General features: G+C 41.2%; 1 protein-coding gene across 1 annotated transcript; it reads right to left on the bottom strand.

Annotated features, from left to right (window-relative positions):
* Positions 1 to 17,617: 17,617 nt before the first annotated feature.
* On the bottom strand, positions 17,618 to 42,928 carry LOC138883665 (uncharacterized). The gene is made up of 8 exons (XM_070164365.1): positions 42,530 to 42,928; positions 42,137 to 42,334; positions 41,122 to 41,923; positions 39,275 to 39,414; positions 19,148 to 19,538; positions 18,865 to 19,046; positions 18,263 to 18,609; positions 17,618 to 18,104 (listed from the first exon to the last, which is right to left on the bottom strand). Exons 1-8 carry the CDS (start codon positions 42,926 to 42,928, stop codon positions 17,618 to 17,620), a joined length of 2,946 nt encoding a protein of 981 aa, XP_070020466.1.
* Between the last annotated feature and the right edge of the window lie 29,161 nt (positions 42,929 to 72,089).

Here is a 72,089-nt window from a genome sequence, read left to right as displayed (position 1 = left end):
ATGCTTATATTTTTCTGCCGAAACTGTAATACTGATAATCCTCATTTACTGGATGTCTCGTACCCTTCTTCACCTTGCTTCTTTTACTTGCTGAAACTCGTGTCTCCCTCCTTATTCTTTTTTACCGTAAGAGTGGATAAGCATTCTTGCCTTAGGGATCCTTATCAAGAAGCTTGCACGTCTTAGTGTCCTCATATTTTGTTGTAGACCTTACATTCATCATAAGCATGGTGCAAAATCGAGTTCCTCTAACTCAATTATTCCACAGCCACATTCAATCCCTTACAAAGGCATCGTCGTATTATGAATAAGATAGAGTTTAGGAAATTGTGGTCTTACTCTACCACACGATCTAGAGTAGGAAGGAAGAGTGACAGTCCTAAATACCCCATAGCCTCTTGCTTATAGGTGTGGTGCACGACACACCCATAAACTAGACTCTACTAGACACAGCTTGTAGACTCCCTAGGACAAAATTGCTTTGATGCCACTTTTGTCACGACCCAAACCGATGGGCCGCGACGGGAACTCGGTACTTTACTCAACTGAGTACCAACATAATGTATTTTTCATATCATTCTATCATAGGTACACATAACGGAGTAAATCATGAGAGAATTCAAACTTATACATATGAAGAACGAGCCTATATGGACGGTGTGATTCTTTATATACTCGAAACATAGGCCGATAAGGCCATACAAGTATTTGTATACATGACATCTGTCTACAAGCCTCTAAGAATACAGAATATCATAAAGGTCAAGACAGGGTCCCGCCATACTAATCAATACAGGTACTTATCATACTGACCAAGAGAAGCAACTCCGGAGCAAATGAAGCGCACCAACACCTTTCGCTGAGCTGATAGCCTACTTGGAGGGCTCTCGACCTATCTATCAGGATATGCAGGTATGAAATACAGCGTCCCCAGGCAAAAGGGACGTCAGTACGAATAATGTACCGAGTATGTAAGGCACATAAATAGTATATAACAGACATGGAAGGAAATATAGAGTAAATGACTCAACCTGTAAGTCTGGATAACCCTGTAAATCATGAAATAATTGTAGTGTCATGCATATGCGTATGAATGCCATGTCCTACATAGGTACATGTGTTTACATCATAAAGCCTCTAAGGGCATCCCCTCATATCATCTCGGCCACTGTGGGCAAAATCATCAACGTATACCGGCTAATCAGGTGGTGGTGCATATATAACGCCATAATCGTTTTTCATATCCCATATACATTTATATACATATATATATATATATATATACATACATATATATATTTATATACATACATATATATATATTTATATACATACATATATATATATAGATACATACATATATATATATATATATATATATATACATACATATATATACATACATACATACATACATATATATATATATATATATACATACATATATATATATATATATATATATATATATATATATATACGCATATATAACGCCATCTGGTCATGGGTCAGTATGCATGTATAAATGCATGAAATGCATATGATATACGTTAATAAAATCTTCTCGGAATGCCATAAAAATCAATATACCTTCAGGATAAACTTTATCAAATATGTATTTTTCTGAGACCATGAACAGAAGATATAATACTAAATCATATAGGAATCAGGAATATAGACACCCCTAGTATTTCTATGAATGAAGTCATTTATGGAAGTTGTGCATTTTCTTATTTCATTCATATCGTGTAGAACATGCCAAAAAGAAAGAAGGGATAGCCTTAACATACCTGGAGTAGGGAACAATTCGTATGATATTCTTGAGACGGATTGCACCGTACTCCCTTAGAATTGTAAAATCCTATTGTTAAGCTTCCAATGATCCTCATTGGATTTTGGTCAAAAAATGCTTTAATTTTTTGTTTTTGGTTCTTTTTATCTGATCCAACATCGAGAGAACGAGGCCCTACTCGTAAGACTGTAAGCGATGGAATTGTCAAATGAGTTTTAAAAACTAAATGATATTGGGCTACTACATACAAAAACTAAATGGGATTGGCTACCATAAAATCAAGTGTAGGCCGAAATCAATTTCATGGCTTGATTCGAATGGACTTTTCTTTAAGATTGGATCTCAAGACCTGTGGTGATTATTCCCAGAACGTTGATGAAAGTAAATGTTAAATTGAAAGCTTGCTAACGTAGTTGAATTAAGTCTTGTAGTAAGAATGATTAACATTTTGATCTTTAGTATGGAAATATGTTTAGTATGGAAAATAAGTCTTGTTATAAGAATGGTATGATTGTGTAATATGATGCCATCTTTTAATTTGTGGTATGAGTCATTCCAATTGCATGGGGGGCTGCCACCTAATGCTTTCTTTAATAATTATCCAATATATCCCCAATTAATTAGGTAATATCCCGTTATCCGGTAATTAACCAATTACCCGCATATTTAAGAATTATCTCAACTTACTTAAGATACTACTCTCTTTTAACATACCTTATACACCTTACTAGCATGATAATGTAGTACCTTATATGAGACTAGTCCATAAATATTGACTATTAACGCTCGTCCCGTATTTTATCCCAATATGTCAAACTTGGACGAAAAATTCATTTTCTTTGACTTTCTTCCCCTCTCACCTTCACGATTTTACTCATCATTTGTTTAAAATAGCATGATCCTTATTATCTCCAAATAATCTCTTTCCTTGGACTAATGTCAATTACCTTACGACAAATTCAACGTACAATACTACAAGGTGCAACATCGTCGTAATTTAATACTGTAGGACGTAATATTACGGGGCGTAACATCATTCCCCCTTTGGAATATTCGTCCTCGAATGTTGACTGATGCTCTTATCATTCTTATAGCCCGTAGTTCTTGAGAATACTTTAGTACTCATCTTGCCATCTAGGCGACTGTTCTGTGAATGAATCCCAAAGGCCAGGGTATTCTTCCCTTTAAGCCTCTTTCTCGCACCATGACTTGTAGTTTGAATCCTTCTAATCTCGTAACTGATGCTACCTCTATCATGCAGTCTTTACGACTCTAACTTTGTATGTGCGCCTGACTATTCTATTCTCTTCCAGCTTTTAGCCAATCTCTAGGCTTCACTTTGTGAACATATACAAAATTATGTCAATCTGTCCCTCTAACGTCATTAGCTTTACTATATCTAAGTAGGCCATACTATACCAAAATTCTTACTTCGATTTATCATTACTGAGGTGTGCTACCGAACTCCAGGTTACTCTCGTTTTTTATCCTATATGCATAAAGCTAAATCCTTTAATGCTTCTTCATTACTATTCATCTTAAGACTGATGGCCCAATCTCATCTCGTACTTTGCAACTTTTACCCATCCATTGTTGATTCACCTCAATGTTGATTTACAATCATCCCTTGATAACTTGAATTTTTTTTACGTAATATATTGCCACTAGGGCATATGTTACCCTCATGGAATATTTGAACCGATTTTTCTAATCCACTTGGGTGATACAATATTATTCTTTCATAACCGTATTTCATAGCATCCCAATGTGACTCGCCTTGCAAGGCTATTTTAATCTAGTCCAATTCATGGAGTCTCTTTCTCTTCTTTTTCCCCCCAGACTATTACTCAATTAAAGGCCCAAATGTTGTCCTTTATCTATCATAATCACACCCTCATTCTATAACATTCCATCTCTTCTAAATGCTATTAATCTTAGACTCCTTTGAGTTCATTCAGGCTATAGTGAGCTTTGTATAACTTAGAGAAACCATCTACTCTTCTTGTTTTCATGGGCTTAATCCTAAGGACTTATCTATTTTTGTTACCTTCTCACTCGCCCTTTCTTATCCATACTCATGTCTTCTAGAACCTTGTCGCTTCACCATACAATAGTTTGCGACCTATACATGTTTATTTATATTAGTTGCAACCTTTCAACTTGGTTGTATCATAGATTTCCTTATGTCTTTTTGGAATGTCAAGCGAGACATCAAATCATCTTTAGCTCTTCTTTATTCTCTTAATCAGGCTTCTCGATACCTAGACGATAGGCTGAAAGATATGCTGCTGACGATGCCGCTATTATTCCTAGATAATGATTCCCCGCGCTTCTAGCCTTTTATCCAAAGTATGGACTATTTACGATCTTCTGCCTTTGAGTATCTTGTACGTTGTTCACCTTTACCTTACTTACCTTAAAATCTCGCATTGTACCTTCTATCTCTTTCATGACCTCCCTCCCATCTAGGTGTAATTCATGTCCATAACTTGAAGCTCTATTATAATACCTGCACCGCTAGTGCATACACAATCCAGGTAGGAGCTTCATGCTGACTTCTTATAAAGCTGGTACCCTGGTTTTATTGTAGAGCTGTCATAAAATATGGCGACTGTGCTATCTCTCTTGCAGCTATGATATTAAGAGTGATTCTGCAGTGTTCTCAATCCCGATGTCCATAATTACGTGGGTCCAATAATCAAACTCCTGATTTACTTAGTTGATATAACTCTTTTGTTTCTTCTTTCCTCTGATCAGCCTTTATGTCAGCTTAATTTATCTCCCGATCTAAGGTTCATCACATTAGTTATTCTGTTTAGCCTTTCATGGGTGCTGAGGAATATGCATGATACAATCCTTTAACAATTTAATCATTCGTTTATGACTTGGGCTCAATTCCTTCTTTTAACGTATACCAGAATATTCTACGGATGTGTGATTTTGAACATATATGATGTATGGATAATGCTCCAAAATCTTGAGTGTATCCATAATGTACTAACTCTGGATCATTGATCAAATAATTCCTTTCGTTCCATCTCAACTTTCTTTAAACGTATACAATTACTTTCCTGGTCTTTCTGCCCCTTGTTGTGTGCATACTTAACTTATCCTAGTTCCCATGTATGTCGGAATTTTTGTGCAACTCATATGGTCTCGAATGTTACCTTCGATCTTTCTCCCCATTCATTAGCCATGGCAGGTGCCACTTTCTTTTGGAATGCATACAATTTTTGTTGTGAGACTACTTTTACATGACCATTTCTCTTTCGAGTTACTATACTTAGGTTGAAGCCTTCTTCCTTATTTTCTCAGCTAGTCTTCCATTGTAGTAATTAGGGAGGACCCTCTGACTCTTCCAGCTAGCCTTTTTCCTTCTTTATAAGGCTGTAAGCTTATTACATCGTATGCTTGGCGGAATTCTTGATGTTCTTCCTTGCCTATAATTACCCGTAGGTACTTATCTCCAAGCCCTTGTGCTTGTAGGGCTACTCCTGAACTAATATTTTGATTGTCTTCACGGTGACACTCTCTTTTATTTCTGTAACACTCATACGATACCTTTTTAACTTCCCCAACTCCTATATGGATATTTTTCAAGGATCACAATGTCATAACTATGAGGCTAAATTCCCCATATTGGGGTTCCCTTATGTTTATCTTTTACGATCTGTTGATTTGTTTGTATTCTCTTGTCTAGCCATAGCTAGGCTCTTCTTGAATCAACTACTAATTGCTTGTTGGCCCATTCCCGTATCAATATTCTGCGTAATCTTTCTTGGTTTATTTCCTTTGTCTTAACTTACGTCACATACTGGCTCTTTATCTATCGATAACATCCCGGACAGGAACCCTTACTTCCTCTCCCTGACGTCGTGTTTGCATAATGCTTTGGTATCGTAGCATATCTATAGGCTTTGAATAAGTGCAATCTCATCCCTTTTTCATTTTATCGCATTATCCCTTTTCCATTCCATAATTACTAGAACAACTTCATTCTATATTCCCCCCTTTAGGGGACTACTAAGAGTTGGAGATACGACAATCTGCCTATAGATGTTATACCTCTTCATTTTGGCATCCTTTCACATCATCGATGACCTTTACTCTTCTTGCGGTAATCCTTCTGTACTAAGGATAACGAAATTCCTTAATCGCGAGTTGACAATTATTATAACTGGCACATACAGTCTCTTAAGCTTAATTTTGCTCACATTGCTTACTTTAGGGAAGCGTCTTCCTGAATGACCATTCTCTGAATTTCTCATGAATCTTCTTCTGTTGTCTATTCTATTACTGCCGACACGAAATCTGAAATTCTCATGATGTCGACCATTATCAAATCAGTAAATCCCTAATTCATGTTTACTTTATCGTGTTTAGCAGCCCATACTTATTTCTATTATTTTGAGGTCAAACCTTTACTTCTGGTACCTGCGTTGGAGTCACGAACTTTATTTTCGAAGTGAGGATATGACTTTATGGCCTATACTCTTTTGTTGTCCTAAGGCCTGTCACCTCCCGTCTCTTTCTTCACTTGACTATAGATTCTGCAATACTATCATCTTTTGATCTACCGTTGTCATCCATGTATCATATCTTACTCATAATGCTTCATTAACTCTTTTCTTATTTCCTGCTAACATTTATGCCTATTACTTCATTCTGAAAACTCAAACAAGACATTCTTTTGCTCTTAGCTTCCCTTTGCTCCATCCTGTGGCTCTTCGGGTTGCTTAACGTTCTCGCTCTACTAGGTATGCGAGCCATATTAAGGTAATATTTGTCCTTTCAAGGCTTCTAGCGTCTATCTTTATAGTACTCATATCTAGCTGTACTATTTTAGAGTGCGCCATCTAGGTGTCTCACAAGGAGATCTATTAGCACATTTGCAATATTCTTCGGAAATGTCAACTAACACAGATAATCAATTCATCATTTGGGTTACTCTAACCCCAACCGGATCTTGATATCCCGTCCTTCTTTTAATCTACACTTGTTAGCCCCCAATAAAGTATAACTGAGATGGGTGTGGCCAATTATACATACCTCTGTTACTGCTGAGGTTAACGTACAATGCTTATATTTTTCTGCCGGAACTGTAATACTGATAATCCTCATTAACTGGGTGCCTCATACCCTTCATTATCTTGCTTCTTTTACTTGCTAAAACTCATGTCTCCCTCCTTATTCTTTTTTACCGTAAGAGTGGATAGTTATTCTTGCCTTAGGGATCCTTCTCAAGAAGCTTGCACGTCTTAGTGTTCTCATATTTTGCTGGAGACCTTACATTCATCATAAGCATGATGCAAAATCGAGTTTCTATGACTCAATTTTTCCACAGCCACATTCAATCCCTTACAAAACGTCTTTCTGGATGTAGGCATCACCGTATTATGAACAAGATAGAGTTTAGGAAATTATGTTCTTACTCTACCACACGATCTACAGTAGGAAGGAAGAGTGATAGTCCTAAATGCCCCGTAGCTTCTTGCTTATAAGTGTGGTGCACGATACACCCATAAACAAGACTCTACTAGACACGACTTATAGACTCCCTAGGACAAAACTACTCTGATACCACTTTTGTCACGACCCAAACCGACAGGCCACGACGGGCACCCGGTACCTTACTCAACCGAGTACCATCATAACGTATCTTTCATATCATTCTATCATGGGTAAACATACCAGAGTGAATCATAGAGAATACAAAATTATACATATGAAGAACGGGCTTATATGGCCGGCGTGATTCTTTATATACTCAAAACATAGGATGATACGACCATACAAATATCCATATACATGACATCTGTCTACATGCATCTAAGAATACATAATATTATAAAGGTCAGGATAGAGTCCCGCCATACTAATCAATACAGGTACTAATCATACTGACCAAGAGAAGCAACTCCGGAGCAAATAGAGCGCACCAGCACCTTCCGCTGAGCTGATAGCCTACTTGGAGGGCTCTCGACCTGTCTATCAGGACCTGCGGGCATGAAATGCAGCGTCCCCAGGCAAAAGGGACGTCAGTACGAATAATGTACCGAGTATGTAAGGCACGTAAATAGTATATAATAGACATGGAAGAAAATATAGAATAAATGACTCAACCTGTAAGTTTGGATAACCCTATAAATCATGGAATAATTTTAGTGTCATGCATATGTGTATGAATGCCATGTCGTGCATAGGTATATGTGTTTACATCATCAAGCCTCTAAGGGCATCCCCTCATATCATCTCGTCCACTATAGGCAAAATCATCAATGTATACCAGCTGATCAGGTGGTGGTGCGTATATAACGCTATAACCTTTTTTCAAATCCCATATATATATATATGTATATATACATATATATACATATATATATACATATATATATATACATATATATATATATACATATATATACACATATAACTCCATCTGGTCATGAGTCAATGTGCATGTATAAATGCATGAAATGCATATGAAATACGTTAATAAAATTTCCTCGGAATGCCATAAAAACAATATACCTTTAGGATAAACTTTATCAAATACGTATTTTTCTGAGACCATGAACAGAAGATATAATAATAATAATTCACATGGGAATCAGGAATATAGACACCCCTAGTATTTCTATGAATGGAGTCATTTATGGAAGTTGTGCATTTTCTTATTTCGTTCATATTGTGTAGAACATACCAAAAAGAAAGAAGGGATAACCTTAACTTACCTGGAATAAGAAAAAATTCGTATGATATTCTTGAGACGGAGTGCATCGTACTCCCTTAGATTTGCAAAATCCCGTTGTTAAGCTTCCAATAATCGTCGTTGGATTTTGGTCAAAAAATGCTTTAATTTTCGTTTTTGGTTCTTTTTATCTGATCCAACATCGAGAGAACGAGGCCTTACTCGTAGGACTATAAGCGATGGAATCATTCAATGAGTTTTAAAAACTAAATGAGATCGGGCTACTACATACATAAACTAAATGGGATTGGCTACCATAAAATCAAGTGTAGGCCGAAATCAATTTCACGGCTTGATTCGAATGGACTTTGCTTTAAGATTGGATCTCAAGAATTGTGGTGATTATTCCCAAAACGTTGATGAAAGTAATTGTTATATTGAAAGCTTGCTAACGTTGTTGAATGAAGTCTTGTCGTAAGAATGATTAACATTTTGATCTTTAGTATGGATATATGTTTAGTATGGAAAAGAAGTCTTATTATAAGAATGGTATGATTGTGTAATATGGTGCCACCTTTTAATTTTTTGTATGAGTCATTCCAATTGCATCGGGGGCTGCCACCTCATGCTTTCTTTTAATAATTATCCAATATATCCCCAATTAATTAAGTAATGTCCCGTTACCCGGTAATTAACCAATTATCCGCATATTTAAGAATTATCTCAACTTACTTAAAATACTACTCTCTTTTAACATACCTTGTACACCTTACTAGCATGGTCATGTAGTACCTTGTATGGAACTAGTCCATAAATATCGATTATTAATGCTCGGCCCGTATTTATCCCAATATGCCAAACTTGGACGAAAAATTTATTTTCTTTGACTTGCTTCCCCTCTCACCTTCACGACTTTATTCATCATTCGTTTAAAATAGCATGATCCTTATAATCTCCAAATAATCTCTTTCCTTGGACTAATGTCAATTACCTTATGGCAAATTCAACGTACAATACTACAAGTTCCAACATCGTCGTAATTTAATACGGCGGGACGTAATATCGACGTAATATTCCGGGGCGTAACACATACAGTGATGACACCTCCCCGCATGCCATACTAAAGACTTTTAAGATGTCGAACTACCTGAAAAATATATGATGGTTCGACCGATCAAGAAGACCATGTAACTCACTATGTCACTACTGTAAAAGGCAATGATCTCGCCAAGGAACAAGTATCCTCCGTTTTGTTGAAGAAATTTAGTGAAACCCTCACGGGAGGTGCGTTAACATGGTATTCATTACTGCCTGCATGTTCCATTGAGACCTTTGTAAAGATGGATGACAAGTTCGTAACGGCCCATGCTGAGGCCAAAAAGTCCGAAGCAAGAGTAAACGACATATTTGCCATCAAAAAATCTACGGGAGAGGGATTGAGGGACTTCCTCACCCGTTTCAACAGAGTAAGAATGACCTTGCCGAATGTATCAGAGGGGATGGCAGTTGCAGCTTTCCAGAATAGGCTGAGCAGAAATGGTTCAAGGGCAAGTAAAAAATTATTCAGTCGGCATATGAAGTACCCCCCCAACTACTTGGGATGAAATACATAATGCATATTGTGCTGAGGTCCGAACAGACGAGGACGACCTCAACGGCCCGACTCACCGATTGACCTTAGTACAAGCTGAATCTAGAAAAGATCGAAGAAATAATATCAGGAGGGACCTAGTAGCTCCATGACCTAATAGGGAATGACATCTACCATATGTCAGAAGAGTCATTGTGCCTCCTTCCCACCACAATGAGAGCCCACCCAGATCAAGTATAGGGACTCATCGGGACGAAAGAGGTATGCCTCTTTTGTTATCTACTCACAATTTTTGTGTGTTGCCTACAGAAATAGTTTACGCCTTGGAGAAGCTCAAAATAAAGGTAAAGTGGACATAAAAGATGAGGTAGGATCCGAGCACTAGAAAGTCTGATGCCCTTTGCGAGATCCACCAAGAACGAGGGCACAAAATCGAGGATTGTATCGCCCTAAGACAGGAGGTCATAAATATGCTTCGATAGGGACACCTCAAAGAATTTCTGAGCGACCGAGGAAGGACCAACTTTTCCAGAGGACGCGAACAGCATCAAGGACCACCGAAACCACCCTCACCAACCCGTACTATCCACATGATCATCGACGGCGAGGATGATATTTCCGTCAACAACGTGAAGTTCACCACAACCCACAAGATCAAATGGTTGATCACCTACGAACGGTATGATGAGCTCGAAGAGAGTCTTTGATAATTTAGATACTGATGGTTTGGTTTTCCCTTACTATGATGCCCTTGCTATCACTTTACGAATTCTAGATACCGACATGAGATGCATTATGATAGACGATGGGAGCGGTGCGTGCATTATCGACCCTCGAGTACTCGCACAAATGAAACTTGAGGATAAGATAGTACCGCATTGCATGATGTCGCCCAAATTCATACCACTAATTTGGATTGTGAAGCGGTCGATGCAATTATAATTACCCAACGTGAGTTGGGGTCGATTCCACAGAGAGCTTATATTGGATTAGGTATATATCTAGACTAAGTGTATGGCATGCCCAAAATGCACTTCCACATGTTTGGTTGTTTCTTTCTACTTCTAATTTTTATGCTAAGGTTTGTAAATAAAAAGCTAGAGAATGATATTTTTGGTGTTGTTATTTTTCAAGTATATAAAAGATCTAGGGTCGTGACTTCCACCTAGGTGGCTACGTAGCGGATTGTGGGATTTAGGGAAAATTTGATTGATCGAAATGTAATATAGCAATCTCATGCAATTACCCATTCGATACCTCTCGGTAGTTAGAGTGGTTTTGCCCAATTTATCTTTCTCAAGTCCAAATGGGTAATTCAAAAAATAAGTGATAGATGCTCAAGTTGGGTCTTACTATCTCTAGATTCAACCCTTTAATTGGGGCTATCAATTGCTTGAGTTCAACCCAATTTCTTGTTAGCCAAGTTTTCCTAGACTTGTTCTCTCTTTCTCAAGTAGAGACTAAGTCAATTAGGCATGAATCAATATTTGCAACCATTACTTAAATTCAAGCAAGAACTAGGCTAAATATGACTCACCCAATCACAAACAAGCCCTAAATTAAACACTCATTAGGTACCCGCACTAGGATTGAGTCACAACCCTAGTTAAGAAATTAGATACTCATAGAGATAATAGAAGAAACTAAAGAAGAAAATAAGATTAAACTCATAATAGATGATAAAGGGAAGAAAATCCAATGTTAAAATGATAAACTATTACAAAGTCACCCAAAGCAGTAAAGGAAAAATGGCTATCCATTTTCTGGTGTTCAAACTTGACCTAATTTTGACAAAAATGACTATTTATATACAACTAAAATTATCGGACAAAATTGCCCTTGCAGAGGTTCTGTGGTCGCACAATTCTGTGTGCGGTCTGCACTTTGAAGCTGGCTTGACAAGATGGACTTCTGTGGCCGCACAATTCTGAGTTGCGGCCGCACTTCTTCAGATTCCGTGGACCGCACATTTATGAGTGTGACCGCACTCTTGAACTTGAGCTTGACATGAGAGACTTCTATGGACCACACGTTTTTTAGCGTGGCCGCACTTTTGAATTCTGCGGTTGCACAATAATAATGCGTCCACACTTCTTCATGGATCCAGACTCACATCTCTCTGAACCTCATCTTCTGCGGCTGCACAATAATTGTGCGGTCCGCACTTTGCAAAGGAAATCTGTCAGAGGTTCTTCATGGTCTGCGGCTATTGTGCGGTCTGCACTTTGCTCTTTTTTGCTTTGTTTTAGTCCTTGTCCAAAATTACTCCTTCTTGAGTTTATTTTCATCTCTTTGACTCATATTCCAACACTCCTGTAAGGAAGCATATTTCATCAGTTTTCGGGAATACCTTTAAGCAATTTTGAGCTAAAATGAAAGTAAAAGAATGCAAATAAGTAGTCAAAATCCCTACTTATCAACTCCCCCAAACTTAAGCTTTTGCTTGTCCTCAAGCAATAAGGTAATTCCCACCTCCACAAGAAAAGAGCTGTTTCATCTAGCCTAAGGTGAATCAAATATACATCAGTTGGGACCAATAATTACCCACAACACTTATGAATTATCAACAAAGCAATGATTTGACTTTTTAAGTACAATAATTCTAATGTGACACTAGAGCATCAAGAGTTGACTTTATTCATCAATGAAGGTCGCTATTTTATGTAGGTCATTGTGGATCCCAAACTCCTCCTCCTCTACTCTCCGTTAGCATATCTCACTTAAAAATGTAGCTCTCAATTCAAGAATTTGTGAAAAGTTCGCTTATCTCTCTAAAAAGAATGTCACAAATACGACTCTAAGTATCATATGCTTGCCCCTCATATAAATCACCACTAATGTAAGATTACTCGGCTTGAAATCATGTAGGGCTTTTTTGGAATGTAATTAATGCTTATTGGACAAGGGTAGGGAATGTTGGAATAGACACGAGTTTATCTTTCCTTAAGTACTCCATTTTTCTCTTTTTGGATCATGTTTTGGCGACTCTTTGAGTCATTATCTTTTTCTTAGAGGAACTAGAGAGACTTAACATCACTCTTTCTCGGTCATGAGGTTCATTTTCTCCTTCTTTGTTTTCTCCATGCTTTGCATAATTGATTTTCTTTGAATCCCTTCAACTCTTCATTTTATTCACTTTCTTTTTGCATTTTTCTTTTGTACATTCTTTCTTTTTCTTGCCTTTCCTTTTCTTCATTTCTTCTCTTTTTGTGCCTTTATACCACTTTCAAACTCCTTGTCTCTCCCCCAAACTTATGTTTTAGCCAATTGTTTCTCAGGAATGTTAAGGAAAGCTCAGGTGCCAAGAGAGGATCACTGCAAAACGGATAAAGGCTTGTAACGTGATTATCAAATGAAAAAGGTCTTAGGCTCAAATGGGTTGACTAGGTATATCACATTGGTGGGCTATGGAAAATTTCAAATTGGATCAAGGAGAGCCTACGATCATTTCTCAAGCCAAGCCAAACTTAGAATTTTGCCTAGAAAAATATTTGGGGCAAGTTCTAGACTATTAGCACGGGTACTTGGACTTGCAACAAAAATATCACTTCTCACACGATTGGATTGTTAAATAAGATAGAGTCGAGGGCCCACAACAACCATATTCATGATTGAAAATCACGAATGGTTCAACTAAACCACTTGATGATTGCTCAAGTCAACACAAGAGTGTAAAGGTCACTAATTAGAGCTATTTCTTCCCAAGAACTTTCTTTTAACCATAAGTTCGTAGTTAAATGTGTTGGTACTAAGTGAAGCATGCTTAACCCTTTTTATTCATTAATACTACTGTTTTTACCTAAATATAAAAAATGGACTCAATCCCTTAAGATGGTTGTCACGCCATCCATCGTTGGGAAGAGCCACCTGGTCTACACAAAACCCACCTTTGGAAATAACCATGACATTAAGAAAACCAAAGGCTTATTGCTTACTTAAACATAAAAAGAAGATACCACATCAAAAAGAAGCTATTAAAGTAAATAAGAAGCTATACTACTAAGAAATACAAACTAAAGAAGCTATAAAGTAAACTACTAAAAGTAAGACAAATGAATATACAAACCGAGGGGAATAGAATATATACATCAAAAGAGAGGGAGGAATATATACATAATGAAAGAGGGAATCAAGATAAAAGAAAAAGAGTATTAAAGTTATTACAGGCTAATGCCATATCAAACTAATCAAAATAGACCACCCCCCTGAATAAGAATACGTATTGTCCTCAATGCTTAACAAAAATTAGAATAAGGAAGGGTAGAGAGTGAAGAGAACTCCCTATATGGTCTCAATGTGCATGGAATCATCAGTACCGTCGAGATCATCCAACTGGATCTCATCATCCTCCGATCGGGGAATAACGGGGTTGGTGAACATCTGAAACATCTCCTCAACCGTGTGGGCAGCAAGTTCTGGCTCCTCAGACTGGCCAACTACTAACTCTGATGCCTCAAAGACTGATGGTGCTGCTGGTGCTGACTCCATCAGCAGTGGTAATTCACCAGCGGATGCTATCTTGGCCACTTATTTACTCAATCTATCCACTGATTTCTTTGAAGCCTGAGATTTTTGCATCTTCTTTACCTATTTTACTAACTCCTCAATGACTCTCCCATGTGCCACCAGAGTGTCCATAATGATCTGTTGGTTTTCCAGAATCTTCTTCAATGTTTCCTCCATAGACGGAGGTACCTGTGGTGCTGCTGCGACAGAAGACTGTGCTGCAACAACACTGGATATGTCATACACCTTTGAAGTAGATATCTGCATCTAGTTTTTGAGACTCACCAATGTCTGGGAGACTCACAGCGTAGTGAGTGGATATGTGGATGAGGCAAGCACTGAAGCTGATGTAGATGATCTAGAAGATGGAGGTGGTAGCATGTCAGCTGTCTCGGTGGAAGGACCGGCTGCTGTGGAAGGAATATGAGTTATAGAAGGCTCAGCAGCTGAATCTGTAACCACCCCAATGGCTCATCAGACTGGCCACCGATGGCAGTTGCCTTACCCTTGAATTTTGGGTTTCCCGGCCCTTGTAAAGAGTACCATGAGAAGGGCTTTTTGGCTTGCACCTTTGTATCAAAGCTCCTCGGCTCAACCTTTGCATCTGTAAGGTATTTTGTAAAGGTATTAGGATATGGATAGGAGCTTTCACCTTTTTGGACAACCACTGACATGTTGGCCGACATGATGACACCCACATTGATTGGGTACCCGGCCATGATAGATGCCACCAAAACTGCTGGGGGGAGTGGGAGATTGTTCTCATTGTGGCTCGGGTCTAACTGGCTACACACAAAAGTTTGCCACCCTTTTGCTTCAAAATTGAGGGTGACCCGTGCAATGGTAACCCCCATTGTGATCCACGATGGTGGTGGTCCTAGAGCTGCCAAGATCTGTGCTAGCCAAGGGCGAGATGCATCACCCATAGAAAGCTTCTCCAAGTACTGTACTAGCTCTACCTCCTCGAACCCCAAGTAAGTGTTGAGAGAGTTTTGATCGAATATGACCTTCAAATTCTTCACTTTGGTCACTTTGGTACCCTTGTTGATGTGTGCCACATTGGTATAGAATTTACGTACCAAGCGCTCCTTGGCATCCACAACACTCTTGATGAACCATATCTACCCTTTGCGCTCCCTGAACTGCTTAATGACATTTGTATTGTATATATCTAAATCCTTCAATAAGAATTGCCGCTCAAGTGTGAGCAATCTCTGGGACCATAACTCTCTTAACCTTGTGAAGGTTGTCAAGCTCACAAATCTATCTTCCCATATCTCCTTCTTCTTCGACCTCTCTAGGCTGCCTACTCTAGTGTCACCTCCTTTACCATCATTAGGAACATCATCATCATCATCTATTGCAACTGGTGCAGAGGGAGTATGTGTAGAGGAGGGCTCTGAATCCTGGCTGCCATCATCTGAACCCTCAGAAGAACTTGCTATGGTGGAGGGTTCGTCGCGGAGTTGGTATCTCCCAGGCAATTGTGATGGTTAGGACTGGGCCTTAGGTTGTTCCTCTACTGATTGACCTTCGGAGGCTTCCCTAGACGGGATGTATGAGCTTGATTATGCAGGCTCTGTGGCCTTACCTCTCCCCGTGATTTGCTTTTTGGTTAATTTTTTCTTCTGCACTCCCAAAGGTTGAGTACCTTTGCCTCAGCCTCGGAAGAGTTCACCTCTCCCTTTAGATGTATCTCCTCTACCTCGTGATCGAACCATTATCTGTAATACAAGGCACATAAGTCAGTTAAAGTTCAAAACAGTGTAAACAGTTGCATTACAGTTGCAGGAAAATAGTCTACAGAAGAGACAATGCGGACCACACAATTTTGAGTGCGGCTGCAGACTGCCATGTGAAAACAACACAATTTCAAAATACGGTCGAACATCCTGAAGTGAGGACCGCATAATTTTGAGTGCGGCCACACAATCCCAAGTTTAGAACACTGGTTCTCTGAAGTTTCAAAGTGCGGTCGCACACATTTTTCTGCAGTCGCACAATTTTTCTGCGGACTGCACAATTTTAAGTGCGGTCCGCACTTTTCATTCAACACACAATTTTGAGTGTGGTCCGCACTTTTCATGAAACATATTTGCCCTAATTTTAAGATCTACGGACCACACAATTTTGTGTGCAGCTGCACAATTTGAAATCACACGGCACTGAGTTTAGGTTTTTGCAATTTTTGCACAATTTAGACCTGGTATTTTCAAATTATGCATGATGAATGGTCTACCCAGTCCCCATTAAGCATACATGACATGACCCATACACTTTTTAAGCACACATGAAGAACATTTGACATTTTAGGCCTACAAATAACCATACTAATCAAGAACAAAAAAATTAAGAAAAAAATGAAAAATCTAACATGGGTTGAATATACCAATGATGAAGGATGCAGGTGAGAATCTAAACTTGATTAAATGGGTATGGAGTGTGAACTAATTTTTCGTGCATTGTGCTTGCTTAGGTCTCGAGAACTCAAAGTGTGTAAAGTTGTGAATAGTGCACTGAGGTTCTATTTATAGGTTGACCAAGTCGATCAAAAAGTTAAGCTGAGTACCGCCACACAATTTTGAGTGTGGTCCGCACTTTTTAGCTGGACCTTGATGAAGCTCTGCGGTCCGCACAAAAGTGAGTGCGGTTGCATAAATTTGTGCGTACCACACAATTTAAAGTGCGGCCGCATAATGGCTATGTTTTTTGTCAGACAAAGTTCAGAGATGGTGCATTTTTGGGTCTCCAGATGTGCGGCTGCACAAGGAATTGTGCGGACGCAGATTCCTCTCTACTGTGGCATACAAAATTATGTGGTCCGCACAGTTAATGTGAGGTTCGCACCATTTGCAACACTTAGCCATTTTCCTAGGCACAGTCCCTGTAAAGCACAGTCATTCCTACGTACACTTCAAAACTAGTTAGCACAAAACAAAACCTATCTAAAGAAGAAGAAAAAGATAAAGAAAAAGACACATGGGTTGTCTCCCAAGAAGCGCCTGATTTAATGTTGCGGCATGATGCAGATTACCAATCACTTGAAATGGAGAATCGCCACGACGTGGCCATAATCAACTTTTCCGAGATAGTGTTTCACCCGGTGCACATTGACTCTAAACACTTCATCATTCTTATTTTTCAGGTCCAATGCACCAAAGGGGGTTAGATTCACAACCTCAAATGGGCCACTCCATTTAGACTTCAACTTTCCCAGAAACATCCACAACCGAGAGTTGAATAATAACACAAGATCACCTTCTTTGAATTCCTTGTTTCGAATGTACTTGTCATGGAGGTACTTCATCTTCTCCTTGTATAGAGACGAGCTTGTATAGGCATTGTACCGGAACTCATCTAGCTCATTCAATTGTGTCACCCTTAAGTTCGCGGCGACATCCCTCTCAAGGTTTAGCTTCTTCAATGCCCACATGGCCTTATGCTCAAGTTCCACCGGAAGGTGACAAGCCTTTCCAAACACCAACCGGTATGGAGACATCCCAATCGGTGTTTTGTAAGTTGTCCTATAAGCCCATAGAGCATCATCAACTTTTCTTGACCAATCCGTCCGGTTGGCATTCACTGTCTTTGACAAAATACTCTTGATCTTCCGGTTGGAGACTTCCACTTGTCCGCTTGCTTGAGGATGATAGGGGTCGAGACTTTGTGAGTGACACCATACTTTGTGAGTAAGGTATCAAAAGCCTTGTTGTAAAAATGCGAACCCCCATCACCTATGATAGCCCTTGAAGTACCAAATCTTGTAAAGATAATCTTCTTCAAAAATGCCACCACACTCCTTGCTTCATTGTTGGGCAAAGAAACGGCCTCAACCCTTTTAGACACATAATCAATAGCAACTAGAATGTAGGTGTTCCTACAAGAGCTAAAAAACGGACCCATGAAATCAATACCCCACACATCGAAAATATCTATCTCTAAAATGTTGGTGAAAGGCATTTCATTTTTCTTTGAGATTCTACCGGCCCTTTGACATTCATCACAACGCTTGACAAGCTCACTAGCATTCTTGTAGAGAGTAGGCCAATAGAATCCAAAACTCAACACTTCTGCCGCGGTTCTCACTCCACCATTTGACCACCATATGGTGAGGAGTGGCAAACCTCAAACTCCCACTTGTTCCTCCTCCGGTACGCATCTTCAAATCACACTATCGGTACAAATCCGGAAGAGGTACACTTCATCCCAATAATAGTCAAGGCAATCTCGTTTGAGCTTCTTCTTTTGGTTTGAAGAAAACTCATTCGGTACAATTCCACTTACAAGATAATTTGCTAAGTCGGCGAACCATGGCATCTCGGTCATTGAAATGGCTAAAAGTTTCTCGTCGGGGAAGGAATCATTGGTCTCAAGGCCATCATATGGCATCCCTTCCTCAAATCGAGACAAGTGGTCCACCACTTGATTTTCACTACCTTTGCGGTCTTGGATCTCTAGATTGAACTCTAGCAATATAAGCACCACAACATTAACCTCACCTTTGAATCCTCCTTGCTCATTAAGTACCGAAGCGCCGCATGATCGGCGTGGACAATCACCTTTGTACCCATCAAGTATGGGCAGGACTTCTCCATAGCAAAGACAATAGCAAGAAGTTCTTTTTCGGTCACCGTGTAATTTACTTGGGCATCATTCATGGTATTACTAGCATAGTAGACCAAATGGAAGACTTTGTTGATTCGTTGCCCCAAAACTGCTCCAACTGCCACATCACTTGCGTCACACATGAGCTCGAAAGACAAGCTCCAATCCAGTGCAGTAATAATAGGAGTAGTAGTCAACTTGAACTTAAGCAATTCGAATGCCTTCATGCAATCGTCGTTGAAATGGAACTTGGCCTCCTTCTCCAAAAGCTTACACAAGGGGTTCACCACTTTGGAAAAATCCTTGATGAATCGACGATAGAACCCCAGATGCCCCAAAAAGCTCCTCACTCCCTTCACAGATATAAGGGGTGTGAGTTTAGAAATCACCTCTATTTTGGCCTTGTCAACCTTGATAACTAGGGATTTTGCCGCATTTCATGCTCCTTCTTGCTTACGCTTTGATTATAAATTCATACAAAATAGTCCCAAAAGGCTCATAAGTTGTGCTTGATTGTAGGGTTGATCAACAAAATGACGAGATGTCAAAGATCGGCACAAAAAGGAGTGAAACCTGCACAATTACCAAAGACAAGACAAACTCAGGACAAATAGGCCTAGTGCAGCCGCAGTACACTTTGTGCGATTCGCACTAGGGAGATTTAGAGACCTGGATTTGAAGGCAACAAAGTAGTGTGACTGCAGTAGATATTGTGCGGCCTGCACTTAAGACACCGCGGCCGCACCACCATTTCATGCGGTCCGCAGAAGCAATATTCAGAGAGATATCAAGTGCCAGGGTTCAAGCCTGTACGGTCTGCAGTCCATTCTGCGCGGACCGCATTGGAAGCCTCCGCGTCCGCGGTTCATTCTACGCAGTCTGCGGAGCCTGGGTTCAGAGAGTTTAAATTGCAGAGTCAAAAGCCTAGTGCGGCCGTACACCATTTTGTGCGGTCCGCACTGACCCCGCGGGGGCATTTTTGTCCAGTTTTTCCAACTTAGTATAAATAGAACCTTTTTACATTTTCAGGGTATCAGATATTATCAGACGTTAGCTGCGCTCGTGAGAAGACTTTTCTTAACCATTTTGGGCATTTTTACTTAGTTTTTATCATTGAATCTTTGTATTTACCTTAGCAATTAATTAATATGTCTTTGTCTTCATCTATTTCTCTATTTTTCTCTTCAAGCATGAGTAGCTAGACCCATTAGCTAGGGTTGTGGCTCAACCCTAGTGTGGGTAATTGATGGATGTTGTGATTTAAGGTTAGATTGACTATGAGTGTTTGTTATTTGGGTCAATTTCATGGTTTAATCTATGAATTAGTGGTTGCAAATACTAGTTTGTGCTAAGTTGACTTGGGTTCTTCTTGAGAAAGAGAGCCTAAGTCTCCGAAATGGACCCAGCAAAGAATTGGGATGGACTCAAGAGAATTGATAGTCCTAATTAAAGGGTTAAACCTCGAGAGAGTAATACCCGACTTGAACCCCGGTTGTTTGAGCAAATTTGCCTACCCTATTGGTCTTAAGAAAGTCAATTGGGTAAAATCACTTTCTCTACCGAGAGGTGTGAGAGTGGGTAAAATTGTGCAACGGTTATAGCATATTCCTCAATCATGTCAATCGTGCCTTAGGTTCAATTACCAGTAAATTGGTCGCCTAGGAGGATGCCACTATCCTAGTGCCTTTTTATATATTAGATATAACATCTATTAGATATAACTTGTAGCAATTCTCGCTTAGCATAATCTAGTTGCAATTATAATTAGTAGTTGATAATAGTAGATTATTAAAGAAAAACCCAAAAATGCTCTACCAAGTGATACGGTAGTGAACCCAAAGGGTGGGAACAATCATGTTATGGCAGTCACAACAAGAAGTGGGAGAGGCGGTGATGTGAATGCCTCTAACCAAAAGCAAGTCGTGGATGATGATGTTGAGTTGCAAGATGACGAAGTCCCTTTGGTAGTTGAAGATGTGGTTGATGAAAATCTGAACAATGAAGTGAGGATTGATATTCAAGAAGTCGAGGTGGAAACCCAAAATGATATGAACTCGTCTAGGGAACGCATAATTGACATGCCGGAGCCGGTTGTGCCAAAAGCCAAGGTTCCTTTGCCAAGGCCACCTCCACCTTATCCTCAAAGGATCGCGAAGCAGAAGAATGATAATCAGTTTAAAAAGTTCATTGACATGATGAAGAGCTTATCTATTAATGTGCCTTTGGTGGAGGCACTTGAACAAATGCCGGGTTATGCAAAATTCATGAAAGACTTGGTTACAAAGAAGCGTTCTATGGATTGTGAAACTATAAAGATGACTCACCAAGTTAGTGCTATAGTGCATTCAATGGTCCTGAAGCTTGAAGATCCCGGTGCTTTCCCCATTCCTTGCACCATTGAGAGTGCGGATTTTGCCAAGGCTCTATGTGACTTGGGAGCTAGTATCAATTTAATGCCCTACTCGGTTTTCAAAACTTTGGGTATCGGGCAACCTAGGCCAACCTCAATGAAACTTCAAATGGTGGATCGATCGTTGAAGTGACCTTTGGACATTATTGATGATGTGCTTGTCCGGGTGGACAAATTCATTTTGCCAGCCGACTTTGTCATTTTGGATTGTGAAGTGGACAATGAGGTTCCTATTATCTTGGGCAGACCTTTCCTTGCAACGGGGAAGGCATTGGTTGATGTTGAAGCGGGTGAGCTCACTTTCTGAGTGGGAGATGAAAAGGTCGTTTTCCATGTTTGCAAGTCTATGAAGCAACCCAATAGCACCGAGGTGTGCTCATTTGTAGACCTTGTCACAATTGTGATTGTGGATGATACTAGTGCTATGATCAACATGGAGGATCCTATTGAGGCCGTGCTATTAAATCTTGATGTCAATGAGGATGCAAGTAGAGTGGAGTGAGTGAATGCCTTACATGGGATGGGCTCTTATTCTTATGAGCCTAGAAAATTGTTTTTGGATCTTGAAAACCGCAAAACTCCACCAACAAAACCATCAATTGAGGAGCCACCGGTGTTGGAGTTGAAACCACTTCCTCCACACCTCAGGTATGAATTCTTGGGCTTAAACTCTACTTTACCAGTTATTCTTTCTTCTTGCCTTACTAACATGTAGGTTGAGGCCACTTTGGCAGTGCTTCAAAAGAGGATAAGGGTAATTGGATGGACTCTAGCTAACATTCGGGGAATAAACCCTGCATTTTGTATGCACAAAATTATCTTGGAGGATGATGCAAAGCCTTCCTTGGAGCATCAAAGATGATTGAACGAGGCTATGCAAGAAGTGGTGAAGAAAGAAGTGATCAAATGGTTAGATGTCGGGGTTGTGTACCCCATTTCTGATAGCTCATGGACTTCTCCGGTGCAATGTGTACTGAAAAAGGGCGGTATGACTACGGTGACCAATGACAACAATGAACTTATTCCTACTCGGACAGTCACAAGTTGGAGGGTTTGCATGGACTACCGGAAGCTAAACAAGGTGACCCGAAAGGACCATTTCCCATTGTCATTCCTTGACCAAATGCTTGATCATCTCGCGGGGCGTGCTTTTTATTGCTTTTTGGATGGGTACTCGGGGTATAATCAAATCTTAATTGCCCTGGAAGACCAAGAGAAGACCACCTTTACTTGTCCGTATGGAACCTTCGCTTTCTCTCGGATGTCATTCGGATTGTGTAATGCTCCAACGACATTCCAAAGATGCATGATGGCTATTTTCACCGACATGGTGGAAGATATATTGGAGGTCTTCATGGATGATTTTAGTGTGGTTGGTGATTCCTTTGAAGAATGTTTGAAAAATTTGGATAGATTATTGTCCCGATGTGAAGACACAAACCTCGTACTCAATTGGAAAAAATGTCATTTCATGGTTGAAGAGGGTATAGTGTTAGGTCACAAAATTTCAAAGCATGGAATTGAAGTTGACAAAGCCAAGATAGAGGTGATTTCAAGGCTTCCTCCCCCATTTCTGTCAAAGGGGTGAGGAGTTTTCTTGGGCACGCGGGTTTTTACCGGAGGTTTATAAAAGATTTTTCAAAAGTGGTAAACCCCTTGTGCAAGTTGCTAGAAAAGGATGCAAAGTTTGTGTTCGATGAGGGATGTATGCAAGCATTCGAGCTTCCCAAGCTTAAGTTGACCACTACCCCGATCATTACCGTACCAAATTGGAGCTTGCCCTTCGAGCTCATGTGTGACTGTCACAACCCGGATTTCCCACCCTCGAGAGTCGTGATGGCACCTACTAATGGGAGCTAGGCAAGCCACACCTTAACTACTTACTACACTTTCATATTGCTTTATTTTAACAAACACAAGGCGATAACATGATAATAGCGGAATTTTAACAAATAAGCGGAAGTTAACAATTATATATCTTAAGGCTACGTCCATTACAACTTTTAGAACCTCAAATACCCAAAACCTGGTGTCACAGACTGTCTAAGAGTTACTACATACAAGGTATGAAGAAATACAATACACTATTTCTGAACAAAAGAAAAAGAAACAGGAAATAGAGATAGGGGGAGAAGCCAGGGCCTGCGGACGCCTGCATGTCTACCTTGGATCTCCAAATGGACTGAAGGAAGCTCTCCAACTACTATCCAAAAGCTGCTTCGAGATCTGCACATAGTGCAGAGTGTAGTATCAGCACAATTGACCTCATGTGCTGGTAAGTGCCTAGCCTAACCTCGGCGAAGTAGTGACGAGGCTAGGATAAGACTACCACATAAACCTGTGCAATTTAACTAAATACAGTAGAGAACAAGTACAAAAAGAAACAGTCATATACAGTCAAGTATGGGAGTGGGAAAACATGCTGCGGGGAAACATCGAGTAGTAACATAAGAGCAACAAATAAATATGAGGATCTCCACAGTTCAATTGGAAATAGGAAGGGGAAATCATGTTGCGGGGTACAACAAGTATTAACAGGAAATCAACAATTTAGTGTAGAGTATCCGTAACACAGTTATCAATAAAGATTAGGAAATCAAAAAAACAAGTGCACGACATCACCCTTCGTGCTTTTACTCTCTCTCACCGAAACAATATACGGCATCACCCTTCGTGTTTTACGCTCTTCCTCACCCAAACAACAATCACAAGGAAAATAGGGTAAGGGAATCTATAACCTCGAAGTAAATCAAATAACAACAAGTAATGAAAGAAAACAACATAACTTGGATATCAACAAAGAATTAAAAATCAACAAATGCACGGCATCACCCTTCGTGCTTTTACTCTTGTCCTCACCAAAGCAATCATATAATAAGAATGTGCACGGCATCACCCTTCGTGCTTTTACGCTCTTTCCTCACCATATAATCAATAAAATCGGCCGGAATGGTACATCGTGCGGCACGACATCACCCTTCGTGCTTTAACTCTCTTCCTCACCCAAACAATAATCACAAATAATAGGGTAAGGAAATAAAGGAAATTTGCAATAAGAATCCCGGCAAGGGAACAACAAGTCACCAATTAAATCCCGGCAAGGGAACAACAATTAAACAATTAAATCCCGGCAAGGGAACAACAAATAAATAAACAATAGCCCGACAAGGGTGACAACATAATGGTCTCTTCTCTTTCTCAATTTTACTTCACAATTCACTTTACAAATTGAGCCAATGCTCTAGAGGTTAGATTATCACTTATACTTTCACAACTCATTTCACAACTCGAGCCAATGCTCTAAAAGTTCAATTGTCACTTATACTTTCACAATTTCTCTATACAACTTGAGCCAACGCTCCTCATTGTTCATAGGTCACAATTCTTTCCACAAACTTTATACAACAATTAGAAATTTTCACCAAGGCATGAATAATACAACGAAATCATGAAAATCACAATATAAGACCCGCGGTCATGCTTGACACCAACGTATAGATACTCGTCACCATGTCTATACATCGTACTCGTCAAGAAGCAAATAGCAAATAGGACACAACTCCTAATCCCTCAAGCTAAGGTTAGACCAAACACATACCTCGAACTTCCACGACCAACTCAAGCCTCAAACACCGCCTTTCCTTTAGAATTTGGCTCCAAGACAATCGTATCTATACATAATCGACTTAATAACATCAATAAATGCTAAACAATCCAATTCCAATACCTAATTATAGCTTTCCAATCATTCTTCCCAAAAATCTAAAAATCGACACCGAGCCTGCTTGGTCAAAACACGAGGTTCGGACCAAAACCCAATTACCCATTCATCCACGAGCCCGAATATATAATTATTTCCAAAATTCGACCCCAAAACGAGGTCTAAATCACAATTAATTAAAAAGCCCTAACTCTACCCAATTCCCTAATTTCTACCCTTAATTACATGTCTTAGGCCTAGAAATTCAACAGATGTTGATGAAAATGGAAGGAAACAAGTTAAAGATTACTTACCCAAGAGATTATGGTGAAGAAATGCTTCAAAAATCTCCTAAGAGCTTTGGAGAAGAAGAGGTTTGTGAAATTTTTATAAAATCCCGAAAGTGTTCTATTTTTGGCTTTTAAAAATCACTGGTCAAAATTTCCCTTCGCGATCGCGACAGACCTTTCGCGTTCGCGATGGGTCAGGCTGGTTAAGCCTTTGCGTTCACGTAAACGGGCTTGCGTTCGCGTAAACGGGCTCACGTTCGCGGAGAAGAATCCCTTCGAGCCCTCGCGTTCACGTCTAATGGGTCGCGCTCGCGTAGGGTAATTACCCCACCCCCTGCCCAGGCCCATTTGGCCTTCGCGTTTGCGTGGCCATGACCGCATTCGCGAAGGGATATCCCCCCAAAGCCTCGCAACAATTAACCCATCACGTTCGCGTGGGTGCTCCTGCGAACGCGAAGAAGGAACTACCAGAAACCCAACAGCTGAAAACCTGCCATTTTTCTTAAGTCCGAAACCTTTCGAAACACATCTGAAACACACCCGAGCCCTCGGGGATCCTAACCAAACATACGTACTAACTCAACAACATTATACGAACTTATCCGTGCGATCAAATCACCAAAATAACCTCAATAACAACGAATCAAACGTCAAAATCAAGAATTTTTCTCAAACTTTATAAAACATCAACTTTAGCAATTTAAGTCCGAATCACGTCAAATGACATCCGTTTTTCACCAAATTTTACAGAAATGTCTTAAATCATATATAAGACTTGTACCAGGCGCCGAAACAAAAATACGGGCCCGATACCATCATGTTCTAATTAAATTCCATTTCAAATTTCTTTAAACAATTTTAGAAAATAATATTTACTTAAAAATTCATTTCTCGGGCTTGGGACCTCGGAATTCGATTCCGGACATATGCCCACGTCCCATATTTACCTACGGACCCGGATCCGTTTGCCCAAAATGTTGACCAAAATCAAACTTATTCATTTTAACATCAAAACTTAGCATTTTTCACAAAATTTCATATTTAAGCTTTCCAGCTACGCGCCCTGACTGCGCACGCAAATCGAGGCGACTCTAAATGAGGTTTTCAAGGCCTCAAAAGCACAGAATGGATAAGAAAACAGGTGATGACCCTTTGGGTCGTCACATTCTCCACCTCTAAACAACCGTTCGTCCTCGAACGGACAGAAGAAAGAAGTACCTGAGTCGGGGAATAGATGAGGATAACGGCTCCACATATCGAACTCGGACTCCCAGGTGGATGCCTCAGGAGGCTGACCTCTCCACTGAACACGAACAGAAGGGAAACTCTTGGATCTCAACTGATGAACCTGCCGGTCTAGAATAGCTACCGGCTCCTCCTCATAGGACAAGTCCTTATCCAACTGGACAGTGCTGAAATCTAACACATGGGATGGATCACCGTGATACTTCTGAAGCACGGACATATGGAACACTGGATTCACGGCTGATAAGCTCGGCAGCAATATAAGTCTATAAGCCACCTCTCCTACTCGATCAAGAATCTCAAACAGACCAATGAACCTAGGGCTAAGCTTGCCCTTCTTCCCAAATCTCAGCACGCCCTTCATAGGCGTGACTCGGAGCAATACCCGTTCACTAACCATAAAAGCCACATCTCGAACCTTACGATCTGCATAGCTCTTTTGCCTGGACTAAGCTGTACCAAGTCTATCCTGCATGATCCTGACCTTGTCCAAGACCTCCTGAACCAGATCCGTACCCAACAACCGAGCCTCTCCCAGCTCAAACCATCCAACCGGAGATCGACACCGCCTACCATATAAAGCCTCATAAGGAGCCATCTGGATACTCGACTGGTAGCTGTTGTTGTAGGCAAACTCTGCTATAGGCAAGAACTGATCCCACGAATCTCCAAACTCAATAACACAAGCTCAGAGCATATCCTCCAATATCTGAATAGTTCGCTCGGACTGCCCGTCCGTCTGAGAATGAAATGATGTACCCAACTCAACCTGGGTGCCCAACTCTCGCTGAACTGCTTTTCAGAAACGCGAAGTAAACTGCGTACCTCGGTCCGAAATGATAGATACTGGCACACCATGAAGGCGAACAATCTCCCGAATATAGATCTCAGCTAACCTCTCGGATAAATAAGAGACTGCCACAGGAATGAAATGCGTTGTCTTGGTCAGCCTATCAATAATGACCCAAACTGCGTCGAACTTCTTCTGAGTCAGCGGAAGTCCAGTAACGAAGTCCATAGTGATCCGCTCCCACTTCCACTAGGGAAGCTCAATCCTCTGAAACAATCCACAAGGACTCTAATGCTCATACTTAACCTGCTGACAATTCAAACACCGAGCTACATATGCTACAATATCCTTCTTCATTCTACGCCACCAATAATGCTGCCACAAATCCTGATACATCTTCGCGGCGCCCGGATGAATAGAGTACCGGGAACTATTGGCCTCCTCTAAAATCAACTCCCAAACCCAACCACATTAGGCACATAAACTCGACCCTGCAATCTCAAAACTCCATCAGCATCTAAGGTAACCTGCTTGGTACCTCCACGTTGCACCGTGTCTCTAAGGACACACAAATGGGGATCATCAAACTGCCGATCACGGATATGCTCCAATAACGAAGAACGAGCGATCGTGCAAGCTAATACTTGACTAGGCTCAGAAATATCCAACATCACAAATCGATTGGCCAAAGCCTGAACATCCAAAGCAAGCAGCATCTCACCGACTGGAATATAAGCAAGACTGCCCATACTGACTGACTTTCTACTCAAAGCATCGGCCACCACATTGGCCTTTCTCGGGTGATATAAGATAGTGATATCATAATACTTCAACAATTCTAACAACCTCCTCTGCCTCAAATTCAACTCTTTTTGCTTGAACAAATACTGAAGACTCTTGTGATCAGTGAACACCTCACATGCCACGCTATACAGATAATGCCTCCAAATCTTCAGTGCGTGAACAATGGTTGCCAACTCTAAATCATGCACCAGATAGTTCTTCTCATGAATCTTCAACTGTCGCGAAGCATAGGCAATGACCTTGCCATCCTGCATCAACACTGCACTAAGCCCAATGCGAGATGCATTACAATAAACGGTATAAGGCCTTGAACCTGATGGAAAAACTAACACTGGTGCCATAGTCAAAGCTGTCTTAAGCTTCTGAACGCTTGCCTCACACTCGTCTGACCATCTGAACTGGGCACCCTTCTAGGTCAACCTGGTCATAGGGGTTGCGATAGATGAGAATCCCTCTACGAACCGACGGTAGTAGCCTGCCAGTCCTAAGAAACTCCAAATCTCTATAGCTGATGTTGGTCTAGGCCAGTTCTTGACTGCCTCAATCTTCTTCGGATCAACCTGAATGCCCTCTGCTAACACAATATGACCCAGGAATGCAACTGAACTCAACCAGAACTCACACTTCGAGAACTTAGCATATAACTGACTATCCTTCAAGGTCTGAAGAACCACTCCAAGATACTGCTCGTGCGCCTCCCGGCTGCGGGAATATATCAAAATATCATCAATAAAGACTATCATGAACGACTCCAATAAGGCCTGAACACTCGGTTCATCAAATCCATAAAAGCTGCTGGGGCATTGATCAACCCAAATGACATGACCAGGAAATCATAATGCCCGTACCGAGTGCAGAAAGCTGTCTTAGGGACATCGGATGCCCTAATCCTCAACTGATGGTAGTCAGATCTCAAATCAATCTTCGAAAACAGCTTGGCACCCTGAAGTTGATCAAACAAATCATAAATCCTCGGCAATGGATACTTATTCTTGATTGTAACCTTGTTCAACTACCAGTACTCAATACACATTCTCATCGATCCGTCCTTCTTTTTAACAAACAACACCAGTGCACCCCAAGGTGAAGCACTGGGTCTAATAAAAGCCTTTTCAAGCAAGTCTTGCAATTGCTCCTTCAACTTTTTCAACTCAGGCGGGGCCATACGATATGGCGGAATAGAAATGGGTTAAGTGCCCGGAGCCAAATCAATGCAGAAATTAATATCCATGTTGGGTGGCATACCCGGCAGGTCTGAAGGGAATACCTCGGGAAACTCGCGAACAATGACACAGAATCAATAGAAGAAACCTCAGCACTAGAATCACGAACATATGCCAAATAGGCCAAACACCCCTTCTCGACCATGCGTCGAGCCTTCACATAAGAGATAACACTACGAGTAGAATGACCAAGAGTCCCTCTCCACTCTAAATGAGGTAAACCCGGTAAGGCTAAGGTCACAGTATTGGCATGACAGTCCAAGATAGCATGGTAAGGCGATAACCAGTCTATCCCCAATATAACACCGAAATCATCCATGTCCAGAAGAAGCAAATCTACACGAGTCTCAAGACCTCTAATAACCACTATACATGAACAATGAACGCGATCCACCACAATAGAATCACCCAATGGCGTAGACACATAAACAGGGGCACTCAAAGAATAACTAGGCATGATCAGATACGACGCAAAATAAAATCGAATCTTCTCTGCCACAAACTAGAATAGTACCTGCACCTCCACCTCTAATACCTTTACCTCAACCTCTAGCATCTCTACCTCCACCTCCCCCTCTAATATCACTCTCTGAGTGATGGGAGAAACTTCTCCAGAAATAGCTGCGTAAACTGCTCCTAAGTCGAAGCTGGCGATTCGGCTGGTCTAGCCAAGCAATAATCTCTCTACCAAGTCTTGGTTGATCCAGACAAGCGAAAAGTAGCAAAATCAACCCATTGGTCTCAACTATCCCCATGTTTCTGAGAACCTCATGACAGTTGTCTAAATAATATTGGGAATCCTCAAAAGATGCACCGCTGAAAGTAGTAGTGAAGAGCTTAGTGAAACCTATCCAACCTCCACAAAGCCTCCGGTGCGTAGCTGATCTATCACCGGTCCGTGTCGCAGTTCGGCTAAAGAAGCGGTACGTGACCTCGCCATTCGCGAAAGGACAAAAGTAGAGGTTTCAATTTAGCACTGAGAGATCAAAATCGCAAGACAAGAAAGAATAGATGTGAAGTTTTCCTAACTATGTAGCCTCTAGGGGATAAATACAGACGTCTCCGTACCGATCCCTCAGACTCTACTAAGCTTGTCTATGAACTGTGAGACCCATGCAACCTAGAGCTTTGATACCAACTTGTCACGACCCGGATTTCCCACCCTCGAGAGTCGTGATGATGCCTACTAATGGGAGCTAGGCAAGCCACACCTTAACTACTTACTACACTTTCATATTGCTTTTTTTTAACAAACACAAGGCGATAACATGATAACAGCAGAATTTTAATAAATAAGCGGAAGTCAACAATTATATATCTTAAGGCTAAGTCCATTACAACTTTTAGAACCTCAAATACCCAAAACCAGGTGTCACGGTGTCACAGACTGTATAAGAGTTACTACATACAAGGTCTGAAGAAATACAATACACTGTTTCTAAACAAAAGAAAAGGAAACAGGAAATAGAGATAGGGGGAGTAGCCAGGGCATGCGGACTCCTGCAGGTATACCTTGGGTCTCTAAATGGACTGAAGGAAGCTCTCCAACTACTATCCAAAAGCTACTTCGAGATCTGCACATAGTGCAGAGTGTAGTATCAGCACAACCGACCTCATGTACTAGTAAGTGCCTAGCCTAACCTCGGCGAAGTAGTGACGAAGCTAGGACCAGACTACCACATAAACCTGTGCAATTTAACTAAATACAGTAGAGAAGAAGTACAAAAAGAAATAGTCATATACAGTCAAATATGGGAGGGGGAAAACATGTTGCGGGGAAACATCGACAAGTAACAGAAGAGCAACAAATAAATATGAGGATCTCCATAGTTCAATTGGAAATAAGAAGGGGAAATCATGTTGCGGGGTACAATAATTATCAACAGGAAATCAGCAATTTAGAGTAGAGAAACCGTAACACAGTTATCAATAAAGATTAGGAAATCAAAAAAATAAGTGCACGATATCACCCTTCGTGCTTTTACTCTATCTCACCAAAATAATACACGGCATCACCCTTCGTGCTTTACTCTCTTCCTCACACAAACAACAATCACAAGGCAAATAGGGTAAGGGAATCTATAACCTCGAAGTAAATCAAATAACAACAAGTAATGAAAGAAAACAACATAACTCGGATATCAATAAAGAATCAGAAATCAACAAATGCACAACATCACCCTTCGTGCTTTTACTCTCGTTCTCACCAAAGAAGTCATATAATAAGAATGTGCACGGCATCGCCCTTCGTGCTTTTACTCTCTTTCCTTACCATATAATCAATAAAATTGGCACGGAATGGTACATCGTACGGCACAACATCACCCTTTGTGCTTTACTCTCTTTCCTCACAATAACAAACAATGCACAGCATCACCCTTCGTGCTTTAACTCTCTTCCTCACCCAAACAATAATCACAAACAATAAGGTAAGGAAATAAAGGAAATTTGCAATAAGAATCCCGACAAGGGAACAACAAGTCACCAATTAAATCCTAGCAAGGGAACAACAAATAAATCAACAATAGCCCAGCAAGGGTGACAACATAATGATCTCTTCTCTTTCTCAATTTTACTTCACAATTCACTTCACAACTCGAGCAAATGCTCTAGAGGTTCGATTATCACTTATACTTTCACAATTCATTTCACAACTCGAGCCAATGCTCTAAAAGTTCAATTGTCACTTATACTTTCACAATTTCGCTATACAACTTGAGCCAACGCTCCTCAATCTTTATAGGTCATAATTGTTTCCACAAACTTTATACAACAATTAGAAATCTTCACCAAGGCATGAATAATACAACGAAATCATGAAAATCACAATATAAGACCCACAGTCATGCTTGATACCAACGTATAGATACTCGTCACCATGCCTATATGTCGTACTCGACAAGAAGCAAATAGCAAATAGGACACAACTCCTAATCCCTCAAGCTAAGGTTAGACCAAACACATACCTCGAGCTTCCACGACCAACTCAAGCCTCAAACACCGCCTTTCCTTTCGAATTTTGCTCCAAGACAATCGTATCTATACATAATCGACTTAATAACATCAATAAATGCTAAACAATCCAATTCCAATACATAATTATAGCTTTCCAATCATTCTTCCCAAAAATTAAAAAATCGACCCCGGGCCCGCTTGGTCAAAACACGAGGTTCGTACCAAAACCCGATTACCCATTCATCCACGAGTCCGAATATATAATTATTTCCAAAATTCGACCCCAAAACGAGGTCTAAATCACAATTAATTAAAAAGCCCTAACTCTACCCAATTTCCTAATTTCTACCCTTAATTACATGTCTTAGGCCTAGAAATTCAATAGATGTTGATGAAAATGGAAGGAAACAAGTTAAAGATTACTTACCCAAGAGATTATGGTGAAGAAATGCTTCAAAAATCGCCTAAGAGCTTTGGAGAAGAAGAGGTTTGTGAAATTTTTATAAAATCCCGAAAGTTTTCTGTTTTTGACTTTTAAAAATCACTGGGCGAAAATGCCCTTCGCGATCGCGACAGACCTTTCGTGTTCGCGATGGGTCAGGCTGGTTAAGCCTTCGCGTTCGCGTAAATGGGCTCGCGTTCGCAGAGAAGAATCCCCTCGAGCCCTCGCGTTTGTGTCCAATGGGTCGCGTTCGCGTAGGGTAATTACCCCACCCCCTGCCCAGGCCCATTTGGCCTTCGCGTTCGCGTGGCTAGGACCACGTTCGTGAAGGGATATCCCCCCAAATCCTCGTGTTCGCAACCTGAGCTACGCGTTCGCGTAGAAGGAAATTCCTTCAGCAACAATTAACCCATCGCGTTCGCGTGGGTGCTCCCGCGAACGCGAAGAAGGAAATACCAGAAACCCAACAGCTGAAAACCTGCAATTTTTCTTAAGTCTGAAACCTTCTGAAACACATCCGAAACACACCCGAGCCCTCAGGGCTCCTAACCAAACATACGTACTAACTCAACAACATCATACGAACTTATCCTTGCGATCAAATCGCCAAAATAACCTCACTAACAACGAATCAAACCTCAAAATCAAGAATTTTTCTCAAACTTCATAAAACATCAACTTTAGCAATTTAAGTCCGAATCACGTCAAATGACATCCGTTTTCACCAAATCTTACAAAAATATCTTAAATCATATATAAGACTTGTACCGAGCATCAGAACCAAAATACAGGCCCGATACCATCATGTTCTAATCAAATTCCATTTCAAATTTCTTTAAACAATTTCAGAAAACAATATTTACTTAAAAATTCATTTCTCGGGCTTGGGACCTTGGAATTCAATTCTGGACATATGCCCACGTCCCATATTTACCTACGGACCCTCAGGGACCGTCAAATCATGGGTATGGGTCCGTTTGCCCAAAATGTTGACCAAAGTCAAACTTATTCATTTTAACATCAAAACTTAGCATTTTTCACAAAATTTCATATTTAAGCTTTCCGGCTACGCTCCCGGACTGTGCACGCAAATTGAGGCGACTCTAAATGAGGTTTTCAAGGCCTCGGAAGCATAGAATTGATAAGAAAACATGTGATGACCCTTTAGGTCATCACAGTGACGCAAGTGACATTGCGGTTGGGGTTGTTTTAGGTCAAAGGATTAACAAGATGTTTCAACCGGTGTACTACGCAAGCAAGACCATGAATGAGGCTCAAAGGAACTATACAGTCACCGAGAAAGAGTTGTTGGCTATAGTATTTGCAATGGAAAAGTTTCGGTCGTATATTATGGGGGCCAAGGTCATAGTGCACACCGATCATGCCGCTCTTAGGTACTTGATTACAAAGAAAGACTCAAGGCAAGATTGATGCGATGGGTGTTACTAATTCAAGAGTTTGATCTAGAAATTATGGACTGGAAAAGTAGTGAGAACCAAGTAGCGGACCACTTGTCCCGTTTGGAGGAGGAGGGGAGGCCTTGTGATGGCCTTGAGATCAATGATTCATTTCCCGGTGAACAACTCCTTGCGATGTCAATGAATCATATGCCATGGTTTGCCGATGTTGCAAATTACCTTATGACTGGAGTAATCCCGTATGAGCTCTCTTCTAACCAAATGAAGAAGCTCAAGCGGGATAGTTTGGATTTCTATTGGGATGAGCCATACTTGTTCAAGATTTGCACGGATGGTGTGATTCGTAGATGTGTCCCGGAGGAAGAACAATTGAGTATCCTAGAGGCTTGCCATTCTTCACCCTATGGTGGCCATCATGCCATTTTTCACCTTATGGTGGCCATTCTTCCTCCGGGACACATCTACGAATCACACCATCCGTGCAAATCTTGAACAAGTATGGATCATCCCAATAGAAATCCAAACTATCCCGCTTGAGCTTCTTCCTTTGGTTAGAAGAGAGATCACATGGGATTACTCCAGTCACAAGGTAATTGGCAACATCGGCAAACCATGGTATATCATTCATTGACACCGTAAGGAGTTGTTCGTCAGGAAATGAATCATTGATCTCAAGGCCATCACAAGGCCTCCCCTCCTCCTCCAAACGGGACAAGTGGTCCGCCACTTGGTTCTCACTACCTTTCCAGTTCATAATTTCTAGATCAAACTCTTGATGTAGTAACACCCATCGCATCAATCTTGCCTTGGAGTCTTTCTTTGTCATCAAGTACCTAAGAGCAGCATGATCGGTGTGCACTATGACCTTGGCCCCCATAAGATATGGCCGAAACTTTTCCATTGCAAATACTATAGCCAACAACTCTTTCTTGGTGACTGTATAGTTTCTTTGAGCCTCATTCATGGTCTTGCTTGCGTAGTATACCGGATGAAACATCTTGTTAACCCTTTGACCTAAAACAGCCCCAACCGCAACGTCACTTGCGGTACACATGAGCTCGAAGGGCAAGCTCCAATTTGGTACGGTAATGATAGGGGTAGTGGTCAACTTAAGCTTGAGAAGCTCAAATGCTTGCATACATCCCTCATCGAACACAAACTTTGCATCCTTTTCTAGCAACTTGCACAAGGGGTTTACCACTTTTGAAAAATCTTTTATAAACCTCCGGTAAAAACCCGCGTGCCCAATAAAACTCCTCACCCTTTTGAAAGAAATGGGGGGAGGAAGCCTTGAAATCACCTCTATCTTGGCTTTGTCAACTTCAATTTCATGCTTTGAAATTTTGTGACCCAACACTATACCCTCTTCAACCATGAAATGACATTTTTCCCAATTGAGTACGAGGTTTGTGTCTTCACATCGGGCCAATACTCTATCCAAATTTCTCAAACATTCTTCAAAGGAATCACCAACCACACTGAAATCATCCATGAAGACCTCCATTATATCTTCCACCATGTCAGTGAAAATAGCCATCATGCACCTTTGGAATGTCGCCGGACTATTACACAATCCGAACGACATCTGAGAGAAAGCGAAGGTTCTATACGGACAAGTAAAGGTGGTCTTCTCTTGGTCTTTCGGGGCAATTAAGATTTGATTATACCCCGAGTACCCATAAAAAGCAATAAAAAGCACGCCCTGCGAGATGATCAAGCATTTGGTCAAGAAATGGCTATGGAAAATGGTCCTTTTGGGTCACCTTGTTTAGCTTTCGGTAGTCCATGCAAACCCTCCAACCTGTGACTGTCCGAGTAGGAATAAGTTCATTGTTGTCATTGGTCACCACATTCATACCACCCTTCTTCGGTACACATTGCACTGGAGAAGTCCATGAGGTATCAGAAATGGGGTACACAACCCCGGCATCCAACCATTTGATCACTTCTTTCTTTACCACTTCTTGCATAGCCTCGTTCAATCTTCTTTGATGCTCCAAGGAAGGCTTTGCATCATCCTCCAAGATAATTTTGTGCATACAAAATGCGGGGCTTATTCCCCGAATGTCAGCTAGAGTCCATCCAATTGCCCTTATCCGCTTTTGAAGCACCGCCAAAGTGGCCTCAACCTGCATGTTAGTATGGCAAGAAGAAAGAATAACTGGTAAAGTAGAGTTTGAGCCCAAGAATTCATACCTGAGGTGTGGAGGAAGTGGTTTCAACTCCAATACCGGTGGCTCCTCAATTGATGGTTTTGTTGGTGGAGTTTTGCGATTTTCAAGATCCAAAGACAATTTTCTAGGCTCACAAGAATAATAGCCCATCCCATGTAAGGCATTCACGTACTCCACTCTACTTGCATCCTCATTAACATCAAGATTTAATAGCACGGCCTCAAGAGGATCCTCCACATTGATCATAGCACTGGTATCATCCATAATCACATATATGACAAGGTCTACAAATAAGCACACCTCGGTGCTATTGGGATGATTCTTAGACTTGCAAACATGGAAAACGACCTTTTCATCTCCCACTCGGAAAGTGAGTTCACACGCTTCAACATCAACCAATGCCTTCCCCGTTGCAAGGAAAGGTCTGCCCAAGATAATAGGAACCTCACAGTCCACTTCACAATCCAAAATGACAAAGTCGGTCGACAAAATACATTTGTCCACCAGGACAAGCACATCATCAATAATGCCCAAAGGTCGCTTCATCGATTGATCCGCCATTTGAAGTCTCATTGAGGTTGGCCTAGGTTGCCCGATACCCAAAGTTTTGAAAACCGAGTAGGGCATTAAATTGATACTAGCTCTCAAGTCACAGAGAGCCTTGGCAAAATCCGCACTCCCAATGGTGCAAGGAATGGTGAAAGTACCGGGATCTTCAAGCTTTGGGACCATTGAATGCACTATAGCACTAACTTGGTGAGTCATCTTTATAGTTTCACAATCCATAGAACGCTTCTTTATAACCAAGTCTTTCATGAATTTTGCATAACCCGACATTTGTTCAAGTGCCTCCACCAAAGGCACATTAATAGATAAGCTCTTCATCATGTCAATGAACGTTTTAAAATGATTATCATTCTTCTGCTTCGCGAGCCTTTGAGGATAAGGTGGAGGTGGCCTTGGCAAAGGAACCTTGGATTTTGGCACAACCGGTTCCGGCATGTCAATTATGTGTTCCCTAGACGGGTTCACATCATTTTGGGTTTCCACCTCGACTTCTTGAATATCAATCCTCACTTCATTGTTCATATTTTCATCAACAACATCTTCAACTACCAAAGGGACTTCGTCATCTTGCAACTCAACATCACCATCCACGACTTGCTTTTGCATAGAGGCATTCATATCACTCCATCTCCCACTTCTTGTTGTGACCGCATAACATGATTGTTCCCACCCTTTGGGTTCACCATCGTATCACTTGGTAGAGCACCCTTAGGTCAAGTATTCAATGACTGAGAGATTTGGCCTTATTGCACCTCCAAGTTTCGGATAGAGGTGTTGTGAGAAGCTAACTATGCATCAGAATCCGCATTCCTCTTCATCATCTGCTTGAACATCATTTCAATTCTACCCATATCATTACTAGAATAACTAGGACCTTGAGAAGGGAAAGGGGGTGATTTTTCGATTGTTGGTACATTGGGGGCCTTTGAAAGCCTTGCCCCTGATTGCCTTGGTTTCCATTGTTGTTCCACCCGCCTTGATTGTTGTTGCTGCACCAATTGTTGTTATTTCCATTCCAATTGCCTTGGTTGTTGTTTTTATTACCCCAATTGTTGTTTTGGTTGTTGTTGTTGCAATTGCCACCGCCTTGTTGTTGATTGCCCCAATTTCCTTGAGGTCGCCATTGTTGGTTTGAAGAGTTGCCTCTATTGCCTTGATAGTTGTTGACATATTGTACCTCTTCACTTTGGTCATCATAACCATCATTTTAACACCCATCATATTCATCAACAAATTGCTCATAATTTCCTTGATTTTGTTGTCTTTTTTGCCTCCTCTTGTTGACAAGCATACTAACACCCTCCATGGCATTCACTTGGAGAGGATTCTGAACTTGTTGCAACTGCGCCTTAGCCAATTGGTTCATAGTAATAGTAAGCCCAGCTATCGCTTGCCCGTGGTCGTACAATTCCTTGTGCAAATGGATAACCGTAGGGTCACCTTGAGGCACATTTGCTCTACTCTGCCATGCTGAAGAAGTGTCCGCCATTTCATCAAGTACTTCACATGCCTCATCATAAGAAAGCTTCATAAAATTTCCCCCGGCCAATTGGTTAACAATGCATTGATTTGTAGTATTTATGGCCCGGTAGAAGGTTTGTTGGATCATGGCCTCAGTCATATCATTATTTGGGAACTCCTTCACCATCGTTCTATACTGCTCCCAAATCTCATGCAAAGGTTCCGTTGGCTCTTGCTTGAAGGCTAATATTTCATCTCGAAGTGCCGTCATATGACTAGGAGAGAATAATTTGGTAATAAACTTACACGCCAACTCATCCCAAGATGTGATGGAATGGTTGGGGAGTCTCGCGAGCCAGTCTAATGCCTTCCTCCGAAGTAAGAATGGGAAAAGTCTCAATCTCAGCGCATCCTCGGATACATTCGTCTACTTGCTCCCCCAACATGTATCTACGAACCCCTTGAGATGTTTGTAGGCATTTTGATTCGCAGCGCCCGTGAAGTATCCATGCTGCTCAAGTAAGGTCAATATCACATTGGTTATCTAAAAGTTGCCCGCCCGGATTCTAGGTGGGACAATAACACTTGCATAACCCTGGTTCGGAAGTACTCTGGGGGCCACTCTTGGAGGTGGCGGAGGAGGGTCTGGAATATTGTCATTTGGATTTTCATTGGCATTGCAGCCTTTACGTTGTCCTTGAGGTGCAAGAGGCACCTCATCTTGCTCAAGATTATCTACCTCCTCCCCCGCTATCACGTTTCCAAGAGGGTCATTAGCGTTGTTTAAAGCCATGTTGGTACCTGAGTAGTGACACAAACAAGTAAGTAACAAAGAAGGAAAGAAGAACAATACACAAAACTAACTAAATAGATATCCAAAACCGTTAACGCCCCGACAACGGTGCCAAAAAGTGACCAGCCTACTCCGCACTGCTAAAAAGTAGGAAGAGAGGGTCGTAATAGCTTTTACCCGATTTGTGGGTCGGGATCGATTTTCACAGGGAGCTAGGAATGGAGTCGAGTATCTATTTAGATTGGGATTGTGTAATTGTTCCAAATATCACTTCCAATCATTTTTGGGTTTTTCTTTAATAATCTACTATTATCAACTACTCATTATAATTGCAACTAGAATATGCTAAGCGAGAATTGCTACAAGTTATATCTAATGGATAAAAAGGCACTAGGGTGGTGGCATCCTCCTATGTGGCCAATTGACGGGTAATTGAACCTAAGCCACGATTAACATGATTGGTGAATATGCTATAACTGTTGCACAATTTTACCCACTCTCACACCTCTCGGTAGAGAGAGTGATTTTGCCCAATTGACTTTCTTAAGACCAATAGGGTAGGCAAATTTTCTCAAGCAACTGGGGTTCAAGTCGGGTATTACTCTCTCGAGGTTTAACCCTTTAATTGAGACTATCAATTCTCTTGAGTCCATCCCAATTCCTTGTTGGGTCCATTTCGGAGACTTAGGCTCTCTTTCTCAAGAAGAACCCAAGTCAACTTAGCACAAACTAGTGTTTGCAACCACTAATTCATAGATTAAACCATGAAATTGACCCAAATAACAAACACTCATAGTCAATCTAACCTTAAATCACAACGCCCATCAATTACCCATACTAGAATTGAACCACAACCCTAGCTAATGGGTCTAGCTATCTTGAAGAGAAAAACAGAGAAATAGATGAATATAAAGACATATTAATTAATTGCTAAGGTAAATACAAAGATTCAATGATAAAAACTAAGTAAAAATGCCCAAATGGCTAAGAAAAGTCTTCTCACGAGCGCAGCTAACGTGTGATAATATCTGATACCCTAAAAATGGAAAAAGGTTCTATTTATACCAAGCTAGAAAAACTGGACAAAAATGCACGTACGGGGTCAGTGCGGACCGCACAAAATGGTGTGTGGCCGCACTAGGCTCTTGAATCTACAATTTCAACTCTCTGAACCCAGGCTCCGCGGACCGCGCAGAATGGACCATGGCCGCGGAGGCTTTCAATGCGGTCCGCACAGAATGGACTGCGGACCGCACAGGCTTGAACCCTGGCACTTGACATCTCTCTAAACATTGCTTCTGTGGACCGCATGAAATGGTGGTGTGACCGCAGTGTCTTCAGTGCGGGCCGCACAATATCTAATACGGCCGCACTGCTTTGGTTCCTTCAAATCCAGGTCTCTGAATCTCCCTAGTGTGGACCGCACAAAGTGTACGGCGGCCGCACTAGGCCTGTTTGTCCTGAGTTTGTCTTGTCTTTGGTACTTGAGAAGGTTTCACTCCTTTTTGAGCCGATCTTTGACATCTCGTCACTTTGTTGATCAACCCTGCAATGAAGCACAACTTATGAGCATTTTGGGACTATTTAGTATGAATTTATAATCAAAGCGTAAGCAAGAAGGAGCATGAAATGCGGCAAAATCCCTAGTTATCAGACCTCAATACCATTCTTTGAAATTTTATAGCCAAGGACAATGCCTTCCTCGACCATGAAGTTATGTTTCTCCCAATTCAATACCAAGTACGTTTCTTCACATCTTGTCAAGACCTTATCCAAATTTTTCAAGCAATCATCGAAAGAATTCCCGACCACAGAAAAGTCATCCATGAAGACCTCAAGAAAATCCTCCACTATGTCGGTGAAGATAGCCATCATACACCGTTGAAAAGTCGTTAGTGCATTGCACAACCCAAATGTCATCCACAAGAATGCAAAAGTACCATAGGGACATGTGAAAGTAGTCTTTTCTTGATCCAACAGAGCAATAAGAATTTGATTGTAGTCGGAATACCCATCGAGGAAACAGTAGAAAGCACGACCGGCCAACCTATCAAGCATTTGATCAAGGAAGGGAAGGGGGAAAGGATCTTTACTTGTGACTCTGTTGAGCTTGCAGTAGTCCATACACACTCTCCACCTAGTCACCGTTCTTGTAGGGATCAACTCGTTCTTGTCATTGGTATCCACAGTCATGCCCCCTTTCTTTGGGACACATTGCACCGGAGAAGTCCATGTACTATCGGAAATGGGGTAAACAACCCTGGTATCCAACCACTTTATGATCATATTTTTGACCACCTCTTGCATTGCTTCATTTAGCATCCTTTGATGTTCAACGGAGGGTTTGGCATCCTCCTCCAAAATAATCTTGTGCATGCAAAAGGTGGGGCTTATGCCCCGAATATCCATCAATGTCCAACCTATAGCTTTCTTCCTCTTTTGTATCACCACCAATGTTGAGTCTAGCTGCACGTTAGTCAAACAAAAGGAAAGAATAACCGGTAAAGTAGAACAAGGGCCAAGGAATTCATACCTGAGATGTGGAGGCAATGGCTTTAACTCCAAGGTGGGAGGCTCCTCGATTGAGGGCTTTGTTGGAGGAGTTTTTTGATTTTCAAGATCCAAGGATAACTTGCGGGGTTCATAAGTTTATGACCCCATTCCTTGCAAAACATTCACATATTCCGCATAGCCATCCTTCTCCTCCTCATCATCAAGGTTGAGCAAAATGGCCTCCAAAGTATCCTTAATATTAATTGTGGCACTAGCATCATCAATAATCACATCGGTCACCAAATCCATGAACGAACAAACTTCATTGCTATTAGGTTGCCTCATAGATTTGCACACATGGAAAACCACTTTTTCATCACCCACCTGGAAGGTGAGCTCACATTAACAAGAGCCTTCCCCATAGAAAGGAAAGGTCTCCCCAAAATAATAGGCCCCTCATAGTCCACTTCACAATCAAGAATCACAAAATCCGCCGGGAGGATGAACTTATCAACACGAACCAAAACATCATCAATAATACCCAATAGTCTCTTCATAGTATGATCCGCCATTTGTAACCTCATAGATGTGGATCTTGGTTGCCAAATTCCCAAAGTTTTGAATACCGAATAGGGCATCAAGTTGATACTCGCCCCCGAGATCACAAAGTGTTTTGGCAAAGTCGACGCTTCCAATTGTACAAGGGATTGTGAAAGCGTTCAGATCTTCCAATTTATGAGCCATTGAGTGCACAATTGCACTCACTTGATGTGTCATATTTATAGTCTTACAATTCATCGGCCTCATCTTTGTCACCAAGTCATTCATGAACTTTGCATAATCCGACATTTGATCCAAGGCCTCAACCAATGGTACATTAATAGACAAACTCTTCATAATGTCAATAAACTTTTTGAATTGGTTCTCGCTATTTTGCTTGGCAAGCCTTTGAGGGTATGGAGGAGGAGGACTTAGCATTGGTGCGTGCCTTAGCCTTTGGCACTACCGGTTCCGGTATGTCAACAATGTGCTACCTAGACGGGTTCACTTCTTCTTGAGTCTCCTCTACATTATCTTCAATATCAATTCTCACCTAATCATTTGCTTGCACTTCATTTCTTGGTATCTCATCTTCTTGTACCAATTGTTCCTCATCCACAATTTTCTTTTGGCTTGAGGTGGTTGCAATTCCACCTTTTCCACTCCTTGTAGTAATATCCATGACATGTCCCGTTTTGCTCCCACCCTTTGGGTTCACCACCATATCACTTGGTAGTGCCCCCTTGGGATGAGTGTTCAAAGCTTGCGAGATTTGGCCCAATTGAACTTTCAAATTGCGAATAGAAGTGTTGTGAGAGGCTAGTTGAGCATCAGAGTCGGCATTCTTCTCCATCATTTGTGTAAACATGTTCTCAATTAGTCCCTTCTCATTGTTGGAAGATCTTGGACCTTGAGAAGGATAAGGAGGCGGGTTGCTCGGTTGTTGAAACATCGGGGGCCTTTGAAAACCCGACCCCCGGTTGTTGTTGTTGTTCCACCCTCCTTGATTGTTACCTCCCCAATAGCCTTGATTATTGCCACTCCAATTTCCTTGGTTATTTTGGCCATTCCAATTTCCTTGATTGCTTTGATTGTTCCAATTCCCTTGGTTGTTTTGATTGTTCCAACTACCTTGATTGTCTGAATTCCAATTCCCTTGATTTCCTTGTGGTCGCCATTGTTGTTGATTTGAGCCTTGATTGTTGTTTTTTTGCCCTTGGAAGTTGTTCACATATTGTACTTCCTTCTCTTGTTCATTGTATTGTCCATCTTGATCAAATCCACTATCATCTTGCACATAAATTTCAACACGATTTTCCACTTGAGAACCCTTTTGCCTTCTCTTGTTTACCATCATATTAACTCTCTCCATTGCATTTACTTTCTTGGGACCTTGCACTTCTTGAAGTTGAGCTTTGGCTAGTTGATTCATTGTAGTGGTCAACTCGGCAATTGCTTGCCCGTGATCATGTAATTCTTTATGGAAGTGAATCACATTTGGATCACCTTGAGGAATGTTTGCTCTACTTTTCCATGCCGATGAAGTATCCTCCATTTCATCTAAGATCTCACAAGCTTTCGCATATGTCATTGTCATGAAATTTTCACCGGCAAGTTGGTTGACCACACATTGATTAGTAGTGTTGACCCCCTATAGAAAGTTTGTTGAATCATAGCATTTGTCATGTCATTATTAGGGCACTCTTTAACCATTGTTCGGTATCTCTCCCATATCTCATGCAAAGGCTCGTTGGGTTCTTGTTTGAAAGCTAGAATCTCATCCCTAAAAGTTTCCATATGCCCGGGAAAAAAGAACTTGGGAATGAATTTCTCGGCCAATTCATCCCATGCATGGATAGAATGATTTGGCAACCTCTCTAAGCAATCCAAGGCCTTCCCCCGTAGAAAAAAAAGGAATAGCCTCAACCGCAAAGCATCCTTGGAGATGTTTGTTTGTTTACTCCCTCAGCAAGTGTCAACAAACCCTTTCAAGTGCTTGTATGCATTTTGATTTGGAGTCTCGATGAAGAATCCCCGTTGTTCCAATAGTGTAAGCATAACATTTGTGATTTGAAAGTTTCCCGCCCTGATGAGTGGTGGGACTATGGCACTTGCGTATCCTTCATTCGGAAACACTCGGTGTGTTGCCGCTCTTGAAAGAGGTGGGGGTGGAACGAGAATGTTGTCCTGAGGCGGTCGACCTAGTCTATTTGCTTGAAGTTCAAGAGGAACCTCTTCAACTTGGTCATCATCCCCATCATCCCCCAATGGCATGTTTCCAAGAGGATCATTGTTGTTGAGGGCCATTGTATCACCTACAATTGTTTCACAAAGAGATTAGTAATCCAGAAGGAAAGGAAGACAAATCACACACAAAACCAAATACATAGCTAAATCCATTTTTAGCTCCCCGGCAACAGTGCTAAAAATTGATGTCGCTCAAATTCACACCACTAATTGGGATTGTGAAGCGGTCGATGCAATTATAATTACACAACGGCGCCAAAAATTGAATTATGTATAAATCTAGACTAAGTATATGACGTGCCCAAAATGCACTTCCACATGTTTGGTTGTTTCTTTCTACTTCTAATTTTTATGCTAAGGTTTGTAAATGAAAAGCTAGAGAACGATATTTTTGGTGGTGTTGTTTTTCAAGTCTATAAAAGATCTAGGGTCGTGACTTCCACCTAGGTGGTTACCTAAGAGATTGTGGGCTTTAGGGAAAATTTGATTGGTCGGAGTGTAATATAGAAATCACACGCAATTACCCACTCGAGACCTCTTGGTAGTTAGAGTGGTTTTGCCCAATTTGGCTTTCTCAAGTCCAAATGGGTAATTCACAAAACAAGTGATAGATGCTTGAGTTCACCCCAATTCCTTGTTAGCCAAGTTTTCCTAGACTTAGTCTCTCTTTCTCAAGTAGAAACTAAGTCAATTAGGCATGAAACAATGTTTGCAACCATTAATTCTTATATTCAAGCAAGAACTAGGCTAAATATCACTCACCCAATCACAAACAAGCCCGAAATTAAACACCAATTAGGTACCCACACTAGGGTTGAGTCACAACACTAGCTAAGAAATTAGCTACTCATAGAGAAGATTGAAGAAACTAAAGAACAAAATAAGATTAAACTCATAATAGATGATAAAGGGAAGAAAATTCAATGTTAAAATGATAAACTATTACAAAGTTACCCAAAGCAGTAAAGGAAAAATGGCTATCTATTTTCTGGTGTTCAAACTTGACCTAATTTTGACAAAAAAAGACTATTTATACACAGCTGAAATTATCGGACAAAATTGCCCCTACGGAGGTTCTGCGGCCACACAATTCTGTCTGCAGTCTGCACTTTGAAGCTGGCTTGACAAGATGGACTTCTGCGGCCGCAAAATTCTGAGTTGCGGCCACGCTTCTTTAGATTCCGTAGACCACACATTTCTGAGTGCAGCCGCGCTCTTGAACTTGAGCTTGACATGAGAGATTTCTATGGACCGCACGTTTTTGAGTGCGACCGCACTTTTGAATTCTGTGGCCGCACAATAATAGTACAGTCCACACTTCTTCATGGATCCAGACTCACATCTCTCTAAACCTCATCTTTTGCGGCCATTCAATAATTATGCGGTCCGCACTTTGCAAAGGAAATCTGTTAGAGGTTCTTCATGGTCTGCGGTCGAACTCAATTTTGTGTGCTCTGCAATTTGCTCTTTTTGCATTGTTTTAGACTTTGTCCAAAATTAATCCTTCTTGAGTTGATTTTCTTCTCTTTGACTCATATTCCAACACTCCAGCAGTGAAGCACATTTCATCAGTTTTTGGAAATACCTTTAAGCAATTTTGAGATAAAACGAAAGTAAAAGAGTGCAAATAAGTAGTCAAAATCCCTACTTATCATTGCATCACACTAACAGTTTTTAACAATGTGTGGAGCGAATATCTAGAGAAATCACACTCCACGTCCTGGGTAATGGCGTCACACTGAAAACAACCTTCCACATCATGGACCAAGACACAGCATAGAACGCCATAATAGGTCGACCATAGATACACACCATGAAATCCATCCCTTCCGGCTTATACCAGGTCATTAAATTCCCAACTCCATGGGGAGTCTTTACCATACAAGGGGAGCAACGCACATCTCAGGAATGTTACCACATCGCATTGGATAGCACGGTTACTCAACAAGTGAAGGACAAAGAAAAGATGCATAGAAATCAACAAGGTCGAGGTTGATAGGTGATAATAGCTAGGACGTCATCAGAGACCCTAATATAGTCGAAGACGCTGGGTCGACCATAGAAGGCCTTGATCTCGTCCAATTAGATGGCAACTATCACATCAAGAAAGCTTACATAGGCTGCAAACTTTAGGACCCAAGTAAGTTTTGTCAATTCTTAACTACTAACGCGAACTTGTTTGCTTTTGGCAATGCAGATATGCCAGGCATTCCAAAGAAAATTGACACACAAATTGAACGTTGATCTATTCCACCCCCCGGTGAGACAAGTTCGGTGTAAGTTCAACTCCATAATCAATGATGCAGTATGTGAAGAGGTCAAAAAATTATTGGAAGACAACTCCATCAGGGAGTCAGAATACCCCCAATGGGTTGCCAATGCGGTCGTAGTGAAAAAGAAAATAGGAAGTGGCAAATGTGCGTGGACTTTACAGATTTGAATAACGCATGCCTCAAAGATTCATGTCCATTTCCTCATATTGACCAACTCATCGACGCAACGGCCAGGCATGAACTATTGAATTTTTTGGACACCTACTCAGGTTATAATCAGATCCTTATGGAAGAGGAGGATCAGAAGAAAACCACTTTCATCACCCATCAGGGGACATACTGCTACAGAGTCATGCCTTTCGTACTGAAAAACCAAAAAGCAACATACCAAAGGTTAGTAACAAAGATTTTCAAAGACAAACTCGGCAAGATGATGGAATTCTACATAGACGACATGCTGGTCAAATCTAAAAGGAAAGAGGATCATATCGACCACTTGAGAGAAACCTTCGACATACTCAGGCAATACGAAATGAAACTAAACCTCAAAAAGTGTGCATTTGGTGAGACCTCAGGAAAGTTCTTGGGCTTCCTAGTATCACACCGAGGTATCGAGGTTAATCCTGACCAAATCAAAGCCATCGAGGGGATATCAGAGCATTTTACCACCAAGAATCAGGTTTAGAGGTTGACCTGCCGTATCGCCGCCCTTTCGAGGCTCATTTCTCAATCATTTGATAGGTGCCACAAATTCTTTGGCGTACTTAAAACGGATAACGACCTCCAATGGACCTCTGAATGTGCCCAATCCCTGATGGAGTTGAAGGCTTACTTGTTATCACCGCCATTATTTTCAAAACCAGAATCGGGGGAGCGCCTCCTCGTCCACCTCGCTGTATCCGAAGTAGCTGTGAGTGCGGTCATGATCCAAGAAATAAAGGTATGCAATCTCCCATCTATTACATTAGCAAAACTCTAGTCGACGCCGAGACGAGGTACCCTCACCTCGAAAACTGGCCTTGGCCTTAGTCATAACTAAACAAAAGTTTAGACCATGTTTCCAGTGCCACCCCATCTCGGTAGTCATGACTTTCCCCTTAAGAAGTATTTTGCATAAACTCGAGCTATCAGGTAGGTTGGCCAAATAGTCCATTGAACTAAGCGAGCATGATATCACATATCAACTGCGAACAGCGATAAAGTCACAAGTTCATACTGACTTCGTCGCTGACTTCAGCACAAAAATAATGCCCGAAGTCGAAAAGGAAGCCGCCTACGCTTCTCCACAAATAAAGGACCTCTAGGTTCTATACACCGATGGCTCTTCTAACGTGTCAGGATCCAGACTGTGACTTGCACTTGAAGTTCCGACCGGCGAAGTGATTTGCCAGTCTATGAGGCAATAATTGCAGGGTTAAAACTAGTGCTTAAAATACGGGGCGAGACGGCTAAGACTACGCTATAATTTCCAACTCGTTTTTAACCAAGTCACAAGGACTTTCCAGATCAAAGAGCAAAGGTTACAGAAATACCAAACCGAGATCTATAAGCTGCTACCCAAGTTCAACGAATGTCAACTCAACCAAATCCCCCGAGCATAGAATACCGAGGCAGACGGCCTAGCCAAACTAGTAGTAGCCACCAAAAACATCACAACCGGAGAGAGAAACGTGGTCCACCTCCACAACTCATCAATAGATCAAATCGAGGTAAGAATCATAAACCTGACTTGGGACTGGCGCAACCTTATTATTATGTATTTGCAGGATGACGTACTCCCAAATGATAAAAAGAAGCCAAGAAACTTTGAAAGCAAGCAGCCATGTACAACATCATTCATTACGACCTATGCAAGAGGACATATGGTGGCCCCTTGGCAAAATTCTTGGCCCAAATCAGACACGGCGCATCCTTAAAGAAGTCCATGAAGGCCAGCGTGGAGCTCAATACGGTAATGGAGCCTTGGTCAGATGCATCATACAGGCAGGATATTACTGGCCCACCATGAAAAATGAGGCCGTAGATTTCGTGAAAAAATGCGAGCAGTGCTAAAAGTACACCCCAATGATCCACCAAGCAGGAGAGCACCTCCAGTCAGTCACTTTCCCTTGGCCGTTCATCAAATGGGGAATGGACATTGTGGGACCCCTCCTGGCGGGGCGAGGTAACATACGATTTTGGCTTTAACTAACTATTTTTCTAAATGGGTAGAAGTAGGAGCATTCGCCCAAATACGCAAACAGGAAGTGATAGCCTTCATATGGAAAAATATCATATGTCGTTTCGGCCTCCCCAAAGAGATCAGTTGCGATAATGGACCCCAATTTACAGGAAAAAATGTTGCTAAATGTTTTGAGAAATGGCATACCAAAAGAATACTCTCAACACCTAACACCCCACAGGTAACGGGCAAGCGGATTCCTCCAACAAATTGATACTGAACATCATGAAGAAATAACTCGAAGACGCCAAGGGGCTACGGTCAGAATTTCTACCAGAAGTACTTCGGGCCTACCGAACAATGCCGAAGACGAGCATAGGAGAGACGCCCTACTCATTAGTCTATGGGACTGATGCTGTAATATCGGTCGAAGTCGAAGATCCTAGTCTAAGATACTCCCACAAGTGCAGGCCGAGGAACGACGAAAGCAGAAGGCAAGAGCTCGATGAAGTTAAGGAACAAAGGGATATGGCCTACATAAGGATGGTCGCCCAAAAACAATAGGCAGAATGTTATTATAACAAAAAGGGAAAAGTCATACCACTCAAAGTCAGGGACTATGTGCTCAAAGCTAAAACACAAGCAAGCAAAGAACCACATGAAGGTAAACTTGGAACAAATTGGGACGACCTATACAAAATCACGGCAACAGCAAACAAAAGGTCATTCCAACTAGAAACAATGGAAGGAAAACTGCTACCAAAGAACTAGAATATCACCCACCTCAAGTACTTCAACTTTTAAGAAAAAGCATCCTCCAAATCGTACTCTTTTTTTCCTCACTTGAGTTTTGTCGTAATTGGGTTTTCTCAAGAAGGTTTTTAACGAGGCGACAAATGGGACACTTCAGGTTGAAGTGCGAACAGACAAAGGCACAATACGGCTAGTTCATTACTCAACCTCTCAATATACTTCTCCAGGTCGACCAATGAAGGGACTAAATAGACTGGTACTGGAATGCCAGCCCGGAAAATATGTAAATTTCTCCAAGTGTATGAACAAAGCACAAATGCATTAAGTTTACTCATATTTTGTCCAAACATACAGCCAAAGCAACGTTGCCTCAACATCTAATCGGCTCACGGCGATAACTAAGTATAGGTTACATTCGACCTCGTTCGAATCAACACCTAATCAACTCTCGGCCATAACTAAGTATACGTTACACTCGACCCTGTTCTAATCAACACCTAATTGGCCCTCGGCCACAACTAAGTATAGGTTACATTCAACCTTGTTTGAATCAACACCTAATGTCCCTCAACCATAACTAAGTATAGGTTACATTCGACCTCGTTCGAATCAACACCTAATCGGCCCTAGGCCATAATCATATATAGGTTGTATTAAACCTTGTTTAAATCGACACTTAATCGGCCCTCCATGTGATATGTTTAACCTCGTTCGAACTAACACTTACTAGCCCTCGGCCATGGTCAAACTAAGGTCTTGTTTCAACCTCGATCAAACCTACTCGAACTAAGTTGTTACGACTAAGGTAACCAAGCAACAAAATCAAAAACATAAAAACTTGAACAGAAGAAAAAGAATAAGGTACAAATAATAGAACTAGTATTTCATACTTAGAATATTTTTTACAAAGGCTCGAAAAGACGCCCACATAAAATGCACAAGTCTGTGGCTAAAACAAAAAAGAAGGAAAAGAAAAACTACTAATCGCAGCCTAGCCCATTAGTGCCATCAGCTTGATAGCCTAGGCCATCCCCATCTGCCTCTTCACTCTCACCATCACCATCGGGATACTCATCCTTATACCAGGTGTCTTCTTCAATTAGATCCACGCTCGTATCCTCTTCGTCATCACCAGCCTCCGGTGTAGCGGAATCGTAGCCACAAACAACCCGAGCTCTACACGCATCAGCACGAGCATCCTCAAAAATAGCCTCTGAAATAGTTCCCGCCCCCATCAGGTCTCTAAATATATCTAGCTGAGCTTTGGCATGAGTCTATTTCTCGTACAAATACCGCAAAACATCAGGAAAAGCAGAAGTACGGGAAGAGGACGGTTGAGCTAATAATTGTGCCTTCTCAGCCTCGAGAGCGGCAACTCAATCACAAAGGCCAGAAGCCTCTTTCTCTAGCTCCCCTATACTTTCATCTAGTCGCTCCTCTTTGAGTCTGGCCGTCTCTAAGGTACTCTCCCGCTCAGAACGAAGAATTAGGATCAAGATCTCCAAAGCCTCCGCCTTCCTCACAGCTCCCGACCGGGCTAACTCCACCGTCTTAAGATCCACTGCCTTCTCAGCAACCTCGAAACTAGAGCGTCTACTTTCGATTGACACTCCTCAAGCTCAACATGCAGCAAGACAACTTGGGCCTAGAGATCGCCACATTGGGCCTCGACCCCCCTGCTAACCTCAATTTCTTCTTATTTATCCCTTAACGCCCCCTCGAGAACGCTGCATTTCTCAATGACTCTTACCAGCTCGTCATCTTTCTCTTTCAGTTCATCCCAAAGAGCCTGGAAATTGCCTCTCTCACCGAACCGTCTACAAATCTCGCGGTACTTACCATGATACTCTTGATATTTTCGCTTGATCTTCAAAAAGATATCCTTATGCCTCTCCTTTCTTCGAGCACTTTCAATATCCAAAATCACAGTTTGAAAAATAAAGAGAAAGAAAATGGAGAATAAGAACGAATCCTAAACATTGATGAACACAAACAAAAAGAAGTCAAAAAGCTTACCTTGAGAGAGAGGCTGGCTGTGCTCCTTGACAGGGTAACATCATCCATCTTTTCAAGTGTTTTACCCTCCACGTCAGAACATAAGGGACCAAGCAAAGGAAACATATTCTCTATATCAACCAACAAATCTCAATCCATAAGGACCGCAATAATCCGCGTGGACCCCTCCAGCCTCACTTCCAGCCAGGTGAACCTTTCCGATCATCCTCACCTCCTTAGCGTCAACGTCAGAACCCGTCTCGTAGCCATCCTCAATAATGCCTTTATCCCTCCCGTCAGTCGAAGAAGATGGTACATCAGTCGGCCGTGAGGCTGATGGCTCATCTTGTCGTAAAGAATCAGGGACCCTAGCAAATGGACCTTCAATTTCCATCATGGTTTTGGGAAGAGATATAGCCTCTATGGCCGGAGTCGATGGTAGGACCTCGGACGATAACCCTTCGTCATCTTCAAGTTTTATGGCTGCCGTTTCACGGACGGTAAACTCGCCCCATACTAAATCCGTAGCCCGAGCAACCCCATCACCGATGTCCATCGATCTTCTTTTACGGGGAACCAAATCCCCCTCGCTCGGTGATGATTACCCTTCGTCGTCCACTAGATGATGCAAAAGGGAAGCCGGGAGCTTAGTTGTAGGTGTGGCTGACGAATGAGTTGACCTGGCCGCAGTGGAAGAGCGAACAGAAGCAGATGTATGAGCAGGCCTAGCTACAGTCGCAGTAGGAACAGACTCTGAAGAAGAAGCAGTCTTCCTCTTATGAAATGCAGGAGGAGGACTCCTCAGCCTCCTCGAATGCTATCGAACTGAAAGGGAAAAATCAAAGGTTGGCACTAACGATAATAAACTACAATAAGTAAGCGACTAGGAGACCAAAACGGCAAAAACAAAAGATAAATAAACTCACCGGCTAAGGAAAAAGCAGGCCTGAACTTCTTGAGGAAGCTCGGTGATCGGGTCCAACCCTACACCACTACAGATTGGCAAGAGCGGTCGATGCAGCTTTTACTCGAGAAGGTCGGGATCGAATCCACAAGGAGCTAATATAATGTTTGGAGTTGGATTCCTATCTAATCTACCAGTGTGTAGTGCTTTTAATTGCACTTCCAATCATTCTTCTTTATTTGTTACTTCTAATTTTATACTAATGATGCAAGAAATTAAGCTAAATGGATATTTTTGTAGGGTTTTCTAAATGGGAAAAAAAGGCACTAGGGACGTGACTTTCTCCTAGATGAGTATCTAACGGGATCTCAAACTTAGGGCAATAATGTTATAGTTGGGGTCAGGATATAGCCAATGCACGAAACTACTTACTCTATACCTCTCGGTAGTTTGAGTGACTTTGCCTAAATGACTTTCTCAAGCCCAATTTGGTGTTCTTTTTGTGCAAGCAATATAAGCTCAAGTCGGGTATTACTATCTCTAGGTTTAACCCTTTAATTAGGGCTATCAATCTCTTGAATACACCCAAATTCCTTGTTGGCCTGAAATTCCTAGACTTAGTCTCTCTTTCTCAAGAAGAGCCTAAGTCAAAAAGGCACAAATTAGTGTTCGCAACAACTAATTCAACATAGAAAGCATAAATCAGGCCAAATATCCATCACCCATAAACATCTAAGACCTAAAACAAGGGACCCCTTAAATACCCATACTAGGGTTGAGCCACAACCCTAGCTAATGGGTTTAGCTACTCATAATTGAAGAAGAAATCATAGATTGAGATAACGAATAATCCATAAATTATAATTACAAGATATGAGACTAAGATTAATTGCTAAGTAAGCTACAAAATTACTCAAAATAAACAAAAACGGCGCTTCACGTGCTCAGCTAACATAAGATGACCTAAAAATCTGAAAAGAAAGTATTTATACACAACTAATTTTTTTGGACAAAAATGCCCTTGACGGAGGTACCGCTGACAGCGGAAAATGGACCGTTGTAGCGGTGAGGCTACCGTGGCCACATAAAATCCATCGCGGACCGCGGTCTTAAATTTTGGCTCAACTGCAGGTTCTCTGAACTCCTTCTCCGCGGTAAACTGACCACTGTCACGATGGAGGCACCACTGCCGCATAAAATCATTGCTGACCGCGGTAGCTTGAATTCCAAAAATGACAACTCTCTGAATCCTTGCAACCGCGGACCGCGGTCGCGGTGGGTCTTCTGCGTTTGCGGTGGATTTTCCGTTGTAGCACTGCTTTGACTTGGTTTTGAACTTGTGCAGGTTTCACTCCTTTTTTGAGCTAGTTATGACATCCTTGTCCCTTTTTGACTAAACACTGCAAACAAGCACAATAAGTTAGCTTTTGGGGAATACTTGTACACGTTTTAGTCCAAAACTCAAGCAAAATGAAGCATAAACTAGACTAGAATCCTAGTTATCAACTCCCCAAAACTTAAGCTTTTGCTTGTCCTCAAGCAAACAAAGTAATTCCCACCTCCTTAAGATAAAAGAAAGAAAAATTCAGCTGTCCTAAAGTAACCTCATCAAGAATCAATTGGGACTAACAATTACGCTCAACTCAAATGCATTATCAACAATACACAACCTTTTAGCACCATGGCTATAGTGCGACACAAAAGCATCAAGAGTTGACTCAACTCATCAAGGAAACTCTTTCTGTTACATTGGTTGCTGTGAAACCCAAACTCATACTCCTAACTCTCCGTAAGCAAACTTCACTTTTAGATTGTAGCACTCAGAACGAGGACTGTAGAAAACACACTCATCTCTCTCAAAGGAACGTCACAAGTCCGACTCTAAGTACCATAAGCTTGCCTCTTATGTGAGTCACCACTAATGTAAGCTCACTCAACTCAAGATCATATAGGGCTTTTGTGTGAATGTAATGAAGGCTTTTGGTTCAAGGTAGGATATATTGGTCTAAGAAGGTTTCATCTTCCCTTAAGCACTTCATTTGCTTCATTTTGGCACACATTTTCTTGACTCTTTGAGTCATTTACTTCTTCTTTAGGGGCTAGAGAGACACACTATCACTCTTTGTTGTTCATTTCAATTCTTTTTCTCCTTTCTAATCTCTCCATGCCTTTCATCTTTTTCTTTCGTTGAATCCCTTCATTTCTTCTACATTGTTCGTTTTCTTTTTGAATTTTTGGCTTTTCTTTCCTTTTCTGTTTCTTTGCCTTTCCTTTTCTTCATTTTGTACCTTTTATCACTTTTGCTTTCCTTGTCTCTCCCCCCAAACTTATGCTTTTGCCTTGTGCTAAGGAAAAATAGGGTGTCAAGAGAGGATCATTTTAGAACGGATAAAAGTTTGTATCATGGTTATTGAAAGAATAAGGCTAAGGCTCAACGAGGTTGACTAGGGATATCTTCATCGGTAGGCTATGGATGTTTTCAAGTTTCAATTGGGCCTATAATCATTTCTCAAGCCGAGCTACACTTAGGATTTCGCCTAGACAAACATTCAGGGCAAGTTCTAGATTCATTGGCACTGGACTTGGACTTGCAAATCAATACCTCACCACACAAGCTATAGGATTGCTAAAGAAATAGAGTCGGGGGCCCACAACAACTTTAGCTAAGATTTGAGCAAAACACATAGTTCTGAGAAACCACTCGATTATTGTTTAGCCAATACAAGAGTCTCAAGGTCACAACTATCACCATCCTATACACAACAATTTTTTTTCTATAAGGTCAAAGGTAAATGTGTTAAGCCCAAGTAAAGCTTTTCCTGAGGCACCATTGCTCACTAACTACTATTTACATAAAAATGAAAAGAAAAACAGACTAAAACCCTTAAGAAGGTTGTCATGTCATCCATCATCGGGAAGAGCTACCCGGTTCACACAAACTCCACCTTTGGAAAGAACTGTGACATTAAGAAAATCAAAAGCTTATTGATTACACAAAATTGTAAAATAAGAAGCTACGAACCGAAGAAGAAGTTATTAAATGAAATAAAAAGCTATACTATTAAGGAGATTGCAACAGAAGCTATGAAGTAAAATACGGAAAGTAAATTGAATATGTACGGAAGGGGGGTTTAGATGAATATACATAAGAAGGGAAGAATATATACATGAGAGTAACTTTATATACAGACCAAGATAGAACAATAACAAAAAGTAAAATAAAAGGTAAAGTTATTTACATACCAAAAGTGAAAAAATAAGCACAAAGAAGGAAAATAGTGTCATAATTACAATCCAACTACCAAATCAAACTACCAAATCAAAAATCAAAGGAGGGACACCCCCTCAAATGAAAGCTAGCATTGTCCTCAATGCTAACTAACCAAAATAAGCTCAAAAAGAAAGATAGAGAGTGAAGAAAACTCCCTATGGACCCTCCGTCTGCATAGGGTCATGTGGTAGCATGGGCTCTTGTGACTAAGTGGGGTCATGTGGTAGCACAGGATCCTATGGCTGGGCACCTGGATCATTTATCTCGGGGGCATGTAGCTTTCCAGAAGAAACACCCTTCGTCTCTTCCAACTCAATCTCAACATCATCCACCTAGGGGATCATCCTCCTCCTCTTTGGAGCTCTCTCAATCTCTTGCTCCGGAACCTGCTCTATCTGAGATGTTGGAGGCTGATCATGCAATAGTATCTCCAAAGGCAAATGGTCGGCTACCTTTATCTTCTCCACTTCTCCCTCAATTCCTTAACTGACTCTTTCAATGCGCGCGTCTTCTTCAACTTTTTTGTGTATTTGCTCAGCTCCTTAAGTGTTTTCCCTTGATCAGCAAGAGCATCCATTATCAGCTTTTGGTTATCAAGGAGCTTCTTCTGTTTGTCCAGAAGCTGCTTGAGAGATTCCTCTACTGAAGCTGGCACCTGTGGTTGTGAGGACACTAACTGGGCTGCCACTGAACTAGATAGTACAGATAGCTTAGAAGTTGTTGCCTGCATCCAGTTGTTTGTACTGGAGAGTGTTTGGCTCAATCAGTGGGTAGTCAATGGGTATGCTTAGGAGGATGGAATATCTGGAGGAGTGGAAGTAGATGGTCCGACGGTAGGCTCTGGTATGGTAGTAGGAGGCTGAGAAGAAGTGACTACTACTACTAGCTCTTCAGACTGGCCAGTAGAGGTAGTGGCTTTGCCCTTGGATTATTTGGCTTTGAGGTTGTCTGGACACTTGAGGCTGTACCATGGAAAGGGCATTTTGGGTTTCACCTCCATATCAAAGTTTCTTTTCTCCACCTCCTGATCTTCGCAGTACATTGTGAGGAAGTTCGGGAAGGGGTACAATATGTTACCCTCATTGACCACCCTAGTGATCACCCTAGACATGACATTCCCGATATTGATTGGGAACCCCGCCATAATAGTTGCCACTACTATTGCCCTGGAGACCGGCAAGTTGTTTTCATGGGTGTAGGGTCAAGCCTGCTACATACAAAAGTCTCCCACACCTTCGCCTCAAAGTTTAGGGTTTTCCTCAAGATAGGAACCCCTGTTATCAACCATGCTGGGTGGTGCCCGGGAGAGCCAGATATGATGCCAATCACGAACAGGCTGCCTCATTCAGTGCCACCTTCTCCAAGTACAATGCTTCATCTTCCTCATTAAAGCCCAGGTATTCATTTATTGTCTTCCCATCAAACTTCACTTTCAAGATCCGCACTTTAGTCACTTTGGTATCCTTCTTGATGTGGGAAGCATTGGCGTAAAACTCTTTGACTAAGTGCCCGTTTGCCTCTGACACCCTGCTGGTGATGTAATCTTACCCCACTCGTTCATTGAATTATTGTTTCACATTGGGGTTGTGCGGCAGGAGATCCCTTTCTATGAACTGGCGCTCATGAATAAGCGATCTTAGAGGCCACCACTCCTAGAACTTGTGATAAGCCAGCTCACTGACGAACCACTTTTGCCACACCTTGGGGTTTCTAGTTCTTTCCACACCTTCAGTTTGAGGCACACCCCTCCTCTTAATCTGGTATACCAACATCCACATCCTGTCCAGGTGACGAAGGTGTAGGTAAGGTTGAAGATAAACTATCACTGCTCTCTACTGAGCCCTCAGACGACTCAGAAGATACATGAACTGGAGCACGAGCAGTAGAGGAGGCTATAGGTGTGGGCTCATCTCTCAACCTACGTCTCTTCGAGAAGTCGGGTACATATTCAAGCACTGAATCAAACTTCGATGCCTCCTAGGAGGTCAAGTACTTACTTCTCTCATAATGGAAAACAGCTCTATCTGCAACTCTAATGGTTTTTCTGGTTTCCCCAATTGCTTTTCGAACTGTTGGGATCAATTTAATCATGTCTCGTACCCTACCCTGGGAGGACTCTGCTCTACCCTTTTGCTTGTCACCAGCTCCTCTAGATTTAATCATTGTCTGCAAGTATAATCAGTTGAAACTTGTTAGTGCAAAGACTAGAAGAAGCAGTGCAGAAAAGCAGTTGACAGTGCAAGACAAAGTAGCAGACCGCGGACCGCGAAAAAAGGATCGCGGCCGCGAAGGATGCACCGCGGACCGTGAAAAATCAACCGCGGCCACGGAGGTGTGGGATTCAGACTACCCACTCTCTAATTTAGTTGCACCGTGGATCACAAAAAAACTATCGCGGCCGCGGAGAGGCACCACTGTCATCGAAAAATGCCACTGCTGACCGCAATTATTAGGACTTAATAATCTCACAAAACAAAGATGACAGCGGACCGCGAAAAAACAACTGTAGACCGCAGAGGTCAAATTAAGGCTCAGCACCTAGGGTTTCTAATTTTTCATGCATTTTAGAATTAATCAACACATTATCAATCCCGGTAGGTAGTTAATAACAATTTTTAACTAATTGAAACCTAATCTAATTAACACTATGGAACCCTAAGGCAAAATTAAAAGAAAAAAGGAAGAAGAAGAAGTAATAACTATCAATTTAAAAGAAAATAAAAACAAAATTAAAGACTAAGGATAGTTTGAATTACCAAAAGTGAGATGTAATAAAGATGAAGTTCAGTTTTTGTGTTGTGCAAATTAGGGCGTGAGTGAACAGTAGTTTATGTTGTTTGAGAATGCAAAGAGCCAAAAGTGTAAAAGGGGGCCCTGAGTTTCTATTTATAGACACGCCCTGGTACCCACACATTCTTATCTACCACGGTCATCGTAAATGCACCGCGGACCGTGGTTGTGAAGTTCAGAAGAGTTGTTGCTTTAAGACCATCGCGGAGCGCGAAAAATGCTCTGTGACAGCGGTAAGCCACCGCTGACCGCGAAAAATGCACCGCGGCAGCAGTTGAAACTTCAGAGAACCCCCACTTTGGATGTTTAGCACCGCTAACCACAATCAAATTCTGCCCCCGCGATAAGGCCACCGCGGACCGCGAAAAATAGAGCACGACCGCGGTCCAAACTTCAGAGAGTGACACATTTTTCCAGTTTAGTCCTGCACTGCATCAAACATCCATATACATATATCACAACTAGTTAGTCCAAAATAAATCCTACACTAAGAGGAAAATCAAAGAAAAACAAGAAGAAAAACACATGGGTTGCCTCCCAAGAAGCGCCTGATTTAACGTCACAGTACGACGCAAGTTACCATCAATCACTTGAGATGGATCATTGCCACCACGTGGCTATCATCAAACTTGCCAAGATAGTGCTTGACTTTGTGCCCATTAACTCTGAAGATCTCACCATTTTTGTTTTTCAAATCAAGAGCACCAAACGGAGTCACAAGCACCACCTCAAAAGGTCCACTCCATTTTGACTTAAGCTTTCCCGAAAACAATCGTAACCGTGAGTTGAACAAGAGAACCAATTCACCTAGTTTGAACTACTTGACACGAGCATATTTGTCATGTAAGTACTTGATCTTGTCCTTATACAAGGACGAGTTGGAATAGGCATGGAACCGGAACTCATCAAGCTCATTAAGTTGCTCTACCCGAAGATTTGCTGCAACATCCCATTCAAGATTTAACTTCCTCAAATCCTACATGGATTTGTGCTCTAACTCAATCGATAGATTGAAAGCTTTCCCAAATACCAACCAGTACGAAGACATACCAATCAGAGTCTTGTAAGCAGTCCTATAGGCCCATAAAACATCATCCAATTTCTTGGACCAGTTGATCCTATTTGCATTGACGGTTTTCGACAATATGCTCTTAATCTCCCTGTTGGAGACCTCAACTTGCCCACCAGCCTGAGGATGGTAAGGGGTTGAAACCTTATGATTGACACCATACCTTGCAAGCAGAGTATCAAATGCCTTATTGCAGAAATGAGAACTCCCATCACTGATGATTGCTCAAGAAGTGCCAAACCGAGTAAAGATACTCTTCTTGAGAAAATCCACAACACTTCGGGCCTTGTTGTTGGGTAAAGCCATGGCCTCAACCCACTTGGAAACATAATCAACGACCACCAAAATGTATATGTTACTACATGAACTTACAAAAGGTCCCATGAAGTCGATGCCCCACACATCAAATATGTCAACCTCAAGAATAGTGGTGAGAGGCATTTCATCCTTCTTTGAAATTTTGCCAGCTCTCTGGCACTCATCACATCTCTTCACAAGATCACCCGCATCCTTGTACAATGTAGGCCAATAGAATCCACAGCTAGGAACCTTTGAAGCTGTCCTTGCCCCACCATGGTGACCACCGTAAAGAGAGGAATGACAAGCATCCAGAATACTCAGTTGCTGCTCTTCCGGAACACATCTTTGGATCACACCATCATTGCAAATTTTGAACAAATAAGGCTTATCCCAATAGTAGTCCAAGCTATCCCGTTTGAGCTTCGTCCTTTGGTTAGAAGAGAGCTCATATGGAACAATACCGGTCACAAGAAAGTTGGCAACATCCGCAAACCAAGGCATGTTATTCACATATACGGAGAGAAGTTGCTCATCAGGGAATGAATCATTAATTTCAAGGCCATCACAAGGTCTCCCCTCCTCCTCCAAGCGGGACAAGTGGTCCGCCACTTGGTTTTCACTCCCTTTCCAATCAACAATCTCAAGGTCAAACTCTTGAAGCAATAAAACCCATCTCATCAATCTCGCCTTGGAATCCTTCTTTGTCATCAAGTAGCGAAGTGTTGCATGGTCAGTATGAACTATTACCTTGGCCCCCATAAGATAAGGCCTAAATTTCTCCATTGCAAACACAATTGCTAGCAGCTCTTTTTCCGTCACCGTGTAGTTCACTTGAGCATCATTCATTGTCTTGCTTGCATAATACACCGGGTGAAACATCTTGTTGACTCTTTGACCCAAGACCGCTCCAACAACAACATCACTTGCATCACATATGAGCTCAAAAGGTAAGCTCCAATTGGGTGCGGTAATAATGGGAGTGGTTGTCAATTTGTACTTAAGAAGTTCAAAAGCCTTCATGCATTCATCATTAAACATGAACTTGACATCTTTTTCCAATAACTTGCACAAAGGATTCACTACCTTAGAAAAGTCTTTGATGAATCTTCGGTAGAACTCCGCATGCCCAAGAAAACTTCTAACCCCCTTGACTGAAGTAGGAGGAGGAAGCTTTGAGATCACTTCAATTTTAGCCTTGTCCACCTCTATGTCGTGCTTTGAAATCATATGGTTGAGGACAATGCCCTCCTCGACCATAAAGTGGCATTTTGCCCAGTTAAGCACAAGATTGGTCTTTTCACACCGTGCCAACACCTTGTCAAGATTTTTCAAACATTCATCAAACGAGTCACCCACAACACCGAAGTCATCCATGAACACCTCTAAAATGTCCTCCACCATGTCGGTAAATATGGCCATCATACACCACTAGAATGTAGCCGGTGCATTACACAAACCATATGGCATCCTAGAAAAGGCAAAGGTGCCATACGGACAAGTGAAGGTTGTTTTCTCCTGATCTTTCGGAGCAATCAAAATCTGGTTGGACCCAGAGTACCCATCCAAGAAATAGTAGAAGGCCCGCCCAGCAAGTCTATCCAGCATCTGGTCAAGAAAAGGCAATGGGAAATGATCTTTGCGTGTCACTTTATTCAGCTTGTGGTAGTCCATGCACACCCTCCATCTGGTGACAGTCCTGGTGGGAATAAACTCATTTTGCGCATTAGTAATCACTGTCATACGACCCTTCTTCGGCACACATTGCACCGGTAAAGTCCAAGAACTATCCGAGATGGGGTACACAACCCCTGCATCCAACCACTTGATCACCTCCTTTTTGATAACCTCTTGCATAGCCTTATTCAACCTCCTTTGATATTCTACGGAGAGCTTGGCATCACCTTCGAGAATAATCTTGTGCATGTAAAAGGCGGGGATTATTCCTCGGATATCAGCTAGAGTCCATCCAATTACCTTCTTCTATTTTTGGAGCACCGCCAATGTGGCATCTACATGCATGTTAGTAAGACAAGAGGAAAGAATAACTGGCAAAGTTGAACTAGGGCCTAAGAACTCATACCTAAGGTGTGGAGGCAACGGCTTCAACTCCAACATGGGAGGTTCCTCGATTGAGGGCTTTGTTGGTGGAGACTTTCTATTCTCAAGATCCAAAGAGAGCTTTCGAGGCTCATAAGAGTAAGAGCCCATTCCATGCAACGATTGACACACTCCACCCGGCCTTTATCCTTATTGACATCAAGGTTTAATAATACCGCTTCTAGAGGGTCCTCTACATTGACCATTGCTCTCATATCATCAACTATCACTTCCGTGACAAGATCCACAAAAGAGCACACTTCGGTACTATTGGGTTTCTTCATTGACTTGTGCACATTAAAGACCACTTTTTTATCACCCACCCGGAAGGTGAGCTCCCCTGCTTCCACATCAACTAAGGCATTCCCAGTTGCAAGTAAAGGTCTTTCCAATATGATCGGAACCTCATAATCAACCTCGCAGTCCAAAATTACAAAGTCAGCAGGCAAAATGAACTTGTCCACCCGAATAAGAACATCATCAATAATACCAAGCGGCCTCTTCATTGTTCTATCCGCCATTTATAACCTCATTGAAGTAGGTCGTGGTTGACCAATACCCAAAGTTTTGAAGATGGAATAAGGCATCAAATTGATGCTCGCTCCCAAGTTACACAATGCTTTTGTGAAATCTGCACTCCTAATGGTGCATGGAATAGTGAAAGCACCGGGATCTTCAAGCTTTGGAGCCATCGATTGTACAATTGCACTTACTTGGTGAATCATTTTGATGGTCTCACAATCCATGGATCTCTTTTTAGTCACCAAGTCTTTCATGAACTTGGCGTACGGCATTTTTTCAAGAGATTCTACTAATGGAACGTTGATTGACAAGCTTTTCATCATCTCTATAAACTTCTTAAATTGGTTCTCATTCTTTTGATTTGCAAGTCTTTGAGGGTAAGGTGGAGGAGGCCTTGGCAAAGGAGCTTTAGCCTTGGGCACTACCATTTTTGGCATGTCTATCACATGTTCCCTGGATAGGTTCACGTCATATTGAGTCTCCACCTCATTATCGTGAATATCAATCCTCACTTAGGCATTCACATTCTCTTCACTCACTTGCTCATCAACTAAAGGGATATCATCATCTTGCACTTCAACCTCATCATTCACAACTTCATTTTGCTTGGAAGTGTTCACTTCACCACCTCGTCCGCTTCTAGTAATCACTGCCATTGCATGCCCGGTATTGTTCTCACCCTTCGGGTTTACTACCGTATCACTAGGTAGAGCCCCCTTAGGGCAAGTATTCAAAGATTGTGAAATCTGGCCAAGTTGAACCTCCAAGTTTCGGATTGAAGTATTATGGGACGCCAACTAAGCATCAGAGTCAGCGTTCTTTTTCATCACTTGTTCAAACATCATCTCGATCCTTCCTATCTCATTATTTAACGAGCTAGGACCTTGGGACAGAAATGGACGTAGGTTGTTTAGTTGTTGATACATCGGAGGTCTTTGGAAGCCTTGCCCCCAATTTCCTTGATTGCTATTATTCCAACCCACTTGGTTGTTGTTTCCTCCCCAATTGTTGTTGTTGCCACTCCAGTTGCCCTGGTTGTTCTAATTACCCCAATTTTGATTGTTGTTCCCCCAGTTGCTATTTCCTTGTTGGTTTTGATTCCCCCAATTGCCTTGGGACCTCCACTGTTGTTGTTGGTTAGGAGCATTGCCCCTTTATCCTTGGTAATTGTTCACATACTACACTTCTTCATTCTGCTCATCATAGCCCTCATCTTGATTGAAACCACCACTACCTTGGTCATATTGATCCGGACTACTTTGACCTTATTGACCTTTTTGTCGCCCCTTGTTGACCAACATGTTGACACCTTCCATAGCATTAACTTGTCTAGGGGCTTGAACTTGTTGTAACTGAGCTTTTGCTAACTGGTTCATTGTTGTAGTCAACTCTACAATGCTTGGCCATGGTCATGGAGCTCTTTGTGCAAGTGAATGACAGTGGGGTCACCCTGTGGCACATTCGCTCGACTTTGCCAAGTTGAAGAAGTATCAGCCATCTCATCAAGAATATCACAAGCCTCAGCATAAGGTAGCTTCATGAAATTATCCCTGCTAACTAGTTCACCACACAATGATTGGTCGTGTTTATACCCCGATAAAATATCTGTTGAATCATTGCCTTGGTCATATCATTGTTGGGGCATTCCTTGACCATAGTTCTATATCGATCCCAGATTTCATGAAAGGGCTCATTTGGTTCCTATTTGAATGCTAAGATTTCATCCCTCAATGCCGCCATATGTACAGGTGAGAAAAACTTGGTTATGAAATTATCGGCCAACTCATCCCATGTAGTGATAGAATGGTTGGGAAGCCTCTCAAGTCAGTCCAAAGCTTTTCCTCTAAGTGAGAAAGGGAATAATCTCAACCGCATGCATCCTCTGACACATTTGTTTGCTTGCTTCCCCAACACGTATCCACAATTCCCTTGAGACGTTTATATGCATTCTGATGGGGAGCACCTGTGAAATACCCTCGCTGCTCCAATAAAGTCAACATCACATTTGTAATTTGGAAATTACCCACCCGGATTCGGGGTGGGACAATTACACTAGCATATCCTTCATTTGGAAGCACCCGAGGAGCGACTCTTGGAGGAGGCGGGGGAGGGTCTGGAACATTATCATTGACCTGGCTGCCTCTCCTTTGAGCTTGAGGCACTATAGGTATCTCATCATCAATATTGTCATCTACCTCCTCCCCCGGAATAGCATTTCAAGATTATCGTTGTTCGCCATTTTGTACCTGAATTGATGACACACACAAATTAGTAACACAGAAGGAAAGAAAAACAAAACACAAAACAAGTTAGATAGATAGCCAAAATCGTTTAGCTCCCCGACAACGATGCCAAAAAGTGATCGGGTCCAACCCTACACCACTACAGAGTGGCAAGAGCGGTCGATGCAGCTTTTACCCGAGAAGGTGGGGATCGAATCCACAGGGAGCTAATACAATGTTTGGAGTTGGATTCCTATCTAATCTACCAGTGTGTAGTGCTTTTAATTGCACTTCCAATCATTCTTGTTTGTTTGTTACTTCTAATTTTATACTAATGATGCAAGAAATTAAGCTAAATGGATATTTTTGTAGGGTTTTCTAAATGGGAAAAAAAGGCACTAGGGAAGTGACTTTCTCCTAGATGAGTATCTAACGGGATCTCAAACTTAGGGAAATAATGTTATAGTTGGGGTCAGGATATAGCCAATGCACGAAACTACTCACTCTATACCTCTCGGTAGTTTGAGTGACTTTGCCTAAATGACTTTCTCAAGCCCAATTGGGTGTTCTTTTTGTGCAAGCAATATTGGCTCAAGTCGGGTATTACTATCTCTAGGTTTAACCCTTTAATTGGGGCTGTCAATCTCTTGAATACACCTCAATTCCTTGTTGGCCTAAAATTCCTAGACTTAGTCTCTCTTTCTCAAGAAAAGCCTAAGTCAAAAAGGCACAAATTAGTATTTGCAACAACTAATTTAACATAGAAAGCATAAATCAGGCTAAATATCCATCACCCATAAACATCTAAGACCTAAAACAAGAGACCCATTAAATACCCATACTAGGATTGAGCCACAACCCTAGCTAATGGGTTTAGCTACTCATAATTAAAGAAGAAATCATATATTAAGATCAAGAATAATTCATAAATTGTAATTACAAGATAAGAGACTAAGATTAATTGCTAAGTAAGTTACAAAATTACTCAAAATAGACAAAAACGGTGCTTCACGTGCTCAGCTAACATAAGATGACCTAAAAAACTGAAAAGAAAGTATTTATACACAGCTAAATTTTTCGTACAAAAATGCCCTTGACGGAGGTACCGCTGACAGCGGAAAATGGACCGCTGTAGTGGTGAGGCTACCACGGCCACATAAAATCCATCGCGGACCGCGGTCTTCAATTTTTGGCTCAACTACAGGTTCTCTGAACTCCTTCTCTGCGGACTGCGGTAAACTGACTGATGTCGCGGTGGAGGCACCGCTGCCGCATAAAATCACCGCGGACCGCGGTAGCTTGAATTCCAAAAATGACAACCTTCTGAATCCTTGCCACCGCGGACCGCGATAAAAGGACCTCGGTCGTGGTGGGTCTTCTGTGTCCGCAGTGGATTTTCCGCTATAGCTCTACTTTGACTTGGTTTTGAACTTGTGCAGGTTTCACTCCTTTTTTGAGCTGGTTATAACATCATTGTCCCGTTTTGACTAAACAATGCAAACAAGCACAACAAGTTAACTTTTGGAGAATACTTGTACACATTTTAGTCCAAAACTCAAGCAAAAAAGAGCATAAACTAGACTAGAATCCCTAATTATCACCCGGCCATTCACGAATCCCCACAATGAGTGGCAGAATCCGACCAACCTAGTCGGAAATGTCCCCGAACAAGGGAGGAGGCATAGTCTTGATTGTATAAAAAGAGATAAAATTTCAGAGTCTATGATTAAAGACAGATAAATCAAATGCTTCTGATAGAAATAGACACTTACGAGTGTGATTCCACATCTCAGGGAAGCCGTCCGCATTGGCTACCACGTCTTCGATTTTGGCATAAAAATAGCTAAGCCAGAACATGTGATTCGCTTTGTCTTCATCTTCACCACCAGACATTTACTTCCTCAATAATGAAGGTGCAGCATCGTCCCCCTATAAAATCTAGGGGCAAAGAGGTGCATCAGATGGCGGAGTGTGAACCCGACCCCGGCCAGTTCCACAAATTTCATGAGCATCCTAATAAGTTTGTAGATGTATGGAGAGATTTGGGTCGGGCACACACTGTAATAGCGGTAGAATTCCTCCGCCAATGGAAGAAGAGAAGAGTATAGCCAACCTGGAATGGATATGCATAAAACACACAGTACCCGAGCAGTGCACTTGCACCATATCACACCCTGTTGGAACCAGATCGATATGGGCAGGAATTTTGAAATTCGACCTAAGATTAGCCAAATCAACCTCTTTCATCAATGACTCCGAGATTTCGAGCTCATCTTCAGGTGCCTTCGAAAAATCGGACCTAACTTTCTCACTACGGGGGATTATTTCCTCCACCGTAGGAAAATTTTCATCCTCAATGGCGATAGAGACACTGTTAGAATGAGGAGGCATTAGCACCGCCAAAGGGACAGGTTCAATTGCCGTATCAGAACTAGAAGATACGTTAGCCATAATGTTAAGAGAGTATATTCGAACAAGGAAGAAGAAGAAAGCAAAGGATTTTGATAAGAAAAGGCACAACAACGTAAGAAGAAGAAAAAGGTTCTGAGCTTTTGATGTAAGAGTTTCGTAAAGATAGAAACGTTACCCCCACACACCTATTTATAGAAATTCAAGCATCAAAACCAAGGAATTAAGCCATCATTACCTGGCACCGTAACCGAAGCAGCAGATCCAATCAGAGATACATACGAAAAGAAGCAACGCATGGGGAAATCGCATCATAATGACGCCTGTCGCCATGACATCATCCTGATTCGTGGGACTTACGACCCTAGAAGTTACGGTTTACAAAGGGACACGCTGCCAACTCGCCCAAACCATCTCGACTCGGTCATGTCGTCCAAGTGCTTCGACTAAGTTACACAGTATCCGCTCATCGATCCCGCTTGAGGCCGGCCTCAAGAAGCGGATGGACTAACTGTATAGGCCAAAATCTGCCCCAAGAATATTTAGCGTAATATGGCATTAGTAAAAGAGTCGGTCGAGGTCGACTAGGGAGCCGCAAGATTCATGGCTGAGATGTCAACCATGAACGAGGTCGAGCACCGTTGATAGAACAGTAACGGCTAGTGTTTGAAATAAGGATATTTAAGAGAATATTCCAGTGAATATTTTCTGCACTTGTACTATTAGGGTTTGTTAGGGACATATCTTATATAAATAAATAAATAAAAAAGATAATGGGATAGGTCATGTAATATTCATTTGATAAGAACACTTTTTGAAGAAGATTCTTTCTCTCTCTAAAAAAGATACAAATATTGCATTTTCGTTGACATTCTTACATATATTGTTCCCCACTTTTCCATCAAATCCAAGGATATTTCGAACATTTTAGGATTTATCTGTCATGCATCATTATCAAGAGGAACAATCATCTAACTCATTCATTATTAGGTGATTCATTTCTTCTATTTACTTAAATGTCATTTATTGTTATTTATTGCTAGTTACTCCTCCATTATTGCTCATGCTTTTGGAATATTTAATGCACAATATCGTTAACTTCCCACTGGATCAACCCTATATTGTCCGTATTTTCAAGATTTACGTTGAGGAATATTATTATTAACTAAGTTTAAACCATCATTATATAAATATAAGGTTTAACCGAAAGTTATAATTTTTGGTCAAACAGTATACATAAATCGAATTGGTTCGGACATTTTATGTATCAGATTAAACTAATTGTGTTGATTTCTATATATATAAACAAATCAAATCAACAGAATTCGGGTTTTCAATCTTTCTTTTTTCTGGGATTTTCGGGCTGTTTTTTTCTTTTTTAAATTCAATGTGAAGCATCTCACAACATTTGCTTGATATTTGTGAAGCATACCCAAGAAAGTGCCAAACAAATTGGACAAAGTGAGTATTTCTATTAATTGTTTAATCACATACATAGTTGGATGAAAAAGTCTTTCCAAAAGCAGCTAAAAATCTTTTTTATCTGCTTATGCCATTCTGAAGTCCTCAACCCATTGACAAGGATATATTTAGTAACTCATGCACAGGTCAACTATCCAACTCATCCTTAGTTTCATAAATTACAGAGACATAGTCTATTATTTGTTGCATTATATTAATTTGACAAAATTATCAAAAATCCTTACATTATAAGCAATAAATAACAATCAAAAGCACGAGTTTTAACCAAAATTCCCCCCCCCCCCCCCACACACACATTAAAGAATGTGAATTAGCTTCCAGTTGGGTCCAAGAATCTCCAACAAATACATTTAATTTGAGCTAATTCATGCACTTAGATGAGAGAATCCGAAAGACTTAACTATTAACAAATACAAAGCCTATAATTGGTATTGGTCAGTGATGATAGGCTATAGTTACGTATTATAGTCTCTTATTACACTTATATTTATTGCACTTTAATTGAGTTTGAGTTTTAATCGCTTGTGTCTTGCACTAATTGTGTGTTTTATGCCTTGTAGGAGTGATTCCGAGCTATGTAGATGTTATGGAATGAATTCAAGTGATTTGGAGCTTTGACGTCTGAGTAAAAGCTCAAGGAATTAAGTCGGGATCGTGTTCGGGGGTCAATGGATGATAGTTAGAACAAACGAAGAATCGAGTAGGCATATTGTGCACTGTCTAGTAAAATACACATAACGTTTTTCTCAGAACTCCATTTGGGCTTCACAATATATTGTTGGAAATCTAACTCAAAGGGCTACAACTTTCATGTTTTACGTTTTTCCATATTCCAAACGGAACAGGGTGAAAAGCGCGCGTCAATAGCGCGTCTGTGCTCAGGCCGCGCTAAGGCCGCGCTCGTCAGGCAGAATCAAAATGGATATGCGCGGTGTGAGCGCGGCCCGCGCACATCCTGTCCGGAAAATGTGTCATTGTTTTCGCGTAGGAGAAGGTGTAATTGTTTGGGCCCAACCCTACTTGGTATATATACATGGAAAAACGATATTTTGAGGATCTTTGACATACTTTTGACATAATTTAGACCTAAAGAGGCTAAGGAGACCGGGGATTCGACCTAATGAGGTAAGAACACATTAGGAGCAAGGCGGAGAATTCGTCTATGAGTTTTTCCTTCCTCTTCCTATTTTTCATTGTTGGTTATGACTTTTAGTATTGTAGTTTTACATACTATTATGAATAGCTAATTTGTTATCTAGGATTTTGATGGAACCTTTTGTCGGAAAAATTCTTGTTATGTTTTTATATAATTGAGCCGTAGTATTTTCTCTATTTGTTCAACTATATTATTCTTATGGTTGATTGAAGGGACCTCAATTAGTTGTGCCTATTTAGTATGTATTACTCGGGAGAGAGTGCATATTTAAGTAGTTGTTGAACAACATCACTCCCAACGTATGTGAGGAATCAATAATCAAGGGTTTAAAGGTGGGATTAGGGATAACGAAACCTTGGGTGCGATCTAAGTGAGCAGTAATTAAAGCCAGCTAGCGTAACTCGAGAGAGTATGTCTAGTAAATTGTCGTAATTACTCGGGAGAGAATTACAACACGCAGAGCGCTCATGATCAGTAGAGAATACTTAGGCAAAATTATAGAAGACATAGCGGGAAGGATTCCGACAATTGGAGAAATCATAACTCTAGACCTCCTTAATCTTTTCTCCTACTTGTAGTATCTTTAGTGTTAATTTATTATTTTAATTTGTTAGTTAGTTAGTTAAACACAAGAATCTTAATATCTATAAGTTAGGAATTGTTCAAGCCTGTATTCTTGGTGATAGTGAACAACTGTACCTAAGTCTTAATTCTCTGTGGGATTCGACTCCGGACTTGTAAACCGAATTATATTTACAACGACCGCTTAGTCCTTTTTATAAGGAATAGTTGGGCGTGATCAGTTAGAAGTTGCTAGACATATATGGATAATGGGCTATAATTGAAAGCCCAAACATGATCTTAAATAGTTAAGATATAAAAATTATGATAAAGTTAGAGAAATATTTAGAAATTATACTGTAATAATATTTTTATGTATAAAAATAAAGTTTTTAAAATATATACATATAATGTCGAGTTGTTTTAGTCTCGATTTGACATTTTTTTTTAATATCAAACTAAATCAATTATGGTCAGATTTTTTTCTATCATACCAAATTAAACCAAATCACTAGTCATTCTTTTTTTTTTTGATTTGTTAGGTTGGCGTGATTCATCGGCTTTCTTTGTACATTCCTAGCTGTCTCAGTAGCTTATATCATTCTGATACTTTAAAGTATAATAATACCTTTAATAGTGTGGAATATTTTGGGAAACGTGCAAAAAAGTTGAAAACAAATAATATTGCATGCATCTCTTTAGCCGTGGAGGACACTCTAGTCATGAAATTGCAGAGACTTGATTTATTTATCTTTTGGGCTCGTCCTTTCACTCGTGCTTTTGGGCTAAACCAGCTCAAAAATTAGTGGATTTATGGATATCATTCTCGAGGGCATTTGTATTTATACCCGCTTTTTATATTACATTTTAATTTATGCTCGCTTTGTAAAAACAATTGTAAGCGTATCATTTTTTCACATAACTTCAGCATACGGGGCTGAAGTAGCAAAGATAATCACGCAAAACTCCAGCATTCTAGTAGCCGGCTGAAGTTTTTGTGTTGTAACTGAAAACTTCAGCTCTAGAGCTGAAGTTTTATTTTATAAGTTTTTGTTTAGTAACCGGGAAACTTCAGCTCTAGAGCTGAAGTTTGCCAGTTATAAAATAAAAACTTCAACTTTAGAGCTGAAGTTTTTGTTTAGTAACCCGGAAACTTCAGCTCTTGAGCTGAAGTTTGCCAGTTATAAAATAAAAACTTCAGCTCTAGAGCTGAAGTTTTTTGCACATAGGGATTTGCCTTCCTTTTTTTTGTTTTTCTTTTTCCCTCACCGTTACGTATACCCTGCAATATCTAGTCTAGTACGCAAACACTGTAAAGTTCTTCCCCAGTTCATATTTCGAAAAAATAAGCTACGTACTCTTTATATTAATGTATGAAAATGTACTG

Source organism: Nicotiana sylvestris, chromosome 12 (assembly GCF_000393655.2).
Source record: "Nicotiana sylvestris chromosome 12, ASM39365v2, whole genome shotgun sequence".
Classification (NCBI taxonomy): Eukaryota; Viridiplantae; Streptophyta; class Magnoliopsida; order Solanales; family Solanaceae; genus Nicotiana; species Nicotiana sylvestris.
This window is presented reverse-complemented; position numbering and strand designations above follow the sequence as displayed.

Coding starts and splice junctions, on each gene's coding strand:
- LOC138883665 (XM_070164365.1), bottom strand. CDS start 42,928: ATGCTAAGTCCTCCTCCTCCATACCCTCAAAGGCTTGCCAAGCAAAAT. Junction 19,539..39,274: donor CTCCAAGAGTGGCCCCCAGA/GTACTTCCGAAC, acceptor ATATCTGTGAAG/GGAGTGAGGAGCTTTTTGGG. Junction 18,105..18,262: donor TTTGATACCTTACTCACAAA/GTATGGTGTCAC, acceptor ATGGGCTTATAG/GACAACTTACAAAACACCGA.